This window comes from Olea europaea, chromosome 7 (genome assembly GCF_002742605.1).
Source record: "Olea europaea var. sylvestris chromosome 7, O_europaea_v1, whole genome shotgun sequence".
NCBI lineage: Eukaryota > Viridiplantae > Streptophyta > Magnoliopsida > Lamiales > Oleaceae > Olea > Olea europaea.
The window spans coordinates 21,331,825-21,396,671 of record NC_036243.1 but is presented as its reverse complement, the minus strand read 5'-3'; the positions used below and the strand labels follow the sequence as shown (position 1 = coordinate 21,396,671).

The 64,847-nt window shown below is 37.1% G+C and overlaps 5 protein-coding genes and 1 pseudogene across 6 annotated transcripts; 4 read left to right on the top strand and 2 right to left on the bottom strand.

Moving 5' to 3' along the window:
- The first annotated feature begins 6,705 nt into the window (after positions 1 to 6,705).
- LOC111397417 (probable beta-D-xylosidase 7) lies at positions 6,706 to 9,534 on the top strand. The gene is made up of 5 exons (XM_023024329.1): positions 6,706 to 7,425; positions 7,556 to 7,725; positions 7,807 to 7,904; positions 7,996 to 8,763; positions 8,874 to 9,534. The coding sequence occupies exons 1-5, from the start codon at positions 6,718 to 6,720 to the stop codon at positions 9,452 to 9,454; spliced, it is 2,325 nt and encodes a 774-aa protein (XP_022880097.1). The 5' UTR covers positions 6,706 to 6,717; the 3' UTR covers positions 9,455 to 9,534.
- A 905-nt stretch (positions 9,535 to 10,439) lies between these two features.
- On the top strand, positions 10,440 to 14,932 carry LOC111397416 (probable beta-D-xylosidase 7). The gene is made up of 6 exons (XM_023024328.1): positions 10,440 to 10,979; positions 12,187 to 12,489; positions 12,869 to 13,038; positions 13,128 to 13,225; positions 13,326 to 14,090; positions 14,263 to 14,932. The coding sequence occupies exons 1-6, from the start codon at positions 10,575 to 10,577 to the stop codon at positions 14,841 to 14,843; spliced, it is 2,322 nt and encodes a 773-aa protein (XP_022880096.1). The 5' UTR covers positions 10,440 to 10,574; the 3' UTR covers positions 14,844 to 14,932.
- Positions 14,933 to 30,653: 15,721 nt separating this feature from the next.
- Positions 30,654 to 34,512, top strand: LOC111397415 (probable beta-D-xylosidase 7). 2 transcript variants are annotated; one of them, XM_023024327.1, is made up of 7 exons: positions 30,655 to 30,673; positions 30,772 to 31,184; positions 31,337 to 31,639; positions 31,757 to 31,926; positions 32,020 to 32,117; positions 32,696 to 33,460; positions 33,864 to 34,512. In XM_023024327.1, the coding sequence occupies exons 2-7, from the start codon at positions 30,786 to 30,788 to the stop codon at positions 34,451 to 34,453; spliced, it is 2,325 nt and encodes a 774-aa protein (XP_022880095.1). In that variant the 5' UTR covers positions 30,655 to 30,673; positions 30,772 to 30,785; the 3' UTR covers positions 34,454 to 34,512. The 2 variants fall into 2 exon arrangements, with proteins under 2 accessions (XP_022880093.1, XP_022880095.1); XM_023024325.1 differs by having other exon boundaries at positions 30,654 to 30,673; positions 31,337 to 31,926.
- A 4,277-nt stretch (positions 34,513 to 38,789) lies between these two features.
- LOC111397414 (helicase sen1-like) lies at positions 38,790 to 48,816 on the top strand. The gene is made up of 9 exons (XM_023024324.1): positions 38,790 to 38,954; positions 40,252 to 41,758; positions 42,931 to 43,113; positions 43,862 to 43,957; positions 44,061 to 44,223; positions 45,389 to 45,521; positions 45,610 to 47,376; positions 47,500 to 48,220; positions 48,394 to 48,816. The coding sequence occupies exons 2-8, from the start codon at positions 40,420 to 40,422 to the stop codon at positions 47,920 to 47,922; spliced, it is 4,104 nt and encodes a 1,367-aa protein (XP_022880092.1). The 5' UTR covers positions 38,790 to 38,954; positions 40,252 to 40,419; the 3' UTR covers positions 47,923 to 48,220; positions 48,394 to 48,816.
- Positions 48,817 to 55,935: 7,119 nt separating this feature from the next.
- On the bottom strand, positions 55,936 to 58,117 carry LOC111397722. Its single transcript, XM_023024716.1, has 2 exons — positions 57,597 to 58,117; positions 55,936 to 56,713 (listed from the first exon to the last, which is right to left on the bottom strand). Exons 1-2 carry the CDS (start codon positions 57,821 to 57,823, stop codon positions 56,629 to 56,631), a joined length of 312 nt encoding a protein of 103 aa, XP_022880484.1. The 5' UTR covers positions 57,824 to 58,117; the 3' UTR covers positions 55,936 to 56,628.
- Positions 58,118 to 58,124: 7 nt separating this feature from the next.
- Positions 58,125 to 59,092, bottom strand: LOC111398062 (annotated as a pseudogene).
- Positions 59,093 to 64,847: the final 5,755 nt, after the last annotated feature.

The window sequence follows — 64,847 nt, the reverse complement described above, 5'->3', positions numbered from 1 at the left end:
GGGAGTACATTAGGAGCAAAACGCCTAGGAGGTTGCCTATGAGGTTTAAAATTAGGCTTAGTCGGTAACCTATGTTCCACCAAGTCTCTATCTAAACCAGGCATTTGTTCATATTCCCAAGCAAAATAATCTTTGTACTCTTTTAACAAAGCGATTAATTTGTTACTAACCTCTTGGTCGAGTATCTGGCTGATGAACGTTTGGTGATCTTCTCTTTCATTGCCAATATTTACTTTGATCAGAGGGTCTTGTGCTTGAGCGTATCCAGGTTTGGCAATCCGCATCACTTCGTCGTCCAGTTCTTTTGTAAGTACTTCCTCTTCCAAACAGTCCACTTTGTTGACTTCTCGGCCAAGGCTTTGCTCTAACTCGAATACTGCCAACTTGTCCTTCAACACTTTTAGGGCAGTCTCTTCCTTTGCTTTGTCATTGCATTCCTTATTGAAAACCATCAGTCTGGCCTTGAAGGCCTGAATATCGGCCATTTGCTTTTGCAATTCAGAATCCATTCAAGATTCCTTGATTATTCTTTTGCCAATCACTGGCTCTCCTAAGGCCACTATATTTGGCCTCATCTGTTTGAACATCTCGGTGAGTGCGTCCACTGAGAATGGTTCTTCGCTGTGTGCAACAACTTGAGTTTCTTCCCCGTCTTGTACCACTCTGACAGGTCCATAGTTTCCTTCGTACATAAACTTTTCCACTGAGTTTGCTTCTGCGACAAAAGGCCTATGATCGGCCTGCACCACTTCTGCTTCGCCTTTGTCATTCCAAAAAATCAGGCATTGATGGAGCGACGAGGGTATACATCGACTTCCATGTATCCAATCCCTTCCTAGGAGCACGTTGTAACTAGTAAGACCATCTATTACAAAGAAGACCGTGGTCCTAGTAGTCGTATCTACAGTTATGTCCAATGGCATAACTCCCTTAGCTGAAGTTACTCCTCCATTGAAGCTGGTGAGGATGACTTTTGTAGGAATCATATCACCCTCTGTCTTTGCGAGCTTTCTCATCATTCTGGATGGAATGGTGTTTATAGCTGCTCCATTGTCGACAAGCACTTTTGCCACTGGGACGCCGTTAACTAGAGCTTTAACGTATAATGGCCTCAGGTGTTTTGTCAACTTCATGACTGGCCGTTTAAAAACAACCTTTTCGGCAGCCTCTATTTCTACCTCTTGCTTGTTTTCTGTCGAATTATCCCCTTGTGATAGGTCGACGTGTAGTATGTAACGCTCATCCTCTGTCTCCTGAATCTCCTTCTTGCTTTTTTCTAATGCTTCCTCATCAGTTATCCAACCTGTGGGAGGAGGCATTATTTTTGGAGGTGACCCATACTTCTCAGAGCGAAGCACTCTCTTCTTCCTTTTGGGTGTCCCGTACAGTACGTAGAAATCGAAAGGACGCCCAGATGGCTCCCCCAATAAGTCTACTTCGCGGACTCCCTCTTGATGTAGTTGCTTAAACAGAGTATTACGTGATACTCCTCTCTTTTTCCTTTCTGCTTCTAGATCAATTTCTTCTTCAATGTCTGTCATCCCATCGTCCTCTTCATCATTGTAGACCTCTCCAGAAGTCTGGCCTTCTTCACACACCAGCACGCAGGCTTCTCCTTCCTTGTCCTCCCTCTCTTCTTCTTTTTCCTTGTTTTTGAACTCATTGGCCAGTAGGTAATTATTGGCCATGACAGGAGGCAACGTACCGAATTGGATAGCAAGGGGCTCATCTGGATCTTCCTCATCCCTTTTGTCTCTCTCAAACCTTGATCTCCCAGAAGAGGTTTCTGGCAGTTCTTTCATTGATTCATCTGTACCAATCTCTTTATTACCCTTTAAGACGTTTTGATTGGCTACCTTGAGTAGTAGAGGTGCTTTAGGGTGTGGCATCCCTTGTTGCTGCCTCATCATCCGTCCGTAGTTTCGCTGGAAACGCCTTTGTTGAGTCCTAGTCATCTCATCGAAGGGTATTGCTCTTCCTGCAGTGTACTGGAATGAATGCCATACATTTGGCCGGCGAGGTTGCGGCCTAAATGTTCTTCCAACATCTGTTGGTCTGAACTGTCTTTCAAAAGGCGGTCCTCTATAGAATGATGTACCTCGTCCTCTACCAGGCTGAACGTTTGGGAAGAAAACAGGGCGACGAGGATGCTGCCGTGTCTCTGGTTTCTCCGTGTTTTCATTTACTTCCCTTTTACACCTTGCACACAGGACGTCTTCGTCCTTTTTTGGTTCTTTTCCTTTGATACGTTCAAAGACACTGGGATGTGGCTTAGAATCTTCTTTTCCGTCATCTATGACTAACTTGAATTTTGGTAACTTGTTCTTGAATCCAGATGTTACCATGTTTACTCCAAGTGGCTGTGGGAAAGGATTCTCGTCCACTGCCAACTTTTTCTTATCGTCGAACGTAATTCGTCCTGACTCAATAGCATCCTGCAATATGTGACGAAAAACCAAGCAATTGTTAGTCAAATGTGACCATGCATTATGCCATTTACAATATTTTTTACCCTTTATTTGTTCAGGGTTTGGCAATTTGTGCTTATCGCTCAGCTTTATTTGCTTATCCCTATATAACTTATCGAATATAAGGTCAGCTTTGGTTACATCGAACGAGAACGTTCTAGCCTTTATGTTTCCATCCTTTATGGGCTCATCTTTGCCCTATGGTCTAGGTTTGGCCATTATGGGACAAATATATGTATCCCCTTTTACTAATTCGGCCAAACACATTTTGGCCTGATCGTACGATTCGTCATCGATGGTATGAACGTCAAAATTTGGGTCTCTGTAATAAGTCCCTTTGCTAGAATTTTTTATTTGTTCTCCTTCTCTTATCAATCGCTCATACCTAATGACATTCGCACTCAACTGGAAAAGGTCGGGAAATTCCTTGTCTTGGAACTTCTTTTTTAAATCAAAGCTCAAACAGCCTTGTGCGATCTTGACAAATTCTTTTTCAAGCAAAGGTACAAAACACTTGCTTCTTACTATTTTGAACCTTTGGAGAAAACTTTCTGCCCATTCATTTGGCATTTGACGTAGATTCGCCAAATTAGCCAAAGTGACTTCAGATTCAGTTTTGTAAAACTGAGCATGAAACAACTGTTCCAGTTGTTGCCATATTTGAACATAGTTCGCTGGCAAATTAATGAACCAGGAGAAAGCTACTCCTGTTAACGAACTGGGGAAAAGTCTCATTTTATGGTAATCGGTTACATCACCACTTTGCAACGTGAATCGCCCTATGTGTTCCAGAGTAGACACCTCTCCTAAACCAGTAAACGGTGAGAATTCACTTTGTACCCTCTAGGCCATGGATATGCTTGGTCTACCCAATCAGGATATGGCTTTGTGTAAGTCGGTCTAATGACAGGGCGCACCCCAAAGGCCATCTGATCCAGCACGATTTCCATAATCTGATTTCTCAACATGACATTGGGATCGTATGGAATTCCTACAGGCTGATTAACCAGTTGATTTGCATGAGGTCTAATGTTTGGTCCTTGATTGGCAACAAAATTACCATAATTAGGGCCATTACCATTAGCCTGGACATCTACCCCCTCATTACCACGTGGAATATTCTGTCCATTGTTTAGGACATTATCTCTCACGTTTGGATTACCCCCCAAGTTAGGCATACCACTACTACTACTTTGATTTGGTATTGTAGCACCTCCTTGGTTTGAAGTAGAGGGGCCAGAAAGTGGTTCTACCCCTTGACTTGGATTCGGGACCGAAGGATTATGTCCTACGATCGTCCTAGTTTGAAAGTGACTTGCAAGAGGTATAGCCGGTTGACATATTTGGCCTACTAACTTGTTCATTGTTTCATTCAACGTCTTTAGTTGTTTGGCCATATTGTCATAGTGTGCATTACCACTTTGTGTAAATCTTTCCATATTATGAATAGTTCGAAGATTTACCTGTTCAACGACGTCTTGCGTGAGTTCTCCAAGCAATGCACGCATGGTTCGAGGACTCAGCTCCATCATTGGTTCGTAACGACCGTTACTGCTCTGATTTTGTCCATCTGTTCGTGGAGAGGCATGTTGCTCCTCATATCGCTCGATTACAGACTGGATTCCTCCCTGACTTGCTCCTTCCTTGTCGGATCTCTGAGGCATATTGTTTCACCTTTTGCACCTTCAACACCTAACACCACCGTCCCACTGGGCGTGCCAAATTGTTTCGCGGGTGTTAATTTACTAACAATTAAAGAGGATCAGACGATTGTGTAAGGGACGAAACCTATTGAGACAAAGTCCCAAAAAGGGGTGTTCTTTTTGTTGGCGATGAACTTTACAATTGGAAACGGAAAACAACGTGCCTCCAAGGGGCGCACGCACACGAGTTACAGAAAAGGAAGTGTTTAAGTCTAAAAACTAAAGGAATAAAAATTACATATTCTCTGTTCGAGAGTTTTGGATTCGGTCCTTTGCTTCTAAGTTCTTTCTCCCTTTTATACTTCATAGGCGATCCCTTTGTGATTAACTGCTCTAAAAAACTGCTTGATTGCCCTATAACTACCCACTTTCTTTGTAGTGGCCATTTTGTCATGAAACTGTCCTTTTAACTGCTGCCATTATCTTGCATCGTTCAACCGCTTTCGATTGAACCCCTTGAGTCGTGGAACGTGATAAGGTTACTTTAGCAACTGCCTCAATAACTGCATTTCTTGATAATCATAATGCATTATGTTTGTTGATACCTTGGGCGACTTGAAGATTTGGGCGAGACTCTGGGCGACCGTATGTCACTCTATTCGTTCAGATTCTGAGCGACTTGCAAACTTGGGCGATGGCGTTACCGCACTATTGGGCCCCTTATTTGGGCATTCACCTTGATTCGTTCAATTGGATTTCGTTCTTTGGGCTATCTGATTTGGGGATCCTCCAATTGGGCTTTACTCTCTGGGCTGTTCGATTTGGACTGAATTTTTATGTGTCAACAGGTGTTGTGGAGAGAGCGAGTGTGTGTATAATTTAGAGGGCGTGTTTATAATTAATTTTGATTAATTATTAATATTGTTTATATTAAATATTAATTTTAGTCTAATAATATGAAAGATGGAACTTAAAATCTTATTTACGAAATTGAATCTTAACAAACATACCTCCATGTAATTTCCACAATTAAGAATTCTATTAATCACAAATGGGCTTAATTATCTAAAGCTGGACCTGTAGCCCAGTTAAGAATCATGCCCAATGCTTGAAAAGAGATTTAAGGGCTTGGTGAGGCTTTTGAAATTAAAAAGTTGTTCTTAGAATGTTTTGGTTTACTTTATTTTCTATAAAAAATGTTAGTTTTTTTTTTTTTAATCCAAATTCTTACTTTTAGAGTGTTTGATTGAAAATTTTTTCCATGAAAAATACTTTTCCACTCACGTAACTATATTTTCCTAAAAAACAAGAAAAATATTTTCTTTAGAGAAATGAGGTTTTCATTTTCCAAGTAATTCACCAACTCTCACCTGTCACTCCTCTCTCATCTACCCATCCATAAAAATGGATAAGTATAATATTTATTAAGTTGAAAACTAAATTAATCAAACACATATAATCAATAATTTTCATACAAATAAGTTCCAAGCGCACCCTTAATGTTTTTAAATTTTTTAGAAAATAAAGATTACCCCTAATTTTTATACGAGAAAAGTATTATTTTCATCACAGAGTCCGAACGCATTTGACATATACTCTATACAACATTTTAGAGAATAATTAATAAGAATTTTTTTTCTTTTAATTATGTTAATATTTTATGATTCAATGTATCGAATATATTATAAACAAATTATTTTACATTTTGTAGAGCAGGCAAGATTTCTGCTAGACAAATAAAAGATTTTAAGTCAATTAAGTACCTATTATTTCTTGAAAGTTGGGTAGTCCAAGATTGAATTCATTTGATTGTCGACTCGAAATTACGGCAAATTAAGAGTTCTACTCCTCACAAATGGACATTCACAAATGGGCTTAATATATCTAAAGCTGCACCTGTACCTCAATTAAGAGTCCTGTCCACTCCTTAAAAAGAGATTAAAGGCCTAATTAACATGTTTTTGGAAAATTCAAAAGCTGCTTTTGAAATTAAGAGGTTGCTCTTAAACACGTTTCAATAATTTTTTGAAAATACTTTATTTGATTTAAAAAGTTTTTAGAAAAAACTAGTTTAAGGTAACTTTATCATGAATATCTTTTTACAAGAAACATGACCCAACCAATCGAGTCCTAATTAACTTTAATTTGCGCAAGACAAAATTTAGCCCCTATTTGGAAGATATCCTATAAACACTAATACCATGTAGCCCCAATTTTGAGCTATACATTCTCCCAATAAAATAATTTTACATTTAAAAAAAAATATTTTCACAAAATTGTTTACATCAAAAGTGCCCTTAAATATGACAATTAAGGACAACCCACGAATGTGGCCAGTTACGGTTCATATTCATGCTATCAAATTTTGCATTTAATAAATAGTTATTAATGGAAACAATTAATATTATAAAGACATTTAATAAATAGTTATTAATGGAAACAATTAATATTATAAAGACATTTAATAAATAGTTATTAATGGAAACAATTAATATTATAAAAACTTATGGCATATCTACTACTTGAATCCGACCATTCGTCTTTACAGCACGTTTGGTAACGTATATAAGCTGCATATTTAGTAAAACATGGTCATTAACCCAAATATGGCTCTCAAAAACCTTGTAACAGTTTGCTTCTCAATTCTCCTCATCAAGATTGTCACCACCCATCCACTTCCGCCATTCTCTTGTGACACCACAAATCCATTAACCAAATCATTCACATTTTGCAACACCTCATTACCAATAGATCAACGCGTCGACGACTTGGTGTCACGTCTCACATTGGATGAGAAAATATCTCAGCTAGCTAATAAGGCGTACGCCATCCCTCGCCTCGGGATCCCGTACTACCAATGGTGGTCGGAGGCTTTGCACGGTGTTGCCGCTGCTTATCGAGTCCAAAATGGGATCATGTTCAACGGGACTATTCGAGCAGCCACCAGTTTTCCTCAAGTAATTCTTACTGCCGCTACATTTGATGACGTTTTGTGGTATCGTATAGCTAAGGTAATTAGTACAGAAGCAAGGGCAATATACAATGAAGGAGAAGCAATAGGAATGACATTTTTTGCCCCCAACATAAATATTTTTAGGGACCCTAGGTGGGGTAGAGGGCAAGAAACCCCTGGAGAAGACCCTTTGGTTACTGGAGTATATGCAAGGTCGTTTGTTAGAGGACTTCAAGGGGATATTTATGAAGGTGGTAACCTCGAATATCAGTACCTTAAAGTTTCTGCATGCTGTAAGCATTTGGCTGCATATGATTTGGAAAAATGGAATGGAAGTGTTCGTTTCACCTTCGATGCTCATGTAAGCCACTTGCTCAACTGGTACCATGTTTAGTTGTGTTAAAAGTTACTTTTTAAGCAAAGTCGATAACGTCCTTAATAGGATACATTACTCATTTGTATATTTCTTTGTGTTTGGCGAGGTTGAATAGGTGACGAAGCAAGATATGGCAGATATGTACCAGCCACCCTTCAGAAGCTGTGTCCAGGACGGTCAAGCAAGCGGGATAATGTGTGGTTACAATCTCGTTAATGGCGTCCGGAGCTGTGCTGATTACGATCTCTTAACGAAAACTGCTAGAGGAGAATGGGGTTTCAAGGGGTAAACTTTTTATTATTCAATAGTTTATTTAGAAGAAATTTGGCCTTTCTTGGTGTTTCTAACTTAATTGAGAATGATCAGGTACATAACATCAGATTATGACGTACCGCGATTTATCTATGAGACACAAACGTCCTTAAAATTGCCTGAAGACGTTGTAGCTGATGTTCTTAAAGCCGGTACGATGGATTGGTTTTGAGTATCTTGCTATTATTCGATAACTTGTCCAACAATATTTTTTCCAAAAGAATGAAAATTTTTAATTTACAGGAATGGATCTTGATTGTGGAACGTTTTTCGTTAAGAACAATACAAAATCAGCAATTGAGACAGGAAAAGTATCTGAATCTGATGTAGACAGAGCCATTCACAACCTCTTTTCTGTTAGAATGAGATTAGGTCTCTTCAATGGCGATCCAAGGAAACAAACTTGGGGTGAAATAGGACGAGATCAAATTTGTTCGAAGGAGCACCAGGATTTGGCACTTAAAGCTGCTCGGAGTGGGATCGTCCTTCTTAAGAACACGGCCAAGCACCTTCCTTTTTCAAAGGCCAAAACGAAGTCTCTAGCAATAATAGGCCCCAATGCCAATAATTCGAAAACACTTATCGGAAATTATGCAGGCCCCCCTTGCGAAACCATTACTCCCCTAGAAGGGCTTTCAAGTTTTGTCAAGAACATTAAGTTCCATCAGGGCTGCCTATATACAAATTGCACTTCCATTTCCACCGACGAAGTTGTGACAATCGCGAAATCTGTAGATCATGTGGTGTTGGTAATGGGACTCAGTCAAGATCAAGAAAGGGAAAATGTTGATCGTGATGAACTTGTGCTCCCCGGTGAGCAAATGAGTCTTATAACAAGCGTAGCCAAGGCGGCTAAAAAGCCAGTTGTACTAGTACTACTTTGTGGAGGTCCGGTTGACATTTCTTTCGCCAAGAACGATCCAAAAATTGGAAGTATTTTGTGGGCAGGATATCCCGGAGGAGCAGGAGGCCAAGCAATTGCAGATATTATATTCGGTCAATATAATCCAGGTGGAATTTATTGGCAAAACTTTAGTCATTCCCTTCAAGTTAAAACCAAAGCCACTGAAAAGATTTTAGTTAACATGCAATTCGTACTCTTTTTTTTTTTCCCCTTGCAGGAGGGCGATTGCCTATGACTTGGTATCCAAAAGATTTCGTCGAAATACCAATGACAGATATGAGGTTGCGGTCTGATCCAGCCTCGGGCTATCCAGGGCGAACTTACAGATTTTATAACGGGGAAAAGGTATACGAATTTGGACATGGACTTAGCTACACAAGGTATAGTTACAAGTTTGTTAATGCCGTCCCAAACAAACTCGTTTTCAAGAATCTGTCGACTACAGTCAAGGCCAAAAACTCGGGTTACATTCCAGTCTCTAATATAGGTACAGAATCATGTGCCAAGTCATTGTTTTCTGTCGTCGTTAGAGTGAAAAATCATGGGAAGATGTGGGGTAGTCATCCGGTTTTGCTGTTTTTAAAGCGAGAAAAGGCCAATAATGGGAGTCCATTGAAACAATTGCTAGGATTTAAAACAGTGCAATTGGATCCAAAAGCAAAAGTTGAAGTTGAATATCCATTGAATCCATGTGGGGATTTCAGCAGAGCTGATGAAAATGGAGAAATGGTGATTGATGAAGGGACTCATTACTTAACAGTGGGAGATGAAGAACATTCTATTATCATTAATATTTGATAGAAAACCAGCAAATCTCTTGCTTCTTGGTTTGAGACAAGCATTTCAAAGGTGCAATAAAAGGAATTATGTTGTGTTAATACCATGGATTCACTGCATCTAACTATTTATATTTTCAACACCCTTGACTGAAATTTCATGGAAACGATACACAAAATTGCATTTTCAAATGAATGCGTTTTTGTACAAATGAATTCTTGAACAAACTTGTACAATTACAAGGTCCGAACACAATAATCAAGCACTGTTTACTTCCTGAAATATATTTGGACGAAATTATGATCATGTTTGGCCCCCATTTCTCAAAGATTCATTTTTCTCCAATCTTATTTTTAATCACATATTTTTTGTGACTTACAAGTTTTATAAAATTTTCAATCACATATTTCATCAATTTTTATCAAATTTGATTTTTATTATCAAAATAAAAAGGGGGCCAAAATAACAACCTAGTACATACAATTTTTGCAATAAATTGATAAGCAACAAAACTAATAACTTATAGTTCCCTCCCTATTTTCTTTTCCCTTTTCCAATTTTGAGCCCTCCACGTGCTTAAAGCACTATTTTGAGATAAAATAGGTGTTATATTTATAAAATTTCTTTGTCGGTTGAAATTTCATTATCAATTACCTATATATTTTTTTTCTTTGTCTATTTTTCGATTAATAGTAGTTATATTTTACAATGGTAAAAAATAAATATGACATGTCTCTTTTGGATAATTAGCAAAATTGGTTTTTAATTATTAAAATAAATCATTATGACACTTTGTGAGCTGTCTCTTTAATCTAATTGAAATATTAAAAAAAATATCCATCATTCTCGTGTGCATTTTAACGTCTCTAAACTTTGAACACGTTTCTCAAGATTTCTAAAACGTCAAATATTACATTTGAAATTAAAAATTACTTTTGAACGTATTTGAATAATTTTTTAAAAATGTTTGTAACTTGTCTAAGGTATCTTTCTCATAAAACTCTTGTACAAATTTGACACTTCGTAAAGATACACAAGGATGATGTCATTAGACACCAATCCATTTAAAAGTTCAGCCAAACCGGCAAGAATTGGCCTCATGTAATGCACTAGTTCCTTTACTCCTATTCTCACAATCATTATGGCTCTCATGAACCTTATAATACTTTGCTTTTCATTGCTCCTCATCAAGATTGAATCCACACAGCCACTTCCTCCATTTTCATGTGACTCCACAAATCCATCAACCAATTCATTTCCATTCTGCAACACTTCACTGCAAATCAGCCAACGCGTGCAAGACTTGGTGGCACGTCTCACATTGGATGAAAAGATCTCTCAGCTTGTCAACAAGGCTTCGGCCGTCCGCCGCCTCGGCATCCCCTACTACCAGTGGTGGTCCGAGGCTTTGCACGGTGTAGCAGTAGCGACCGGGGTCGAAAATGGTGTTATGTTCAACGGGAGTATTCGAGCAGCCACCAGCTTTCCTCAAGTCATTCTTACTGCTGCTACTTTTGATGCAAATCTGTGGTACCGTATGGCTAAGGTTAGTCAATCTCTAAGCATTATCATAACATTTCGTGTTTGTTTTCTTGGATTTATTTTATGTGAATTATTAGTTTAAGATGAGAGATTTTTAAGTCAACCAATGGGACCAGGATACTATGTACAGACAGTTTAGTATTGGTCCAATTTTGTCTTGGAGTTTCAAAAGTTGTTTAATTTATTATATTTTGTCTAGATGCATGGGATTCAATTTAAATTATGTACCTATCGAGTCGCAGACTGGACTGGTGCACCAATCTCAATTCAAATTAAGAAGATAACAAAATATGCGCTCACTTGTCTCAGTTCAAATATTTAATAAATGTTTTCTTTTAAGTCTTTCTTACGTATAAACTGATTGCGTAGAAAATCTGTCACTAGTTTTCCCAGAAAAAACTTTAAAGTTTATGGCTCTTCTGTAATAGAATTCAAAACTACTATTCTAAGCTGTGGTGATGAGTTCAGAAAACCAGACATTTAACCTTCTTTGAATTTGACTGACAAAAATTGCTTTATTTGGTTTGGCATCAAAGGAAATGCCACCTGTATATGACGATGAACTGGTGATGTTCCGCATTCAGTTAGGAAAAAATTATTTTACTTAAATGAGCACTTGAATTTCTTGGCATCTAAGTTCCCATCTTTTAGTTATGTAACATTTTGGATTTTGATTGACGAATGTTTCATAGGTAATGAAAAATTGTTCTAATTGTTTTAATAAAAAATAAAAAAGAACATATAAGTGAAAAAAGTATCACCCCTTCCAGTTCCAGGTACTCTCCTCAGCACATATGCAAGGGAGGGGTACGGCAGAAAACTCGAGGAAATGGCTAGGTGGGGCGAGGCCGCGAGCAGACGGGCCTTTAAAAATTGGCTCGCATTTATGCTTGATGTTGTTTACAAATTTTCCATTGAATTTACAAAACTGGCAACCAAATGTGTTAAAACAATTTTGTACATGTTCTTATACAATGCGTGTTGGAATTGGTTAAGTATAAAACATGGGAAAAAGTGACTTTTGTGTCAACTTCGACTTCACTTTTGCATCCATTTCACTTGGCGTTGTCTTCAGTGGTGTTCTTTTCTTGTGATGTTTTTACTAATCATTTCCTTGCCGTTGCTCTGGTCAATTCACGGTAAGGGTGTAAATTTGATCTTTGCTTTTAAAGTCATCACTCCATTTTCCGACAATGCGTACCTATTTGAAGGTGATAGGAACAGAAGCAAGAGCAATATACAATGAAGGAGAAGCAATAGGAATGACATTTTGGTCCCCAAACATAAATATTTTTAGGGACCCCAGGTGGGGTAGAGGCCAAGAGACCCCTGGAGAAGACCCTTTGGTTACTGGAAAATATGCAGTATCATTTGTTAGAGGAATTCAAGGAGATAGTTTTGAAGGCGGTGACCTTAAAGATGAACACCTTCAAGTTTCAGCATGTTGTAAGCATCTGACTGCATATGATTTGGATCACTGGAAGGGAATTGATCGTTTTACCTTCAATGCTATTGTAAGTCTCCAATCCATCTTTCACTTGCTCTAGCATTCATTTTATCATTTATCGAACTTTTTTGAGAAGTTGGTGTCATTATTTTCTATATGATCGCCATGAAAATTCTATGATCCAAATATGTATTCAGTGGAGATTTCTTGATTTGGCTAAATTCTCAGTTCAAGAATCCTGAATTTCGTTATCATGGATTGGAGTGGTTTAGAGCATGTTCGTTTGTGCTTATAAGTAGCTCAAAAGTTACCTTTCTTGGGACTATGTCTCTACATACATTCAAAAAGAGTAACGATTAAGTTAATTGTAAGCACAGCAACACTTGCTGTTAGTAGAATACAAACTCATTTGTATTAACTTTTCTGTTTTTGGGTGAGCTGAATAGGTTACGAAGCAGGATATGGCGGATACATACCAGCTACCTTTCCAACAATGTGTTCTAGAAGGGCGTGCCAGTGGGATAATGTGCGCTTACAATCGTGTTAATGGGGTTCCGAATTGTGCTGATTACAATCTCTTAACCAAAACTGCGCGTGGAGAATGGGGCTTCCAAGGGTAAAGTCAATAATTCGGAAAGTTTACATAGAAGAAATTTCCCCTTTAAGATATTGGTGATGTTTCTAACTCGATTTGAGAATGATTAGGTATATAACGTCAGACTGTGATGCTGTCAAAATCATTTATGAGAATCAAACTTATGTAAAATCGCCAGAAGATGCTGTGGCTGATGTTCTTAAAGCAGGTATGATAAACCCCTTTTAAATATGTTAACATTGATTGATGCAGATTATTGATTAACTTTTCTTAAAATACTTCCAAAAAAATGAAAATATAAATTACAGGAATGGATGTGAATTGTGGAGACTATTTGGTAAACCACACAAAATCTGCACTTGAGAAGGGAAAAGTATCAGAATATGATATTGACAGAGCCCTTAACAACCTCTTTGCTGTTAGAATGAGATTAGGCCTCTTCAACGGCAATCCAAGAAAGCGTCTTTATGGAAACCTAGGACGAAATGAAATTTGCACGCAGGCTCACCAGGATATGGCGCTTGAAGTTGCTAGAAATGGGATCGTCCTTCTTAAGAACTCAGCCAGGCTCCTTCCTCTATCGAAGGACAAAACGAAATCTCTTGCAGTAATAGGCCCCAATGCCAATGTTCCGAAAACACTTCGTGGAAATTATGCAGGGCCACCTTGCAAAGCCATCACTCCCCTAGTAGGACTTCAAGGATATGTCAAGAAAGTTAAGTTCCATGAGGGTTGCAAAACTACAAATTGCACTTCAATTGCTACCAAAAAAGTTGTGAAAATCGCAAAATCTGTTGATTATGTGGTGTTGGTTATGGGACTTAATCAAGATCAAGAAAGTGAAGATCTTGATCGTGAAGAACTTGTGCTTCCCGGTAAGCAAAAGAGCCTTATAACAAGCATAGCCAAGGCGGCTAAAAAGCCAGTTGTATTAGTGCTGCTTTGTGGAGGTCCAATTGACATATCTTTCGCCAAGAATGATCCAAAAATCGGAAGCATTTTGTGGGCTGGATACCCAGGAGAAGCAGGAGGCCAAGCAATTGCAGAAATTATATTTGGTGATCATAATCCAGGTGAAACTTATTAGCAACTCACTGTCGTTCTTTTCAAGTCAAAATAAAAATTTTAAATGCATGCTTGCTATGCAATATTAAACTGTAGTAAAATTATAATTTTTTTTCGTTTTTTTTTTTCCTTCTTAATGCTATCGAGTACTAATTGTTATAATGCATACTTTTCCTGCAGGAGGGCGGTTGCCTATGACTTGGTATCCAAAAGATTTTATCAAAATACCAATGACAGATATGAGGCTGCGGCCTGATCCATCATCAGGCTATCCAGGGCGAACTTACAGATTCTACAAGGGGAAAAAGGTATTCGAATTTGGATATGGACTTAGCTACTCAAAGTATTCTTACAAGTTTGTTTCGGCGGGACAAAACAAACTTGACTTCAAGAAACTGTCAACTACTGGTACTGTTGAAAACTCAGGTTACATTCCAGTTTCTGCTATAGATTCAGATTCCTGTAACAAGGCAAAGTTTACTGCCGTTGTTGGAGTGAAAAATCAGGGAAAAATGGTCGGTAAGCACCCGGTTTTGCTGTTTTTGAGGAGAGAAGAGGCCAGTTACGGGAGTCCAATGAAACAGTTGGTGGCATTTCAAACTGTGAGATTGAATCCGAAAGCAAAAGCTAATGTTGAATTTCAAGTGAATCCATGTGAGCATTTCAGCAGAGCCAATGAAGACGGATTGTTGGTGATTGAAGAAGGGACTCAATTCTTAGTTGTGGGAGACGAAGAGTATTCTATTAGTATTAATGTTTGATAAAACTATCAAATCTTTTCTTTATGGATTCACAGATGGAATAAAAAGAATTTGCAAGAATTACATCTAATGAATACTTCTTCCAAGCACGTGAATTTTCATGAATAGATAACTACGAGATTATATTGAACTATACACGTTTAACGAGCAATTTCCGAGAGTTAGTCTCTGATAGATTCAGCCCTTGAATATGACTGATTTCTCAAGACTTTAAAAAGACACTGGAAACAGAAAGGAAACTCTGTATTGATTTTGGAAAATGGAGTTACGAAACACGAAAGGAAAAAAATAAACAAACAGCCGTTCGAGAGGGCTATAACTCCCCACCCAATGATCTTACTCATTAAATTTGACACCCCCATCATCTCTCTCTCATTCTATTTATAGGCCCATGTAACAGATTTTGGCCATCCCACCCCACCCTTCAAACAGAATTAGTTACTGCCCCCTTTTCTTCATTCTTGTTGTTTCTTCTAGAATACGTATATTGAATTGGAGGCTTATTAATTATCCTGCCCAATTCAGCCACCTTGTCCTCAAGGTGGAAGGCAGGAAATTGTAGGCTGCATAGCTCCTTAAGTAGCTTCCAATGGAGATAGACCCTTCCACTGAATTAGCACTTCCAAACAACCTGTTGTCCCCAACGAAGCAGTCCAGACCCCCAGCACAGTTTCTAGTTCAACCATTAATTCCCAGTCAGCTCCCAAATTGACAGGTAGCGTAGAAGGTAAGTGATGTTCTCCCACCGCCTTATGCAATTGTGATACATGAAATACCGGATGAATATGGGTTCCCGGTGACAGCTCCAATCTATAAGCAACTTTCCCAACCTTAGCTAAAACCTTAAACGGCCCGTAGTACTATGCGAAAAGCTTCTCGTTGATACGATGCGCCAGAGATTCGTGGCGATAGGTTCGCATTTTCAAATAAACCCTGTCACAAGCTAGGAATTCAACCGCTCTCCTATGCTTATCAGCTGAATTCTTCATTTGCTGCTCTGCTCGGCCTAAATACAGCTTGAGCTCATCCAAAAGCTTATCCCTTTCTGTCAATTGCTGATCCAATGATGATACAAGTGTCGTCCATTTTTCAAAATGTAATAGAGGGGGAGGATCTCATCCATGAACTATGTGGAACGGAATGAGTTGTGCAGACACATGAGATAACGTGTTGTGAGATAATTCAGCACATGGAAGAAAGCGGAACCAGTCTTTCGGCCGAGCTGAAGTAAAACAACGTGGGTAGGTCTCTATCCCCTCTATTCACCACTTCTGTTTGGCCGTCGATTTGGGGATGATAGGCTGAACTAAATTTCAGTTTAGTCCCCTACAAACAAAATAGCTCACTCCAAAATTTGCTCATAAATACCGTATCCTTATCAGTTATGATTGATTTTAGTGTCCCATGCAAGCAAACCACTTCTTTGATGAACATTGCAGCTACGGATGGTATCGTGAATATATGTTTCAGGCCTATGAAGTGGCCATATTTGCTTAAGTGGTTGTCCACTACCAAAATTGAGTCAATCCCCTCTGGCTTTGGCAACCCTTCTATGAAGTCCATGGAGATGTCCTCCCATACTTTCTCCGGTATAGGTAGTGGCCGTAACGGCCACGCAGGTGCTAACGTGAAGTACTTGTGTTGTTGACAAATTTCGCAAGCAGCTACATATTTTCTAATAGCCTTCTTCATACCAATCCAATAGAAAGATCCAGCTACTCTCCTGTAAGTCTTAAGGAATTCCTCGTGACCGCCTATTTTACTGTCGTGGCCTTCGTGTAATGCTAGCAAAACAAATGGGAGAAGGATCCACCCTTATGGCCAATATAATCCTGCTCAGTTCGGGGTCTTCTTTTTCTACCTTTATCACTTCATCTAATTGTAATGTACTCGACATGCTAAGAGCCATTAATGTAGCCATGTCCTCTTTTAGGATAATGTATCTGCTGCTTTGTTCTCCAGCCTCGGGTTCTATTCAATATCTAAATCGAATCCCAACAACTTTGATAGCCACTTTTGATATTCCACATTTACCAAGCATTGTTTGAGGAGAAACTTAAGGCTCTTTTGGTCCGTCCTAACCACAAAATGCCTTCCCAGCAAATAATGCCTCCACTTTTGTACTGCCAGTATAATAGCCATGAGCTCACTCTCATATATCGACTTATTCTGACTCTTTTGTGGAAGTTCCTGACTGAAATTAGCAATTGGCTTTTGCTTTTGCATCAAGACAACCTCTAACCCATGCTCAGAAACATCAGCCTCAATTACAAAAGGTTGTGAAAAATCTAGAAGAGCTAATACCAATACTATCGTCATTACTTTCTGTTGGGTTTTTTGATACCCAATAAATCCCGAGCTATGATGTTAACGTGAGTTAATATTATTTCATAGGCATAGGTCGATGAATGAAATAAGTCCAACAACCAAGTCCATGAGCTACACCCGATCCAATTGTATTCCCTTATGGATGACTTAAATCTTGGCCCGTTTACTCCTTTAATGGTCCAACTTAAAGCCTAACCCTAGAGTATATATATGGCTATAGCCCTAGCCACTTTCTTATGATGTATTATGTGATTTTGAGAGAAGAAAAAGTGAATCTCGGCTGCCCCCTATGTGTGAGAAAAAAGGTCTCCAGAAGTATCCAGAATGCTTGTATAACGTGTGTAATTGGTGGTTCTTTCATAATATACCTTTGTGGTGTCTTTTCTTAGCCTTTGTGGCCACAAATCAGCATCTTTTCTTGTCCTACGTGGGTAAGATTGAGTAAAAATCGAGGTGAATCAATTGGTTATGGTTTGGAGTCGATTGGACTGATTGTTGGTTGAGAAAGGTGCGTTGGACTGAGCCCGAAAATCACTGATTTGAAGATCTTTCAAGAGAACTTCCGTAACAATTGGTATCAGAGCTTCAAGGTAGTGGTTTTGGCTCGTGAAACATACTAAAAAGTCCAGAAATCACAACAGAAATCAGATCGAAGAAGCTATCCAAAAACTGTCAAAATCAGTCTCCATTTTTCCCGTTTTCTGATCAATATAGAAAGAGTTTGGGAAAACGAGACCACTGACGTGACGTGCAAGTGGAGGCGAACCCTTCAGGGCAGCGCGTGTCGGTCGACGGAGGCGCGTGAGGCCCACACGCAGAGGAAAGAAGACGCACGTGAGGACATGTGGAGTGGAATTTCAAGGAGGTCCTTTCAAGTAGTTTGTTCCTCATATTATTTTTGACATTTTTCGTGTTGAAAATTTTCTATTTCAGGGTACACAGTAGAATCTGGACAACATTGTTCTTCGGACGTTCGGGACTCGATCGTAATTTTTTGGTTGTTGCAGTTTCCAGAGACTTTAGGACGAATAGTGGTGGTCCTAAAGTGATAAATTCGCAACTCTCATAATTTTCGGACTCAGATAGATCCGTTCTGGTAGATTGGCTTAACTCAGTTTAAATTTCGGCATTAGCAGATCATTGTGTGGGGTGATCGTTAGGATTGGAGGTTGTCATTGTTTGGCAACCATTGCTTGTGCTAGAAAAGTTTGGAATTACTTGCCCTATTTTTGAAGAGTTGAACTTTAATTGCAAGTTGGTAGTTGATTTGAGCTTATTTGTCATATAGTCACTGTGTGAGATTTGTTGTGTGAAAATTTGAAATTTTTGTTTATATACCTTCGTGTTTGCATTTATTATCCAATTAGAACACCTGAACTTGACCGGTTCAAACATTCTCTTGATCTAAGATCGTGAATTTTACGAAACCATGGGAATCTAGAACAGTGTATATTGTGACTTTAGGATTACTTTGTATGACCTATTTGTGACTTGATTGTTCTGTTTTTTATTTTCTCCTTAAAAATATCTTCACACTTTGAAATTGAAATTTTTAATGGGAAATGAAAATTTTCAATTTGGCAACAAAAGATGAAGGGTATTTTGGTCCAATAAAAAATTTCAAAGGCCATAGATGGCAAATTTTCTACAAATTTAACAGAAGTACAAAAAGAAGAGTATGATAAACTTGGATACACTTCAATTATTTTACACCTGTCTGATACCGTTTTGAGAAAAATAGGAAAACAGGATTCTACAAAACAACTTTGAAAAAAGTTGGAGGACTTATATTTGCTTAAGTCAACTCTTAATAAATTGTACTTACTTGAATGATTTTTCAACTTTAAAATGGATCCTTCAAAGGATTTTGATGACAATCTGGATGTCATTAACAAGTTAGTTCAAGACATCGTTAATTGTGATGAAGAGGTATCTAAAACGTATAAGACTATTATCCTTCTTAATTTCATGCCTGATTCATATAGGGAAGTTAAGAATGCAATTAAGTATGGTAGGGACACCTTGACATCCCAAATTGTCATAGACTCACTTAGGACTAAAAAGATGGAGATTAAGGCTGAAAAAGAGGATAAGAGGAGCGACAAGTTACATATGATGAGGAGTAGGATGAAGTTTAAGCAAATGAATTTGGGCATAACTCAAGACGGTAGTGATTCGAGTAGTGACTTGAGTTATGAGAGTAGTAAGAAGAAGGGCAAGGGACGAGACAAGTCTAGTGGTAGAAGGTGTTACAGTTGTAGTAAGTCTGGACACTTTATTAGGGACTGTCCCAAGAAAAAAGATAAGCTGAAAGGTAAGATGAGAGGTGAGACGAATTTGGTTGAAGGGTCGAGTTATGACCATAGTGAGGTTTATTAAGTGTGGACTTAGTCACTGCATATGCATTTGTGTGTGATCATTTTTCTGCATGTGTGTGATTGTCTAAATTTTGTTGCATGATTATCTGCTACGTCTCAATGTGTTTGATATGTGCATTTACATGAATTTGAGACATTAGGATTATTTGGTGTAAGTTCTTGTATGTATAGTGGGTTAGGATGTATAACCAGTGTGTTGTGTGTCTTTTGATAAGGTGGAGTATATATGCCTAGGGGTGCATGGTGGTTTGTACCGGGGATGTAGAGTGTGACATTTGGATCACGAGTGGAGATGTGATCAAATATCTAGAATCCTTTATCTGGAAAGAGACCCTGATCAGGTGGAGTGTGAGAGATGCACTTCTATGATTTCTGTTAGGTGGAGACCAATTATCCACGTAGGTTGGGAGAAGTGATGTGGAGATAGAAGATTATCCCGTGGACTTAGGATCTATTGTACCTTGTCAGTTAGACATGAGTTGAGTGATCTGTCTAGTGAGCTTGGTGGGCGATGTGAGGAGATATGTGTTCTCGAGATGTAAGTAACACGGAATGGGATAAGATAAGTGTGGTGAGATCTTTTCTTAGGATCATTTATGCATGTATTGCATATGTGGTTGACCGTGGTTTGATTGACTTGGTGTTAATCTATGGTTCTATGTGAACGTATTTCTGAAAAGATCTGTGTGTGTTATCCTATAGTATATCGTCATCGCACGTGTATTTGCTCTTGATTGTTTACTGTTAAATATTTGCTTCTATTTGAGTGTTTTTTGACCTTAGCCCCAGTGAGTACATGGAGCAGGTATGGTATATGTTTCAAGTTGGAAACATGAGGTAAGGTCTGTGATCCAATTTTATTGGCTACCTTGATTATGCAAGTGCTAACTGTGTGTTTTGATTGCTTGCAGATTTATTGGGAATCAAGGTGGAGATTTGTTGGGTTTTTTGATATATAATAAATCCCGGACTATGATATTAACATGGGTTAATATTATTTCATAGGCATAGGCCGATGAATGAAATAAGTCCAACAACCAAGTCCATGAGTTAAACCCGGCCCAATTGTATTCCCTTATGGATGACTTGAATCTTGACCCGTTTACCCCTTTAATGGTCCAACTTAAAGCCTAACCCTAGAGTATATATATGGCTATAACCCTAGCCATTTTCTTATTATGTATTATGTGATTTTGAGTGAAGAAAAAGTGAATCCCGGCTGCCCCCCTTTGTGTGAGAAAAAAGGTCTTAAGAATGTCCAGAATGCTTGTATAACGTGTACAATTGGTGGTTCTTTCATAGTGTACCTTTATGGTGTCTTTTCCTAGCCTTTGTGGCCACAAATCATCATCTTTTCTTATCCTACGTGGGTAAGATTGAATAGTGATAGAGGTGAATCAATTGGTTGTGGTTTGGAGCCAATTGGACCGGTTGTTGGTTGAGAAATGTGCGTTGAATTGAGCCCGAAAATCACCAATTTGAAGATCTTTCAAGAGAGCTTCCGCAACACTCTCTTCAGTTTTGTGAAAGCCAATTTCGCATTGACATTCTACCCAAAGCTCTCTTTTTTCAATAGTTGAGTTAGCGGTCAAGCTATCTTTCCATAGGATTCTACAAACCGTCGATAATATCTGGTCAACCCAAAGAATCTCCGCAGTTCTTTAAGTGTCTGGGGTTGTGGCCAAATCTTCATAGCCGACAACTTTGATCCATTTGCCGCCACTCTCTTTGCTGATATAATATGCCTGAGATACTCTATCTTTCTTTGCCGGAATGAACATTCTTCTTGTTTGCGAAGAGCTACATTTCTGGTAGAATCTACAGGACTTTTTGCAAATGATCTCGATGCTCTTTCTCTGTACAACTATAAACTAGAATATCGTCAAAGAAGACTAACACATACTTGCCGAGCTGTTCTCTGAAGATAGAGTTCATCAAGGTTTGGAAAGTGGCTGGTACGTTAGTCAAGTCGAAGGGCATGACTAAAAACTTATAATGGCCTTTGTGAGTTCGAAAGGCTATTTTTAGGATATTCTCAGCCTTCACCCAAATCTAATATCCATATTTAAATTCGATTTTCAAGAACATCGTAGCCCTATTCAACTCATCAAGTAATTCATCAATGATTGGAATTAGAAACTTTTCTGGAACGATGATCTTGTTCAACGCTCGGTAATCCACACAAAATCTCCAACTCCTATCATTTTTCCTTAAATGTAGTACATAACTTGAAAAAGGACTAGTGTTGTGTTGGATGATTCCAGCAGCCAACATCTCCTTTACTAATTGCTCAATTTCGTTCTTCTGGAAGTGTGGATAGCGATATAGTCTCACACTAATTGGTTCCATCCTGATTTCAAAGTGATCGTATGATTCTGATTTCTCTTAAGAGACAACTGAGTGGGATCTTTGAAGACAGTTTTGAACTCCTCCAGAATATCTACAATAATCTCTGATGGACTGGGTGAGGCAGACTAGTGGTTGACTATAATATTTTCCAATTCTAATAAGAGCCTTCCCAAGTTTTTTAAAAGCTTTCCACATAGATTTCAATGAAATGGGTATTTTGCTAAGGCTAGGGCCCCTTTGCAAAGTTATTTGGTCTCCCTCACGTCGAATGACATAGTTAAAGTGTTCCAATCCACCTGCATTTTGCCTAATATCCTTAACCATTGCATTCCCAGGATGACATCCGAGCTGCCTAGCTCAAAAGTTAAGAAATCCTTTTCTACCAACAACCCCGACACCTTCAAAGGCACTTGTCGACATATACCGTCCCCTTTTACTATTAAACATGTACCCATTACCACTCTATAGCTCGCAGTGCCGGTCAAGGGAAACCCCATCCGTTGGACCATGTCTCCTGAGATAAAATTGTGTTAAGCACCACTGTCACCCAAAACTATCACCTCTGTTTGGCTGATCCTCTCTTTCAAATTCATGGTTTGTGTAAGTGTTATGCCCTGAGTCTAATCAACCTTGGACATAAATACTTTTGATATATAATTAATACAATTTAATGACAGGTCTATTATTTAATTAATAGACAATTAAATTAAATAATGGAGTCCGTAAATTCAAATCTTTGTAATTTGTTAATCACAAGGAGTTGTGATTGTGAGATACAAATTACATATGATTGAATCTTAAATCGTCCGTGGTCGTAAGTAATAACGAGATACGGATATCGTTATTACGAATAGACCATCACGTGTGGCATTTCTTACTTGTAAAGTAAGTAGCTGATCTCACAAGTTAAAGTGTGGTGACACTTAAATGAACACGTAGATGTTTTGTTATAGAACAAAACATTGAAGGCCCATCGAGAGATTCCACATGAATAGCTATCTGAGTGTTAGTAGTTAATCTCTAATGTTCGGTAGTGGGATTGGTCCTTTTGACTCGAGGTCGTCATAGTACCTTATATGAGGACGGTCATGCTTTAACGGTGTTGAGTGTTGCTCTGTCAAGGGCTGCTAATACGGCATCGATCGGGTATGTCAAGAATCATATGAAGGTTGTGAATGACCAATAGAGGATTCGTCACTCTTAGATAATAAGAGATTATGATCTGCGTTTCATTCAATTAAGTCGATATCGAAATCCTTAGCCAAGGTGTACTCATAAGTCGAAAATGAGTTTTCGATTTATATTGACTTAATAGTGGAGTGAAAGATATGATCGATAATCGAGATTGACACACTTCCATATCTCGTAATTGATCGGATTATATTGACGTAGGGATTATAGTTTTACGGTAAATGAACGAGTTTGATTTTGTCATACCACGTGATATTTTCCGCCACGTGTATTGCCCTGACACATTGCTAGATGTCAATCTGAGACGACGAGTGTGATTGATGATAAATTAAAAGGGTGTTTTAATTTATCAATTTTGATTAGATCAAAATAATATTTCACGTCGTTAGGCACAATAATCGGGAACCTGATGAGTCGCACACAAAAGGAGAATTGGAAGATTGTGATTTGTCAATTAATTAATTTAAGAAGTGTTGGATAAATTAATTAATTGGGTTGCTTATTTATAGACCTGAATTGTTTAATTGGATTAATTAATTCACGGATCGAATTTAATTAAATGGGTTAATTAAATGTTGGATCGGGTCAGGCCAAGCCTGTTCGGACTTATATAAATATGATTAGGGTTTTCAAAATTGTAGAGATTTTTCATTATTCTTGCTAGCACAAGAAAAATTCTAATACTACAATCTTGTTCTCTATGTGAATCACCGTTGGAGGCTGGACAATTGGATAGCTATGAGAGACAGATCCAAATTGCTGAAACAAAGATAAGGCAAAGGAATTTGTAGATCGTGAAAATGTATCACTTTTATCACAATTTCTATCTAAACATAAAGACGATTCTTGGTGGAAATCGAAAATTATTTTAATTTTCGCTGCGCATGTTAAGTAGATTCCCAATAGTTTGCCCAACAACTGAGTTAATGGACAGCTCTACAGACTTCCCCAGTCCCTAAGCCACCACCTCAGTGTAATCCTACTCATCGGTGGTTGGCTCACCTTCATCGGCCATTTTTGTGTTAGTTTTCTCGTCATTGACCTCCATTTCACGAATCATGAGGACCTGCAATTCCTTGTTCTTACACGTATGGTCAATGGTAAACCTATCTTCGCATGGATAATAAAGGCCCTTTTCTTTCTTAGACTAAATTTCTGCATCAGTAAGCATTTTGTAAGAGATGGAAGATTTTGGGAAAGAATTGTGGCAAGGTTTAGAGGAACCATAGGGCAAGTTTGGGAGTGGTTTACGTGATTTAGGTTATAAAAGGTTGATTGTGGTGGATTTGGGTTACGAAAGGAAAACTCTTTATTTAAAATGGGCTAGCATTTCATTGGGCCTGTTTAGTTATCATATTCGCGTCTTCTACCATTTGGGCTACTTCCATTATCTGTTCCAAGCCCAAGGGCCTTAACAACAGTACTTTAGCCTTGATATATGGATTTAACCCATTAAAGAAACTGCACGTCATTACCTTCTTCGAGATCTCCGTTAACAGTAAGGCCAAGCTTTCAAATCACCGGCAGTAGTCGCGAATAGTGGAGCTCTACCGCAGGGATAAAAATTAGATGCCCAGGGACGTAGCAAACGAACTTTCACCTCTTCCCAATTTTTCATGGCTCATTGCTTTTCCTCCCATTTGAACCAAGCTAGGGCTTCCCCGTCGAAGCACACAGCGGATGCCTCAACTTTCTCTTCTTTAGTCAATCGATTAAGAGTGAACTATCTTTCCACGTAAAACATCTACCCATCCGGATCTTCTCCATCGAACACGAGCATATCCAACCGTCGTACTTGCGATTCCCCCCTCCAATCACTGCATGATCCTCTACCAATACATTGACTAAGGCCTTGCATGAGTTGAGTTAACCTTGAATCTATAGAAGCCATTGGTGATTTTTTGGAAGCATACCCTTCTCTTTCCGTTTCTTCGCCTGATTATCCCATGTTCTCATTAATAATTCAAACTTCTACAGTATCCCTGCATGCATCACTTTGAACTCCGATCACATTAATTCTAAACTTGCCCGCAGCTCCTAATGATGGATTTCTACATTCTGTTCTAGTTCCCCACTCGATCTGCAAGTGTCATACTTATGGTTGATAATATGGTGCTCTGATACTAGATTGATAGATTCAGCTAGGGATGGCAACGGTTCGGTTCGGGGTCGGTTCGTCCAAAACCATCACCGAACCATCAATTTTTTGGTCATACCATAACCGCACCATAACCACGAAAGTCGGTTCGGTTCGATTTCGGTTCGTATCTCGGTTCGGGTCGGTTCGGTAATAACAACGAAAATAAATTATTTTTAATTGGTCCATCCGTCGAATTAAAATGAAAACAAAAACATGATACTAAGTTAATGTAGCGAACAACAATACATCCCAAATGAAAATGCAAAAAAATCCCAATTCTCAAACACAAAATCCAAATTTAACAAACAATATTCAATAACTCAAAAAGCTTCAACTTCAATTCATATTCAATCTTCATTCTTCTCCACAACTCTTACTGGCATCCGTCAAAACTCAAAGTTGATTCCTATATAGTATATAAGAAATGTAAGTAGAGTAATAAATCAATAATCCATAATGTTTTTAACTAAATATTTAAACAAAAAAATGTACCTCTTCGTCAACATCCTCGTCATCAAACTTTGCACAAGCTCCGGAATATGATGAAGGACCAAAATTTTCTACACACAAAAGAGGAAAAAATTAGCAATAAAAGAAAGTGCATAAATAACAAACATAAAACAATACATCCTACCATGAATATCAGACCAAAGCCAATCTCGAGCACACATTAAAGCTTCAAAAGTCTTCGGGTGAAGCCTATTTCTATGTGGGCTCACAAATCTACCACTTGTACTAAATGCTGACTCGGATGCAACAGTAGATACTGGAATGGCTAATAAATCTCTTGCAACCTTCTGTAAAGTCGGATATTTTATTGAATTTGCTTTCCACCATGTCAATAGATCAAAACCGTCCACCCTAGGCAATACTGGCTCATCTAGAAAAACATCGAACTCTGTTTTTACATGATCAGCAGTAACAGAAAGGCTAACAAATGTATCAAAACCAGCCATGCGAGAATGTTTTCCACTAGTAGTAGACGACTCTGATTGTGAAGATGATGGAAACAAATATGTATTTTCTGTCGAACGATGTGGTCTCTTGTACTCTTTGAGCAACTTATGACCAAATGCTCTAACCTTTTCAACCTCTTCCTGAGCTTCATCTCCAAAAATCAAAGGAAAATAGTATTCAACTAGTTTCATCTTGTATCTAGGATCCAATTTAGTTGCAACAGCTAGAATTTCATGCATGCCACTCCAATATTTATCAAACTTTTCCTTCATGCTTGACGCCATCCATTTGACTTCATCGCAAGATGATGTGCTCCAATCACGGATTGCCAACTTTATGTCCCAAATATTGTGAAAGTACAAATTGGCAGTTGGATATTTTGTTCCTGAAAATAATTCAGTCGCTTCATAAAATATCTCCAACTTATCACAAATCTCTGTAGCCAATTCCCAATCACTCTCACTCGGTACACTTCTGTAATGAGGCTCTCTTTGCCTTAGTCGAGGAAAAAGTTCTTTGTAAAGCAAAGCAGTATGAATCATTAGATACGTAGAGTTCCATCGAGTCTTGCAATCTAATAATAACTTTTTTCCAGAAGGGATTTTCATTTGTCGTGCAACTGCCTCAAAAGTTTCAACTCTTTTTGGTGTTGCTGACCAATATGAAACACTATCGCGAATTCTCTCAACACTCGGGCTAATGACATCCAAACCATCCTTTACTATCAGGTTCAATATGTGTGCACAACATCGCAAGTGGAAAAATTCACCATTCAACAATAAAGAACCAAGAGAAAGCTTATCTAACATAATGTTAATCATAGCGTCATTCGTGGTGCAATTATCAACAGTCAATGTAGACAATTTCTGATCAATATTCCAATCAAATAGACAATCCATTAACACAGTAGATAGTGACTCAGCAGTGTGGGGACAAGGGGCATATATAAATCTGTATGGATATGAAAAAAAAGTTTGTAAGATAACTTAAAATTTCAGAAAATACGATAGTAGCTTAAAGTCTATTTTATAAAACTATTGTACCTCAAAATTCGGCTCTGAAGCCTCCAAGAATCATCTATGTAATGTGCACTGATAGCCATAAATCCCTTCTTTTGATCGGATGTCCACATATCAGTGGTTACTGCTATTCTACTATTGGTCCTCTCTAACAAGCCCATTACTTTTGTTCTCTCATAATCATAAATTTTTAAGATATCAGCCTTGTACGAGAAACAACTTTAAATAATGGTTGAATTGTATTCCAAAACTTTCTAAATCCAGTATGCTCAACCATTGAAAGAGGATATTCGTGTAGGATGATCATATTTGCAAGTTCCGTCCTACCTTTCTCTTGATCAAAATTAAATGCTCCCATTGCAATCCTACCACTAGGTTCTTTAAATTGATTCAAAAACATCTGTTTGACATCCTTCTGACCTCGAAGAGGACATCTATTTAAATGAGCATGTAAATGACTTGTCCCATTTTTCGACTCACCCCCTAACTGTTTGTTGCATTGTCTGCAAATTGCTTTGGACACATTATTAATTCTCTGTAGCTTAAAATGCTCCCACACTGAAGAGGTCAATTTTCTTTTTCTATTTTCCTCAGTCATCTCCTCATCATCACCTAAATCTATATGAATAGGATTTGCATTTACCTCACTTGGACTTTGTGAAGTAACTGGTGTACTTGTTGATGTATCTCCAACTTGAATTGAAGCAGAAGCACTTCCAATTGAAGCCGGGGGGGGGGGGGGGAGGGAGGGGGTAGGAACGGAAGATTCTGACCCCTGGCAAGACATCTAATTTCAAAAAAAAATAAAAATCAACAAACTCAAAAACTTAGGCATTCATTAATTTCATTAGGTGAAAAATTTACAAAAGTGGAATGCTAAACGATAGAGAAATAACTTATATATCAATATAAATCAGAAGGCTCAATAATTATATTAAAACTATATGTGAGGAGGCTATTTTATTTTAGTTCAAAAACAACTTTTTGTCCTCTAGACTTTCAACTCATATTTAAAGCAGTAAATAGAATAAGAATAAAAAAAATAAACAGTAGATAATGACTAACACAAGATAATGACAAAAATTAAAAGTTCTAATACGTATTTATAGACTAACATAATTGAAATACAACAAAATCCCAAAAGTGAATAAGTCACACCCAAACGTGACTTTCCAAAATCCTCCAAAATGAAGATGCCACCTCTTGAACCCAATTCCAGTATTCCACTACCACCTTCCCAGCCATTCCAAACCCAGCAACTTGAATGTCGATGTCAATAAGTTTTATTTTCAATTTCTGAAAATGAGTTGTGGTTTTTAATAAATCAGTTTTACTTCGAGTAGCGACCCTAGTTGAATCGATATACCAATTTCTTGAGACTTGTACTAAAAAGGACAATGGCATTATAAAACTCTTCATTGCATTTGCTACCATTGTCATTGTGTTGAGTTTGAGCGATAAATACTATTTTTTTTTTCAAACATAAATAAACTTCTTAGCAAAACCTTAATGGAGACACCAAAAACCATGAGACCAAAATCCACAATTTAGGTTGTCAAATGGGTCGTGCCTCGACGATTATGTGGATAGATGCTACGAACAATTGAAGAATGCCCCTAAAAAGGTTCAGTATTCAGACGAATTATTCAGGTGCCCTTACTGCCCAGGAATGAAGAAGCTGGTCTATCCTTTTAAGGACCTTTGTCAACATGCCTCTGATGTTGGCAGTCGCTCAATGAACAGAGACATCAAAGACAAGGGGAAGCATTTAGGACTTGTGAGGTACTTGAAAAAGGATATTGGTGGGGAAGATATAACGTTAGAATTTGCTGGACTAGCTATTGAGCTGCCCAGAGACAGTGCTGTAAATGATTTGTTTGTATGGCCTTGGATGGGAATTCTGGCCAATGTTGATGTCGAGTGCAGGGATGGGGTTTATCTAACCGAATTGCATCCCAGTCAACATTATCAATAATTCTTTCATGTCCTCAATTTATATTAACTACTTAGAAAACAAAGCCTAACTTCTTTCAATCATTTCATCAAACACTTTCTTTGCAAAACCCATTTTCCCTAATGTCCCATAATACTAATGCAGTGAATTAAATCCATACTTCAACATGGGCGTGCACTTCAGTTCCTTCAAATATAGAAAAACTCAAATAAAGCGAAAGCAGAAGAAGATGATTCGGTATTTCATTTACCTCAAATAGTGGTAGGACTGTCGGAGGCAGGAGTAGTGAAGCTCGTGGCTGTGTGCGTTTTTGTTGTAGGGTGAACCGGTGATGTCGTGAAGTTAACTGTCTGGACTCTGGAGGCGATGAGGCGTCAAGCGTGGAGCTGTGGTTGCCGGCTGCGTGAGTGTGGTCTATGTCTGATTTCACTGATTTGTGAAGTAAGGGTAAGGAGTAGGGTTTACACAATTACACTCTCATATACCCGAAGGTCCCGAACCCGATTCTATAATTTCTATTATTCTATATTTATATAATTTCTATTACTATAATAGTCTAATACTATGGGTTATGGTAACTGGGTTGTGGGGAGTTGGGCTGGACGACTGGTATAGTGAATGTATTGGGCAGAATTTTATTTTGGGCTGGATAAAAATAGTGGAAAGTCCAATAATAATAATTATTATTATTATTATTATTTTTTACGGGTAATCGGTCTGGTTTCGGGGCAAGGGTGTAAATACCATACCCGCCCCATTGTACCATCGGTTCGATTTTTTTCGCCCATTCGGTTCGGTTAACCACGGTTTTTGGTTTTGACAGTTCGAATTGCCATCCATAGATTCAGCCCCTGAATATGATTGTGATTTCTCAAGATTTCAAAAAAACACCGGAAACAGAAAGGAAATTCTATATTGATTTTGGAAAATGGAATTACAAAACACGAAGGGTAAAAAAAAAAAAAAAAAGGCAGTTCGAGAGGGCTGTGACTCTCTTCCCAATGATCTTACTCAATAAATTTGACACCCCCATCATCTCTCACTCTTATTCTATTTATAGGCCCATGTAACAGATTTTGGCCACCCCAACCCGCCCCTCTTAACAGAATTAGTTACTGCTCCCCTTTTCTTCATTCTTCTCGGAGGCTTATTAGTCTCCTTAATGAAAAGTATACAACACAAACTTGTAATTCAATGGAAAGAAAGTCAGAGATCAAATGTTATAGAACACAATTTGGCTGAAGGATATATGAATCTCAGTGTATTTACAAATCAAAATAACAAAAGTAAATGTGAATTTGGGAGAAATTGAGGATAAAAATGTTATCTTGATAAAGATAAATTGCTTCATGGATCTCCTTTTGATTGGTCTATGGTGTGATTTCTTTTGTGATTTTCATCGAAATGAATCTCTTTCTCTGCTAAATTATATTGTGATTTTTCCATACAATTTCTTCAATGCCAGAGACAAAAAGAAAGTTCACTTTTTTTTTTCAGAGTTCCAGCGTCTTACAGTAAGCCACGTGATAGCCGCATTCATTCACCTTTTTGGACCATTCTTATAATGCTAATGGCTTCATCACTATCTTATTCTCTGTTTCTTTCTTTGAAGGGCACTGGCAGAAAATGGGGGAAGTCCATAGCCACAGAATCATAATATTATTGTTGATAGAATTCTTGGTTTATGCCGAATCAAACGGTCCGCCATACTCCTGTGATTCATCAAACCCATTAACCAAATCATTTCGATTCTGTGACGCGAAACTCCCCATCAACAAGAGAGTTCAGGACCTTATTTCACGCCTAACACTTGATGAAAAAATCTCACAGCTCGTTAACACTGCACCCGCCATACCTCGGCTCAATATCTCCGCCTACCAGTGGTGGTCCGAAGCTTTGCACGGCTTTTCCAGGCATGGAAAAGGCATTAGATTCAATGGATCCATCGCCTCCGCCACCATGTTCCCTCAAGTCATTCTGACTGCTGCTTCATTTGATGCCTCCCTATGGTATCGAATTGGTCAGGTTAGTCAATTGTTTGAATATAATATATGATTTATGGTGGAGGGATTATAGAAATTGTTGAATTGATTCTTTTAAGGAACTGTAGAATAAATTAATTGAAAGTTCTTTTTTGGGTTCTTCTTTTTTCATTTGTTTTCTTTGACGTTGTGTAGGCAATTGGAGAAGAGGCTAGAGGGGTTTACAATGCTGGAGAAGCCATGGGAATGACATTTTGGGCACCGAATATAAACATATTCCGGGACCCAAGGTGGGGCCGAGGGCAAGAGACGCCCGGCGAAGATCCATTGGTAGCAGGGGAATATGCAGTATCATATGTTAGGGGAATTCAAGGGGACAGTTTTGAAGGTACACAACTTAAGGACGGTCACCTGAAAGCCTCAGCTTGTTGTAAGCACTTCACTGCTCATGATCTCGACAACTGGAATGGATTTGATCGTTATATGTTTGACGCAAATGTGAGTATAACAAACTTCAGAATGAGATTTGGACAGTGTTTTTGTCTATGTAGATTTTGTGATAGCAATATGCAAAAAAACCATTTTCTAATTTTCCTTATTGGTGGGAATGCTCAGGTCACCAAACAAGATTTGGCAGATACATATCAACCGCCATTCAAGAGCTGTGTGCAAAAAGGACAAGCCAGTGGTATAATGTGTGCTTATAATCGAGTCAATGGAGTTCCAAACTGCGCTGATTATGATCTCTTGACAACAACGGCCCGTGGACAATGGGGTTTTAACGGGTAATTGTGGATGAATTTTATATGATCAGAAAAGGGATACGGATATATTCTATACTTTTATTAACTTATTCTTCGTTTATCTTTATTATTAAGGTACATTGCATCAGACTGTGATGCGGTTGCCATTATTCATGACAATCAAGGGTATGCTAAATTGCCAGAGGATGCAGTTGCAGATGTTCTCAAAGCTGGTAAGTAGCCCTCTCTCATTGAAATGAGAAATCATTTTCTTGGGCGTGACCCATTAATGAATTGCTTGGACGGAATCCATCAGTGGGGATTCTAATCTACAAAATTTGAAAGTTACCTACCCAAATGCCAAGAAATCTGAACGATGACCCAAGTGCTCGATCGAGTATAGAAAATGGAATGTAGGTTATCATTTCGCATTGCAAAGGCTTGTTCTATGAGGTGGTTATATATTAGTGAAAATATTGAAGAAATAAAAGAAGCTAAAGTCTTTTTTAATCGTATTGTCTAATCATGTCTAATACTGTGTACCATATATTTCTTGATGGCATATGTGATATAGGACCGATAGACCCACCTACGCACTTGAATAAGGGTAGATGAAAATCCTGCTGAACTTGGTCCATATCATACTTGTATGGAAAGTCAAGCATTCTTTGCGCATGGGTTTATTTGGTCCCATACTGTCCTTATCTTATTCCTCTAGACATTCAATGAAATTGTGTTAAATACTATAATCCTTTTATAGTATTTGTTAATTGAGTAAGATGGAATTTTTCTGTACAAATGAACTTTACAGGTATGGATGTGAACTGTGGTTCCTACTTGATGAAATACACAAAATCAGCTGTTGAAAAGAAGAAAGTGCTAGAATCAGACATAGACAGAGCACTTAACAACCTCTTTTTGATGAGAATGAGATTAGGACTTTTCAACGGAGATCCAAAGAAACTGGAATTTGGAAACATAGGTCCAGACCATGTCTGCAGCCAAAAGCATCAGGATCTAGCGCTGGAAGCTGCAAAAAAGGGCATTGTCCTCCTGAAGAACTCGGCCAATCTCCTACCATTTTCCAAGATTAATGCCATGTCCCTCACAGTAATAGGCCCCAATGCCAATACTTCACAAACATTTCTCGGCAACTATGAAGGCTTTCCTTGTAAAAACATCACGGTGCTTCAAGCACTACAGAAATATGTCAACCACACAACATATCATGAGGGCTGCAGTTTCGTGAACTGTACTAATGCTGCAATTGACAAAGCAGTACATTTAGCAAAAGAAGCAGATTATGTTGTGTTAGTTATGGGATTAGATCAGACTCAAGAGAGGGAGAAGCATGATCGAACGGATTTGGAGCTTCCTGGAAATCAAGAGATTCTCATCACAAGCGTTGCACAGGCAGCAAAAGGTCCAGTCATATTGGTGTTGCTGTGTGGAGGGCCAGTAGATATTTCTTTTGCCAAAGGCAATCCAAAAATTGGAAGCATTTTGTGGGCTGGTTATCCCGGGGAAGCTGGAGGAACTGCACTGGCTGAAATCATTTTCGGTGACCATAATCCAGGTACACTTCAATTGCAGCATCTTAAAATAATTTCTCCTTGACATGATGGCAAGATTAATTTTTAAGCTACGAGCTTCTATCGCCAAGTAAAAGTTGAAAACAGAGCTAGTTTGTAAGGTTAAACTAGCTTTCAATGAAAGTAAGTTTGTCAGTAAAAAGTATCTTCTAATAACTTAAAAGAAGCTTAAAAGCAAGTATATCTGGACATCCACCCAGCAAAGCTAGTCCCTTTGATGCTTGTAATGGCATTTGGAAGATGATTAACTTGTGATAAATTTGAGACATTCTCTGCATTAGGATTTGTATGTAACTTTTGATTTTCACCTATCTTTGTATTCTGGATTCTTGTTATGGAATCGAAAGAACATTTGATTTGAAGTATAGCCATGCATGCTAAATGCAGGGGGGCGATTACCAGTAACTTGGTACCCGAAGGATTTCATCAAAGTACCGATGACAGACATGAGGATGCGTCCTGATCCATCCACGGGCTATCCCGGCCGTACCTATAGGTTCTACAATGGCCCAAAAGTTTTTGAATTCGGCTTTGGCCTCAGCTATACCAAGTATTCTTATCACTATGTCTCTGTTAGTCGAAACAAGTTCTTCCTAGATAGGTTATCGCCTAAACATGCAGTTCAAAACTCGGGTCAAGTTCGTTTTCTATCAGATTCTGAATTAGAAACAAAGTTATGTCACAACATGAAGCTTTCAGTTTCTGTGAGAGTTGATAATCATGGGGAAATAGACGGGAAACACCCCGTGTTATTGTTCATAAAGTGGGACGGGCTCAGAAATGGAAATCTGAGGAAGAAGTTGATCGGATTCAAGAGTGTGAGTTTGAGTGCAGGAAAGAATGCAGAAATTGAGTTTGTTCTTAATCCATGTAAGCATTTTAGTACTGCTGATGAAAACGGTCTGATGGTTATTCAAGAAGGTACACATTACCTTCTTGTGGGAGATGAGGAATATCCAATTAATTTAGTACTATGATGTCAAAACCAATGGAAGTTATGTTTACTCAAATTCAAGCTTGTACTCCATTTGCTTTTCTTTGCAATTCAAAGTTTCTGCCTACGCCTTTTACGAGCCAAAAATGTTAGCGTACAAGCCGAAATAATGAAAATCTAACCACATCGTCCGGTCGACTCTCTTATATCTTCTTTCTGCAAGCACGTTGAAGAAGAAATTGAGAAGAAGACATCTATAACATGTAGCAGATTTAGAGGTTTAACATATGTTATGGTAATCATATCTCCACAAAATCGAATTTGACCAAGTAACAACTACAATTAAGGTCTTGTTTGAGAGCGATTTTGGAAATTAATTTTTTTGACCGTTAGGAACAGTGGGGGCAACCTGTGAGAGAAGAAGTCAGACTTTACGGTTGAAACGGTGAAATAACGGTCAAAAAATCAATTTTTGGGGGGTGAAAAATCATTCCTAAACACCCCCTAAATAAATATTCATCCACGTTTAATAGCATGTAACAATTCCATATTTTGGGGGGTTGGTAAGCAAGACATGAGGTAAATTGGTGTTTAAAGTTATATACATCCTAATATTTTTTTTCAATATATTGTTCGGTTATAGAATATGGTATCAAATTTCGTTGTGACATGATTATGGACCTTGAAATTGAATTTGACCAATCATTAGACACGAAAAGACTGACCTTTATTGCATTTTTAACCGGAAATTCTATTTGAAAAAAGGAACCTTGGTTTTGAAAAGTCGGACCATAAAACCATTATTGAGTATTGCGAACTCTGTAGCCCAACTAATTCTTATGCATTGAGGGCTTCATTAAGCTAGCCCAACTATGCAACAACCAACCAACATCCTACACATTTATCATCAGATCATTAAACTTGAAATCATGTTTGGTTTAGCTTAGAAAATTTATATATACGCCTTTTCTTTATATAATATAATATATTAAATATTACATTAAGTAATAATCATTTTTTGGACGATATTAGCCATGTTATAATTCAATTACTTTAATAATACCTTATGTTTCATTCTTCAATATATATTTAATTTATTTTACTGTTTAGTTACCATCGATGTACATGTACTGATGTACATTTGACAGATTCATTTAATCTTGTGCTTTCATTAATATATGAATTCTTTGTTTTTAATTTTCAATTGATTAACATTCTCGTTCATTCGTTTAAATAATATTCATCTTTATTTATGCATTTCATTGTTATTAATTCTAATTATAAGATAATTAGAATTTCACATTCAATAAGAAGTTAATTTAAAAGTAACTTTTACTTCTTTTTATACTCAAATAAATAATATATTCACACCCCTCCGTCCCATAATAATTCTATTTTTTCCCATATATTAGAAAATTTTAATTAATATAGTTGAAATAATAAATTTTACTATCATTTTTCCTTATATATCTCTACATTAATGCAATCAATATACAAACTAATTAAATTACATTTGAAATAACAAATCACATTAAATAAGAAACTAATATATTAACTACACTCTCAAATAAAAATCATGATTATAATTTGGGACAGACGAAAAATGAAAATATGACTATCTTTATGAGACGGAGAGAGTAGTGTACGCGCACAAAATAGCACAAATTTGACGAGTTAGATGAACAATAAAAATCACAAATATAAGAAAATTATCGATCTTCTCATTCAATATCATTTATCGTGTGTGTGTATAATGATACTTGTATATATTCAATGTGTACATGCACCTATCGTGTGCAAATGTTGATAGGTTTGTGGTTTGTTGGTGTTTGGTCGTGTTTTTAGTCTTTATGGTTTATTTTTTCAGTGGGTGTTTTTATTTTTCTTTTTAATTTTTTTTTCCGTGTTTGCTCTGGGGGTTTTAATGCATGGGTAAATTGCAAAAGTGAGGAGATACACAAGAACAATTTTTTAGGGTGGCATACAAACCTTACTTTTGCGCCAGCTCAAATTGCCTTCCTATTATCAATGATACATCCTCGAATTCCTCAAATATCCTTAAATATGTAACACACAAGTAGTTAAGTAAAAATTCATATTTGAACGGTGATAAATAACCAAACTCAACCCTGATATCGAAGTGCCGATGTGTAGAGCAAAATGTTTTGATAATTGGCGATTCACCTTGACAAAGTTCCATTTTTGAGCGATCTAAATCTCTGATTCAAAGATAACTAGGACAATCATAAGTTTAGGTGATAGCAAATGTTCACCTTTAATTTTTCAAAAGTTGGAATGTCTTGGACAATTAAATGTGAGCTTAATTTCACTTCTCTGGTGCTAAGTGCTATAGATGCGAGATGGCACCATTCTAGGATGAACCACTTTGGTTACTCAATACATAATTCTTCACTGTCCATGTGATCTCTAGATATTCGACGTTGATATCTAAAAATCTCTAGTCTCTCACAATGTCTAATTGGAATCTACTAACAGAGCTTTACAAGCGAAACATAATTGATTTGAAATATTGAAATTTTTTTAAGAATTATGTTCTTGTTGAAAACTTGAAAAATATGTATGAAATTCTTATAAATTTTCAAGTAATACATTATTTATTTGTTTATTGATTTAGAATAATAAAAAATAATACTAAAAATAGAAAAATGCTTTATCGCATCTAGGCTTGTCAACTTGATCATTGACATTCACATCTTGTCACACTTTATACCTTTTAAAACCTTGACCTTTAATACATGTTACCTACAATACTACGAGTGGATACTCTCAGTGCATGAATAGGTGTGGGTATCACTTGAAAATCAATGCTATAATTTTTGTCACCATTACAAACATTGTTGAGAAAAATGAACATGAGCCATGCTAAAACCATGAGATCCAATAGCTTAAAGAACAACTGAAACACGTATGTAGAAAGAATTTTCTCAAGACCTACATTCTTATGTTATATATAGGAAACCAATTCAATATCTAGTAATGCGAGGTAAGTACCCGAGCTCAAATGTTACATGCCTTCTTGGCTTCAACCCCTCACGGTAACAAACATGCCAGGATGCAACAATTGCCATTACTCGTAGCAAGACTTCAAATTTGACATTGTTCATCCAGCAGGTCTAAAAAACAAGTTACTAAACAAGTTCAAGTTTAAAATGCTGCTAATCGACCCATAAGATGGAATGTCCTACCTAGTTGTCCACATGCAGACATTACAAGCCACGATGAGGGTTCGTAGGCTCAAAACCAATAATGTGTAACACCTAGAGATGTCAATTGGGCTCGTCGGCTCGGGGCTTGAGAGACCTGAGCCAAGGCTTGGGCTGAGCCCCGTTTTTTGGGACACGGGCTTTACCCGAGTCGACCCGTGAGCCTTTATTTAAAAAAAAAAATTGCCTAATGGCAATAAAATGCTGCCTTGCCTTTTAAGGCAACCATCTGAAGAAAAAAAAAAAAAAAGAAGGTAAAGTGTAAAGTGAGAGAGAGAAACGAGTTGGCCCGGCTTAGCTTGGAAAGGCCGGAGCCGAAAGTTCGGGTTGAGCCTAAAATTTTTGGGCGAGCTTTTGTTTGGCCCGTCTCGGGCCCGGAAAAAAGCTCGACAATTTTAATCGAGCTGAGCTTGAGCCTCAAATTTCGGTTGCAAGTCGAGTCGACTCGTTGACATCCCTAATAGCAACTTCTTTCAAACATCAAATTAGTCACGAAGGAATAATTTCTAAATCAAGGCTAGTTCATTTAAATGATCCCCAGGTTTTCTATCAGAACCCAATTGCAAATAATTATATGTTCAGTGAAAAGCACTTATGAACAATGAAATATATATATGTGTTCGATTCTTATACTTTAATTTAACTTTTAAAATATTATAAAAGAAAAAAAATATATAAATTAGTAGAAATTTGTTTTACTTAATTTTTTCCACAAAATAATGCATAATTAAAGACTCAAAAACCATCATCAAAATCGTGAAATACCTAGTGTGATTTTAATCCATGGTGAGTGGTCACTTTTTAATTACAGTGATTTACACATTCATGGAATCCAACACGGTCAAACCAATCACCAGCTTATTAGCATTATCCGAACTAAATTTAATTCCTAATATGCCCTTCACACTAACACCTAACTCTGTCTCTATCCACATGCCCACTTTATAAATAATTCGGAAACCAAGGGCATATTAATAATAGTAATTAATATTTTGTAAAAATGATTAAAAATGGTCATTTACTTAAAAAACCCTCCGATTTATACTGGATCGGCATTTAAATTAGCGGTGACCGGTCCTTCCGTTACCCAGCGACTAGCCCTCATTTTTCCCTATAAATACCCACCATTCCCATTTCATTTTTGCTTGCATCCCATCCTCTCGCATGCTCAACTACTCTCTCTCTACACGGCGTCTTTCTCTTCTCACAGCCATGCATACAAAATACTCGCATATATTTGACGTAATTAAAAAATATTTAATTCATCAAATAGGATTTTTTAATTATTATTTCTCTCTCTAGATTTGGTGTCCTTTCGAGGTAACTTTTTCTTTTTACTCTTCATTATTAATTTTTATCTTTTATTTCTTTGCTGAAAATATTCATTTAGTTTGAATGAAAATATAACTTGATAATTGTGGTGGTAAAAATTAGATCGAAATAAAACGCGTTTGACTTGCGATTGATTGATTTTGTACTAGAGCTACTTTCGATTTGACCCCGATTACACATCAGATTTTGTGGATATTTCGTGAATTAATAATAAATTGGTAATTAATACCATTCAAGTTGAATAACTGTTTTTCTTTTTCTTTTTAAATTTGTATTTGGAAATCTTGATATTTTAATCGAACGGTTTGCTATTTTCTTGTGTAATTTGGGTATTTGTTAATAAGGAGTGATAAATTTGGTATTAAAGCGAAGGATTTCGAGCAGACTTATTCACTTATTGATTGTTATTATACTTTTAAATTGTAGTTTTTATTTGTGTCTTATTTTCTGATTTTTAATAAGGTCTGCTTTTGGTCTGTAGAATTTGGCTTCTGAGAGTAATGGGAGTCTAGGTTTAGCCGCCAACCACCACTGTTCTTCAACTGTTTTTGGTTGTTGAGAGTTTATGATATTGAATGAGTAAATTCTAATACAATTTAGGATTTTGCAGCTGTCTACTTTTCTTATCTTTTTTAATTATTGAGTGCCAGTTTTTATTTCTTGAAAACGCAAAAGAAATATATTTGGTCTACCAAAGATGCGAAATCTGGTTAACAATTAGGGATTTCTTGGATCTCTAGATGTTTGTTCTTGAACGGGTATTAACATATCCTTATCCACGCATCTAATGTAATATTGCTGGTCTGCCATTTCTGAGTCTTTGATTCCTATCTCGTAGGTTGGCATGTGATAATTGCAACTGTTGATTTTAGATTCATATTCTATCAGGAGAGATTTTTTGATAGTGGCGTTATGATGCTTTGAGGTGATGATGTATTTTCTATCTGGTAATCTTTTTTCAATTTATATTTAAGGAGTCGAATATTTGAAAACTGATATCTTCATGGGATGAAGATGATGTCAATCATAGGTTTCTACCACATGGCACCTGCCCACTGCCCATGGAAGAAATTGACAGAGCGTGTGAAGTTTTTGACTGTATATACTATATACTGATTACTATGCATTGTTTGCTTTATATATATATATATACCATGGTGATTTGTATCAGAATTACCTAACTTAGTTTTACTTTGAAATATTTGAGGTGACAATACATATTTGTTTTATGTATGACTCTAAGCATTTGGTTCTTACCTATCTGCTTTTCTTTATTTGTATGCAGAATGTGTCTCTCTGTAGCATTTATCTGGACAAGCTTGATATCTGATATATTTGCCATTTGCCTTTCTGCTTGGCATGTAAGGTGCATCTTCTGCTAGGAAATATCTGAATAGAAGTCAGTAGACATTTTTTTGCATATTTTATCTGTTTGTATGCAACTGTATGCGAAATGAGCTCCAGAAGGCTGCTATTTGATCTTAATGAACCTGCTACTGAGGATGAAGACGACAGTGGTGATGTCTTATGCTTCCAGCCTCAGAGAGCTGTTCCTTCTTCAAGTACTGCTACACCTGACTTGTTTGTGGCATCAGATGGTCCTCAAGGGATAGTCAATAACTATGCGTTTTCCCATGCTTCCTCTGTTTCGGGTTTCCAGCCTTTTGTTCGGCGTAAAAATGCTCAGGGATCCAATCTTTCTACTGAAACAAGGAGTACCGGGGACATGCCTCCGAATCTTGCCTTAACATCTGAACCAAGTCATGGCAAAGATATAAATGTTTCTCCAAAGCTGGAGTCAGCTTCTGTAGGTGCTCAAACTGTTGAGAAGGAGGAAGGGGAATGGTCGGATGCAGAGGGTTCTGCTGATGCTTATAGGAGTGGTATTGTGGATGAAGAATCAATTTCTGGTAATAGTAAAGATTTACAGGAGAAAATTTTGGTTGAGAATGTGGCAAATAATGACCTGGTTGTCAGTTCAGAGAATGGCTCGCTAAATTCTGGTGACGTAAAGAATGAAAGTATTAGCCCTTCTTCAGGACTGGATCCAGAAACAAATGGTAGGAAAGGTGATGTATTTACAAATGGCAAGGAAGATACTCCTCAGGTGCCAAAACAAAGAGAAATCAGAGGAGTCGAAGCAAATCTTGCATTGAAGTGTGCAAATAATCTTGGAAAGCGTCCTAAGTTTGATCAGCATAAGGAAGCGATGCTAGGGAAGAAGCGCAGTAGGCAGACCATGTTTCTCAATTTAGAAGATGTTAAGCAAGCTGGTCCTTTGAAGGCATCAACTCCTAGAAGGCAAATTCCAGCACCTGTCATCACTCGGACTGTGAAAGACGGTCAACATGTACCACTGTCTGCTGATCGCGGGGATAAACAATTTCAGCCTACAACCAAGGACTTAAAACAGGCTGATTTATCAAACAATGAAGGGAACAATTCTCTGGAGGCTAATGATTCTAAATCTGAAAGTAATGATGATAATATTTTAGGACCTCTTGGACGTTCAAGGAGGTTGAATAATTTGACAGATCCCATTGCAGAAGGGCAAACGGCACCCATTTCTAGACAGAGTTCGTGGAAGCTTCCCACTGATATGAGGCAACTTAAGAATTCTCAGGTCCCTGGTAGGAAGCTATCTGTAAGCGGCCTGAGTGCTACTGATTCTAAATTGGCATTGAAGAAATTGCCTTCAAAGAAACAATCTGCAGTAAGTTCTCAGTATCACGATACATCAGTGGAACGCCTTTTACGCGAGGTGACAAATGAGAAGTTTTGGCACCATCCAGGTACTCTAGTGTTCTGAAATTTCTTATATTGAACCATTTTTTACGTGTCGCCCCTGGCCTGTGGGTCTTGACACAATGTTAGAATTCCACCGATTGCTTGGCTCCCCGAGAAGGAGGCCCGTGTATTCATCCTTTTCTTTAACTATTTTTTTTCCCCTTTGCTGTAACTAGACATTCTTCTGCTTGTGCAATTTGATAATTCAATTTGGTTTTTCATGATGTCTGAGATGGCGAAAAGATAATCTAAACTTCTTTTCCAATGTTGTAACAATGAACTTATAATTTGTGAGTGTATGGCATCCCCATTTAGGAATCAGTTGGGAGGTTATTGGCATGACAATCTGTTTGGCCAAAATTGCCATAGATTACCTTCTCTTTGTGACATCAGTGCACCTAAAATATCTGTTATGCCACTTCTATACATACAAAGAATATTTTTCAGTATACTAATGTCAAATCACTTCTATATGTTTGGAATTGTGATAGCAAAAGTTATACTGCAGTCGAAGTTACTTTACTGTAGTGAATTACTTAGTCTGTATTAAGTAGAAAACTGAACCACTTAGCCCGGTGATTTTGACTTATGCCTAGCTTCTGCCTGTATTATCTGATTTCTTCAGCGTTGTTGTGATGTCACAGACTGCTTTATTTGGTTTCCATCCTCTGCATTGTTTTCTAAAAATTGTTCTCCATTCGATTGCATTGATATGCGAATTGGTTTTTTCCTTTTTCTTTTTGGACAATACTACTATTGAGCGAGTGGTGACCTTTGTGATACTCAGGCCCACACATAATGGAGGGGATCCTAAAGCTCTATTGGGTGGGTATTCAATCGTCTGAGAAGCTTTTGAAGTGAAAGGCTTTTTATCTTCTCAAATGAGCTGCTCATTTATATATAGTCTACTTGTCTGAGTATATTTGATTTTCATTCTCTCTTAAATCTAAGCAATGGATTTGTGCAGTTTTTTTTCCTTTCATTTTTTTGGTAGCTTTTCCAAAAGTCTGAATTAGCTTTATTTTCTGAAATTTTTTGACCTTATGGTATTGTTAGGTGTTGTCTTTATGAATTTATTAGCCTTGAGTGGTTTATCTATTTATTATTAAGGGCAAGAACTTTTAACTAGCATTTATTTTGGATACTTGTGTGATTTTAGAATATTTATGTTCAACAGAGGACGAGGAGCTTCAACGTGTTCCTGGTCGCTTTGAATCAGTGGAAGAGTATGTCAGAGTATTTGAACCTTTGCTCTTTGAGGAATGCCGGGCACAACTTTTCAGTACTTGGGAGGAGTCAATTGAAACATTTTCAGGTCATGTTAGGGTCAGCATAAAAAGTCTAGAAAGACGGGAAAGAGGTATTATGCTTTTGCCTTAACTTCACGCTCTCACCATGTCTGGAAACTGAATATTGGCACTTCCGGTATTTGGTAAAAAAAAGAAGATCCGAAATCCAGTTGCTGTGCATCATGGGCTCCACACCTAAGCATTTGCTAGTTGACTTGACATCAGTCTATTCTTTGCTGGTCTAAGCTAATTACAAATCTACTCTTTAGGTGTCCTGAAATGATGATACTGAATTACGTAATTATATAATTTGGTTGTCCACGAGTTTGTTATCGTGCAACATCTTATTGGCTCTTTTGACATTGCTGGATATGATTACAAGTTTATGCAAATGGTGTCAGAACTTTGGTTCTTAGATGGTGTAATCCCCATTTTAGTCTCATTTATGGGGACGGTGAGCATCATAATGTGAGGCGCTATGACATTTTTCTTTCCTTTTCTCTCTCCTGAATGTGATTACAAGTTTATGCTAAATGGTGTCAGAACCTTGGTTCTTAGATGGTGTAATCCCCAGTTTAGTCTCATTTTATGGAGAAAGTGAGCATCACAGTGTGAGGGGCTATGACATTTTTCTTTCCTTTTCTCTCTCCAGTATATTTCTTTTATCTTGGCCACCCGAGAAATAAATATGTTGTCTTCTGATATTAGAACATTTTATGATTCTGGCAGAATATCTATTACTCATCTACTGGAGCTTGTGGCTCCAAGGGATATTTTTGTCTTATTTTTATTTTCATTTTTTGCCTTTGGTTTTCGCAGGGTGGTTTGATGTGATACTTCTCCCACCACATGAATACAAATGGACTTTCAAGGAAGGTGATGTTGCTGTTCTTTCATCGCCCAAGCCTGGATCAGGTCTCTATATAATGTTAAATATTTTGCCTCTTTGATATCTGTCTCAGATTCATCAATTGGCAAACCTTATGTTCCAAATCTTGCATTGATTATTGTGATGCAGTCAATTTTAAGAGGAACAGTTCGTCAGCACTTCAAGATGAGGATAGTCCTGAAGTTAATGGTCGTGTTGCTGGCACAGTGAGGCGGCATATACCTATTGATACACGCGAACATCCTGGGGCAATCCTTCATTTTTATGTTGGGGATTCATATGATTCCAACAGGTGAGTCATACATATAGTCCTTTTGTCCTTTGACTGTCCCCATTTTTTGTTATTCATTTCTCGCTTGGGATTGCTTCATTCTAAAAAGCTCCTGCAAGCTATCTGAGATGGAGTGTCTCAGACACACACTTGGCGTGTCCTTTTCTTTCTTTTTGGTTCTTCCACACAGTGATTACATTTTAAAATCGAAATGAAGAAATGGAGAAACTAACTACCAGTGATTGGAAAAAAAAAAAAAAAAGCAAGAAAAAATATCCTGAATTAGGGCAAAACAGATGGGTCCTTGTCAGTGTCTGATTGCAAAAGAGAGTAGAGTTTCGTTTGGATAAAGAAGACTAGATGACAAATTAGGGTTTGGGTGGTGATATGTGAAGATTAAACCATGCAAGAAGAGTGGCCTGGTTGGGAGAACAGACCAAATGGACCATTATTTTGACGAAGAAAAATTAGGGTATAACGTTAGTCTAAAGAGTTGAGAACTTGGAAAATGAAGCATAATTATAAAAATGTGGAAATGATCTGTTTTTATATATGTACGCTTACTTGAGACAAGGAAGTAACATATTTGTAATTGCTTGACACTTAAAAATATTACGAATAAAAAGATCACAATTAAATCTTCTGACTGCAATTTTTGGCTTATATATTGATGATGGTTTTGTTAAACGCTAAGGCCCCGTTTGATTGCACGAAATTTTCCATGGAACTTGGAATTCGAATTCCAATTTCCACTTTTGGCCTGTTTGATTGACAAAATTTTCCAGGGAATTGATTTTCCATGAATTTCTAGGTACAACACCTTAAAGCGTGATTTTCCACCTTTTTTTTTCCTAGGGGATAGGTGGTTTTTGGTTTTCCACCCTTTTTTTTTATTTTTTTTTGGCTTTTTTTATTTTTTTTTTAATTGTTGGCAATGGGAACAAATTTTAGGAATAATTGTAAAAGAGGATATCCCTGAAATTGACAATTTCCACGTAAAACAAAGTCAAACGAACATCAAAAAATACTTTTACTTCAACATTTTCCACGTGAAAAATTTATACAATCAAACACAATAATTTACAATTTCCATGAAAACAATTTCTAGGTAATTCAATTCCTTGAAATTCATTTTCTTTCCATGTAATTTTCCTACTTGTAATCAAACGCACCCTAATTGTTCCAGCAAAATCGATGAGGATCATATTGTGCGGAAACTCCAACCAGGGGGCATCTGGTATCTGACTGTGCTTGGTTCTCTTGCGACCACACAGAGAGAATATGTAGCTCTGCATGCATTTCGCCGTCTTAGTTTGCAGGTTTTATTTGAAATTCATTTTTAGTTCTAAATGATGAGTCAGTTCCAATATTTTTGTTATTAAAAGTTTAATTATTGTTCTCTTGCAGATGCAAAATGCAATTCTTCAGCCTAGTCCAGAACAATTTCCTAAATATGAAGAGCAGCCACCAGCGATGCCAGAATGCTTTACTCCGAACTTTGTTGAACACCTACGCAGGACCTTCAATGGACCCCAGCTAGGAGCAATACAGTGGGCTGCAATGCATACAGCAGCTGGTACATCCAATGGCACAACAAAGAAGCAAGATCCATGGCCTTTTACTTTAGTTCAGGGGCCTCCGGGCACTGGCAAGACTCATACAGTGTGGGGAATGCTAAATGTGATCCATCTTGTACAATATCAACATTACTATACTGCATTGTTAAAGAAACTGGCACCTGAAAGCTATAAGCAGGTGAATGAGAGCAACTCTGATACTGTGGCCATTGGATCCATTGATGAAGTTCTCCAAAGCATGGATCAGAATCTCTTTCGCACTCTCCCGAAACTTTGCCCAAAACCTAGGATGCTTGTCTGTGCTCCCTCAAATGCTGCGACTGATGAGCTGCTTTCACGTGTTCTGGATCGTGGTTTTATTGATGGCGAGATGAAAGTTTATCGACCTGATGTGGCTCGAGTTGGGGTGGATTCACAGACACGTGCTGCCCAAGCTGTTTCTGTAGAACGCAGAACTGAACAGCTTTTAATGAAGAGTCGTGATGAAGTTTATGGATGGATGCACAGTTTGAGAGTTCGTGAAACCCAGCTGTCACAGCAAATTTCTTGCCTTCAAAGAGAACTCAATGTTGCTGCTGCCAGTGGTCGTGCACAAGGATCAGTTGGTGTTGATCCAGATGTTCTGATTGCAAGGGATCAAAATCGAGATACTTTGCTTCAAAACCTTGCTGCAGTGGTTGAGAACAGAGACAAGATACTGGTGGAAATGTCTCGGCTGTTCATTCTGGAAAGCAGGTTTCGTAGTGGTAGCAACTTCAACTTAGAGGAAGCCCGTGCTAGTCTGGAGGCAAGTTTTGCCAATGAAGCTGAGATTGTTTTCACTACTGTCTCAAGCAGTGGGCGCAAGTTGTTCTCTCGCCTAACTCATGGTTTTGACATGGTTGTGATCGATGAAGCAGCTCAAGCTAGTGAAGTAGCTGTACTGCCCCCTCTTTCTCTTGGTGCTGCACGTTGTGTTCTTGTGGGGGATCCTCAGCAGCTTCCCGCTACTGTCATCAGTAAGGCGGCTGGAACGTTGCTTTACAGTAGGAGTCTTTTCGAGAGGTTCCAGCAAGCAGGCTGTCCAACAATGTTGTTATCTGTTCAATATAGGATGCATCCACAAATTAGGGATTTTCCTTCTAGTTACTTCTATCAAGGACGCCTTACAGATAGTGAAAGTGTTGCCAATCTTCCAGATGAGATATATTACAAAGATCCCTTACTGAGGCCATATATTTTCTATGATATCACACACGGTCGAGAATCTCATCGGGGTGGCTCCGTCTCTTTTCAAAATACCCAAGAAGCACAGTTTTGTCTTCGTATATATGAGCACCTTCAGAAAACTATAAAATCTTCAGGAGTTGGGAAAGTATCTGTGGGTATAATCACTCCATACAAGCTGCAACTAAAATGTCTTCAACGGGAGTTCAAGGAGATCTTATATTCGGAGGAAGGAAAAGACATCTATATTAATACTGTGGATGCTTTCCAAGGCCAAGAACGTGATGTGATTATTATGTCTTGTGTTCGTGCATCTAGTCATGGAGTTGGGTTTGTCGCAGATATTCGGAGAATGAATGTTGCTCTTACTCGAGCAAGAAGAGCTCTTTGGGTAATGCTATATTTCTCCCTGCATTATTTCCTGATGTAAATTTATGTGAATATATGTGCTCATTAGCATATGTAATTACGAGAGAAATGCCTAATTATTGTTTCATCTTGTAATTACTGACAGGTCATGGGAAATGCCAATGCATTGATACAATCCGATGATTGGGCTGCATTGATTGCTGATGCCAAAGCGCGAAAGTGTTACATGGACATGGATTCTCTGCCTAAAGATTTCTTTGTGCCGGAGTCTTCTACCTATGGTCTCTTACCTCCCAAGATTTCTAATACAAGGGGCTTCAGATCTGGACCAAGATATAGATCATATGATTCACACATGGAATCCAGGTCAGGCACACCATCAGAAGACGACGAGAAGTCAAATACATCTTCAAGTTCTAGGAATGGTAGTCATCGACACTTGAAGCCAGGAACAGAGAATAGTTTGGATGATTTTGATCAATCTAGTGATAAATCTCGAGATGCCTGGCAATATGGCATTTTAAAGAAGCAAAACACTGCCGGTATCATGGGAAAACGAGATTTGTAGCCAGCTGATTTATGATGTCTGCAAAATGCCTTTTGCTTTGTGGGAGCCTTCTGATTATTACAGTGGGATTGTGAGTAATTGTTCTCCCAATTCTGATCTCATGATCTGGCATGTCGAAGAGGATAAGGCTTCCTTATACGGGGAAAAGAATTAATGAGACTCTGGGAACCAATTTGCTTATCCAGTGTTGAATGCTGTAAGATCGAGAGCTAACTTTTCTCAAGGGTGCCTCTTGAAGTGCTAGTTTCTGGATGAGCCCCGTCATATCAGAGGCTTTCACCTCTCATGGGATACAGAGGTAAGAATTTCTTAAATAATACTGCCCGTGCTAGATTTAGACTCAATGTGACCAGTTACACTGCATTGTTATAACAAATTACGGTCTCAACTCTGATATAATCGATCATCCTATGATTTTTTGAGGTGGTTACTGCTTAAAAGTTGATTAATCAAAGTCGTACAATGATTTAGGCACTATTTTCTGCATGGGCTCGTCTTCCTTGTGGAAGTATAAGCACGAAGCTGGCATAGGTCTCGGACTGTTGAGAGGAGGGCCTCTCGCTGTGTAAAAAGTTAGGCAGTGGACATATATTCTTGATGTGCGTTAACTGCAATTCTAATTCGGCTGAATTGCTGCTATTTGATTTCTGGGAAGGCTGGTTCGATTCTTGCGGTAGATCTGAATTAGATCGATATAGCAAAACTAGGCAAAATTTTGTACATAAGCAAGGCAGTGATTACAGGATTTTGTGTATATAATTTCGGTAGAACATACTTAATTTCATTAGTAGTTGTAGCACTTAAAAAATTGCTATTCCTCTCTTTATTCGAGAAAAAAATACAGCTCCATCATAAGAACGGGATTTTCATTTTAGTACCCCGTTTTTCAGCAAATTCTTTGGTTGGAATGAGGTGTAGCTAGTCCGAGTTGATTCGCCAATTTAACTTCAAAACTTGTGTGCTTAGCTTTGTGATACATATATTCCTGCAAAATCAATATATATTTTTGCAAAATCAGTGTATTTTCTTTTATTTCGTGTTAAATATGTTTAGCTTAATCATTCTTCCCATGGCCAAGTTTCTTTGTTGGCACGGGCTGGTGTATATATATATTCCTGCAAAATCAATATATATTCTTGCAAAATCAGTGTATTTCTTTTATTTTGGGTTTGAATATGTTTACCTTAATCATTCTTCCCATGGCCAAGTTTCTTTGTTGGCACGGGCTGGTATCCCTATTTCCCCTAGGAAGGGGGGAAAAATAAAATAAAATGGAAAAATAAAATTTCTTCACAAATGGTCCCGATGTTTTCCCGTGTCTCCCATATTCTGGAATGTACTGTTTGTTTGCTAGTGTATATAAATGAGAATGATTTGAGGTTAATAGCCTAAATGGTCTTTGAACTTTAAAAATTACATCATTCATCGTTAAATTTTGCATTTTATAATCTTGTTAGTCATTGAGCTCATGGATGTGGCTCAATGCATGGCTTGATGTGTTGGTGGGTGCCATGTCAAATGCACACGTGATTTTTTTTAATTAAAAAAAAAAAAAGGAGAAAAAAATCTGAGAGGAAATCAACCCGCTCTCTCATATTTACAGAAGAAAATCCTCAGATCTCCCTCTTAAAAATCAACCACAGTTACCACCACCGACACTGCCACGATGAATCACCGGCATCACCATAAACCGCCGGCTAAACCACTCCTTCGACCCCAACACCACCAATTGCTTACACAAACCTATATGTTGACTACATTTATCTACTCTCTACAATTTCTTCAACTTCAACGCCGTTGAGACTTCTAACTAAATTTTTGAGTATGTTGACCAGTTGGCGTATGGCCATAGATTACTGATACAGACACACAACCAGGACTGGTGCATATGAATATTCTCGTGGAATTCCATTCTAAATCCTTTAAGAATTGGATAGTTTTTGGAGATTATGGACTACCTCGACACCATAGAACGGAATCATATCAACAAGATGTATCAAGAGCTATTATTCTTGGTTTTGCATTGGCGGAAGATGAGGTCGAAAAACTTTTATTTTATGAACGCTGGACATGGTCCGATTCAAATCGAATCGGACTCGAAATTTTCGGGTATTTAATAAGTAGAATTGCGGAATCCAAATTTAATTATAAAATAGTTCAGGCTCAGTTCCATTTAATTTCGTATTATAATTAAAAATTTTAATATTTATAAAGTTATATTAATTCAACTAATGATATGTTCAATATGCTCTTACAAAATAACGTAATCCAATTTTATAAATCTTTTGCTTCTATTTTTGTTAAGTTTTTCATATATTTAATGTTAAAATCACATGAAGAGGAAGATAGCGAATCCAAAATAATTAAAAGAGGCGTTATTGAGCTTCAATTCGAATTCTTTAGAACGGTAAAAACGACGATAGAGTAACATGTTTGGATAAAACTTAGGTCAATTTAATTAAGGTGATTTTGAACTGAAAATTAGAAATAGAAAAATCGTATTTTTGACTTTGAACTTAATTAAGTAATTAATTAGTTAGCAAATTTATTTAAAAAAAATAAAATAATTTTGCTTATTTAAAATAAGTTAATTTAAGAAAATTAGGAAGATTCGATTTTTATTCGATTTTTCGGTTTAGAATCGAGAACCGACGGGTTCGTTGGTTCTCGATTCATATACCCGTTTGGGTATTTAATTTAAGAAGAACCATGCGATTTGGATCGGGAGTTTTGTTTAGCCTTACTCTCACTGGAAAACACAAAAATGGGTTGCTGTTAAAATGATTTGATGCAATTGTTAATCTTTTGTTGATGAGCTGCGAAAGAGATCGATGCAATTGATAATCTTTTGTGCACGGTGAAAATGGGTTGTTGTCAAAGCTCCAAATCTCAGTCGAAAATGGAAGAATCAACGCCCGAAATTTGAATCAAACGGCAGAGGAGGGGAGCGAGAGCGCCACCGTTGCCGTTGGAAGAAGAATCTGAATCAAACGGCAGAGGAGGGGAGCGAGAGCGCCCGGTTGGAAGAAGAATCTGAATCAAATGGGTTGATTCGATTTGGGTTTGCGTGGGGGCGTGGGAGAGGGAGAGGGAGATTGGGGATTTTTTTCTCTAAAAAGAGAGAGAGAGAGAGAGAGAGAGAGAGTTTGATTTCCTTTCAGGTTTTGTTTTTTTTTTTTTTTTTTTTTTTTTTTAAATGTGTTTTGATTATCTAAAAATTCCGTGCGCAACACTTATTTGACTTGGCACTCACCGACACATCAAGCCACATATGCAGTCACATATGTAACCACTTCGGCATTTTGTCAATTTTTGGATGGACCATGAGCTTAGTAACTAATGGGTAATGATATGCAAAATTTAATGATGAATAACGTGATTTTTAAAGTTCGATGACGACTTATGGAGTGTTTTTTTTTTTTTTTTTTTAATGTGTTTTGATTATATAAAAATTCCGTGTGCAACACTTATTTGACTTGGCACTCACCGACACATCAAGCCACATATGCAGTCACATATGTAACCACTTCGGCATTTTGTCAATTTTTGGATGGATCATGAGCTTAGTAACTAATGGGTAATGATATGCAAAATTTAATGATGAATAACGTGATTTTTAAAGTTCGATGACGACTTATGGTCCTTTTGTAAAGTTCATTAACCATTTAGGCTATGAGATTTATATTATCCTTGTACAAATTTGAATAAAAATAGAACTCAAGTTCAAGATTTAGTATTAATTTTTAATTAGTAAAAAGGCAACTTTATTTCACGCAATATACTTTTCTTTCTATAAAATAATAATTTTTGGGATAAAAAATTATTACTTTAGAGCGTATAGTCAACAGAAAATGTGATGAATGTGAAGTACTTCTTGAATTATTCTAGAGAACAATATTAGGGGATGAAGAATAGATATTACCGAATATGGAATAATTATATTGCACATGATGAGATTGAGTTCGATTTGAATACAAAAGAAAAAGCAACTTTAAATTTTTTATTAAAAAAAAAAAACGAATTGAAAAGGTAGAGATAATGCTTTATATAATATGAGTAACTATTTCATCGTTTTTAAATGTCTATATGACTTTTGTATTTAGCATATTATATTTAAATTGTAAATTGTATTTTATTTAGACCAGCCTTTTCATGGGTCGAGTCAAGATAGAACAATTTTAGCCACTATTTGATCCTTATTTTTTTTTATCAAACTCATTTTCAATAACATATAATACCCATAACTTTTCAATCGAAATCTACTAAAAGTTTGATTTTTGTCTAAACCAAAGTCTTAAGAATTTTCCGCACGGGTATGCGTCATTAACACTCAGCTACAATATAAAAACCATATAATTTTGTATTGTAATCAATAAATCCATCAAAAACAATGCAGGCTATCCTCTTCCCTCTCCTTAATCCAAGCGCACCATTTTCTTGGTTGATCATAATTTTCCATTCTTTCGCTTCATCAACGGTACAGATCCCTAAAAAGATTTGATTCTTATTCTTATTCTTATTCTTGACCCATGAAACTCAAAAAGCAGGGTTGGATTTTTTATTTTTTTTTTGTGTGTAAAAAGTTAAGCATCTTCCATAATCTTGAATTTCTTTATTTATTATATCTTTTATAGTTTTTCTGTTTAGTTTAGTAACACACTATTTGCCAATTGCCTATATTTGCACCGGTTTGCTTTTATTGGATTTTGTGTAGTTAGTAATTACAGCGAAACAAACTTTGCTTTAGTTGAATTGGTTGATAATGGACACCCATGGATGTTGTGACTTAACAACCCCATTAGAATGCATAGATTGTTGCTCCAACGAGGTGCAACAATTGTCTACATTCTCACGCTCTAGACACATAATGAAATATATTGAATGTGTGAGCAACACAATAAACGAAAAATGAGTGTCGAATTAGAGATTACCCTATATGAATTTTAACCTTTTGTTCACAACTTACATTTGAATGAGATGTTGGGAATCTACCTATACATGTACAGTGGAATTTAAAATAATTTCCGATTCCCACGAAGAATCGCCTTTGTGTTTAGATAGAAATTGTGATAAGATTGTACCTTTTCCAGATCTGCAATCTTTTTGCTTTTCTTTTGTGTGCCATCAACCTTGATTCGCCACTACAGCTATCCAATTGTCCAGCCTCCAACGGTGATCCACATAGAAAATATGATTGAAGCATCTAGGGTTTTTTCTTGTGCCAGAAAGGATAATGAAAACCTTTTGGACCTCAAACCCTAGTTATGTATTTATATAAACCCATACAGGCTCGGCCCGGTCCGGTCTAATAATTAATTAATCCAATTAATTAAACCCGGTCCGTGAATTAATTAATCCAATTAATCAATTCGAAAATATAAATAATAAATTCAATTAATTAATTTATCTAACGATTGTTAAATTAACCAATTGACAATTTGCAATCTTCCAATTCTCTTTTGCGTGTGACCCATTAGGTTCCCAATCACGATACCTAACGACGTGAAATATTATTTTGATCTAATCAAAATTGATAAATTAAAACACCCTTTTAATTTATCGTCAATTCACATTCGCCGTCCCTGATTGACATCTAACAATGTGTCAGAGCAATACATATGACGGGAAATGTCACGTGGTATAATTGAATGAAACGCAGATCATAATCTTCTACTATCTAAGAGTGACGAATCCTTTATTGATCAATCACAACCTTCATACGATTCTTGACGTACCCGAACGATATCGTATTAGCGGCCCTTTTCAGAGCAACATCCAACAACGCAAAAGTATGACTGTCCTCATATAAGATAATATGACGACCTCAAGTCAAAGAACCAATTCCATTACCGAACGTTAGAGATTAACCACTGACACTCAGATAGTTATCCATGTGGAATCTCTCGATGGGTCTCCAATGTTTTGTTCTATAACAAAAATATCCACGTGTTCATTTAAGTGTCACCACACTTTAGTTTGTGAGATCAGCTACTTACTTCACAAGTAAGAAATGCCATATGTGATGGTCTATCTGTAATAACGATATCCGTATCTCGTTATTACTTACGACCACGGATGATTTAAGATTCAATCAGATATTATTTGTATATCACAATCACAACTCCTTGTGATTAACAAATTACAAATATTTGAATCTACGGACTCTATTATTTATTTAATCGTCTATTAATTAAATAATAAATCTGCCATTTAATTGCATTAATTATATATAAAAATATTTATGTCCAAAGTTAATTGGACCTAGGACATAATACTTACATGAGAGGGGATTGAGTATTCATTCGATGGAAGGTAGAAGAGGCCCACTCGTGATGCTTATATGTGGCATAATCTTGTCTATTATAAGGTTTCTTAATGTTGTAAAATGATATATAATGCATATAAATTATATTCTATTTAGATTGTTACTCATTGGCCGAGTCAAGACCAAACAATTTTATTACCTAACCTTGCAGAATTTCCCACTTGGTGTGCACCATTAACACTCAAGTTACAATATAAAACAATATAGTTTTATATTACAGTCAATTAAATTGTCTGAAATGATGCCTAGGACATCTCAAAAGGAGATGCCGAGACACCAAAATGCCCCAAATTTTGGTACAAAAAGCCTCCAAGATAGCACCAAAGTTTGAACCATTTTGTTATATCAAAATTTTTAATCTTTCCTTTTTTTTTTTTTTTTGCCAAACAGATTGATGAAGGGTATTTGTGTTATATATTTTTTAATACAATAAATTATTATTATTATTATTATCATCATCGTTATTATAATTAGATCCTGTCTAGGCGAGATTTTGGTGTAAGTTTTGATGTAATGGTTGAAGATGAATTTTAATTTGATGCAAAATTGGTGTAAAATTATGCAAAACTTCAAATTTTGAATACTTGAAGCTAAGAGTTGGTGTATTCTTGTTGAGTCCTCTTAAAGTGAATTTTTTGCATTGTGTTGTATATTCGAATTACATATGTTGAAGGTGTTTTTCCATGTACATAGACAGAAAAAAGAACATAATAAACAAATTCATGACTTAGTTATGTTAATTCAACAGATTACAAGAAGATTAATTCTAACATTTAGATTTTATAGTTTTCATCATGGCAGAGGCGTCGGAACGATTTTTGCATTTTAGTAAGATTTAGTACTTTATGTTTATGATACCAGTTCAATTTATATCACCAGGAAAACAATTGAAGGAAATGACAAATTGAGATTCCTACAATATTGAGTGATATTTCTTGTAGATAGAGTTTAGTCTTACATTTTCGTAGGCAATGAGCCCTGGACTAAATTCCAATAGTGCAGGCCTCCTTCACCATTCTTTTCTAAAAAGAGGGAATGAATAGAATTTAGATAGAAAATTTAGGTTGAATTTTATCTAAATTATGCTTTTTATTAGATTAATGTATTATAATTTTCTGACTTGGCTAGAATTAGGTGATTGTTTCGTTCTTAAAATTAGGTTTGTTTATACTCCATATAAGGATGACCTATTTATGCTAGAATAATATTATCTAGCACCGATTGTGCTAGAATGCCAGTTTAGGTAAAACACACTTGATGTGTTACATTAAATAAATCATGTAATATTGAATTTTATTTAATTAATTATTAAATATTATGCAGTTGTCACTCAAATTAATGATTAACACTTAAATAGCATTACTTTTTATGCTAATACTTAAATGTTGATTACAAAATAAATTACTACTTTTCTCTCCCAATTTCTTATATATTCTCTCGAATTTTTTTTAAATTTTTTTTTTTTTTAAAACTCTTTTCATGTTTTCTTCCATCTCTTTCTTTGTCATCACAACCTACATCACTTATCTTACTCTTCTTCCATATTGAATCATCTATATGTATAATTTTTTTATTATTTATTTAATTAAGGTCTTAAATTTTCATTTTTTCAAATGTTTTTATTATATGAGAAGAAGAAAGGGAAGGATGGGAAATTGTGGGAACCAACATTTCGTATGTGAGAATTTCACGCAATTGTACTAAATTCACGTGAATTCTATTTCAAATAAAAGTCTTCAAAAATCTTTTGAATTCTACAAAAGTCTATAAAAATTTTAAAATGAAAGTGCATGGAAGTCTACGAAAGACTTCCACTAATTCCATACAAATCTATAAAAGATCCACGAAATCCACGAAACTCATCGCTTAAAAAAAGCCTATCAAAGTTTTTAAAAGTTCCAATTGAATACACCCCCTTAATTACTTGGGAGAATAGTTCCTACCGAAGCATTGAGAATAATGAGCTCTGAGTTAAATAAAACAGCTCCAAATTGCTGCGACGGTTCTTTGGCTCCAGAATTGAAGCAGGGAAAGGTATTTCAGTCCTAAAACCGTTGTTGAAAAACCTATTATTTCATGCTTATATACTTTCCCATATTTTCAGATTAACGAGGTGAGAACTGAGAAGTTTAATAGGGCCACAATTTCGTAAATTAGCCCTTTTATTCCGATGCATCGATTTCAAGATAGTTAAGGGCACGAAACTGGAACGTTAATAAGGCTGTTAAAATGCTTAAAGCGACCCTAAAGTGGCGAAAGGAATACAAACCTGAAGAAATTCGCTGGATAATGACCATGCATTGTTAGCATCCACGTCTGGAGTTCTCTGTTCTCTTGTGCGTTTGCCGGTAGATTTTTCAAGCTTTTGAGCGTTCATGGAATCATGGTTGTGAAAGACTCAAAATATATACTCCGTTAGCGTTTCTTAATTTGTGATGAAGGGAGATGTTGTGATGGAGGCAGAAACTGGAAAATATACAGGGCGAGTTATAAAAATGGATTGAGATATTTGTACAAACTTTGGTTGACAAAAGCTTCTACTCACTCTCACATACATGCGATCCCCACATGGATTAAATAATTCCGACATGTAGACCCCACCTTCCCATTGTGAGTGTAAGTAACAAAGTTTGTACAAAAGTATTAGCACATGTAACATCTTTCCATAAAGATAAGCACGGGAGGCCTGTTTTGTTCATGAGGCCTAGATGTCAGGTCAAATATGATAATTCCTCCTTTTCTTAAACATAGCTTACTTATTTCCAACTTTGACCAAAAAAAAAAAATAAATTATTATCTTGTTTAATTGTAACTTTGAGCTTTTAGCAAAGATGCACTTTGTCCTAGATTTTTACTCAGCGTTTTCTAGTTTTATATCAGTGCAGAACACAAAATCATCAGGACAGATTAAGTATTTGTTATTGCATGGAGAATGCAATTCTAGATCTCCCTGAAGACCAAGAGCAGCTGGTCTGGTTGATTGATTTACATGGCTTCAATTTATCCCACATGTCAATAAAAGTGACAAGGGAAACAGCTCATATCCTTCCGGGAGACTGGGACTCGCAATTCTATTTGATCCACCAAAGATATTCGAACCATTTTGGACGGCATTTTCCCTTATTTCTTATTTTTCTTAGTTTACTAGGAAATGTTCATTCATCTCATCACATTATCTTTCATTTAGAACTCTGTTATAATGGTTTGCTTCAACAATCATGTTTAGATAACTTACTTTTTCGGGGTTACTATTTTTTTAAAGTAACTCTCACCTTTGCATTTCAGGTTGTGAAACCTTTCCTAGAGCCTAAAACTGTTGCCAAAGTCAAATTTGTTTCCTCGGACATACCTAGTACGAAGTGTCACGGATGATTTGTTTGACATGGAAGTGGTGGAGTCTGCATTTGTTGGAAAAGATGATGCAGGTTTTTGCATCAACAAGTATGCTAAGAGAATGAAGGATGACGATAAAAGAATTCCTCCATTTTGGATAACTGATAATAATCCAGCAGCAACATCACCACCTGGCACCTGCTGCCCCCAGTGTAGATCCATCGTCTCCTGAGGATGACACATTGGCAGATGAATGAAGCAAAGTCCTTCCGCTCTACGGTTCTGTGCAAGAATTGTTGTTTAGCAATTATTTTGACCGTTCGACTAGTACTGCAGACACTATCTTTGAATTCTTTTTTGCTTCTCCTGGACAAGAAATATGTCGTTGAGCTGATGTACTCTGAAATCTGCAGTGAATAACTGCTTGGATGTACTGATCTTCTGATTGTGCTTTTGGTGCTTACATTGTCTAGCGTTCCTTATAACGGTAAGTTCTTGAATATAGCATATCCTTAAATTTCAAATTTGGCTGGTATTCTGAAGTTTGAAAGGGTAACGGTAACCATACATATAATCATTCAAAAGATAATGTTCAGTTCTTCATCACACATTTACAAGCTTTGCACGCCGAGTTTAAAGGACCCACCTGTACTGGAAGACCTAGTTGAGCAATTTCAGGCACATCTACAGATCCTTGAAGCTCCAAATTGGCAATTACTTCTTGGTTTTCTATATTCCCTTCTAATATATTTCTCACTGCCCAGATTCCCCACTCCCTAAAAAATGGATTATCTTCATCAGTGACAGTGTGACACACTGTTGTAGTAACAAAAGGATCCCATCCTGCTCTCTAATTTTACTCTGAACATGCTTCCTGCGACAACCACAATTTCCAATAATGGCTGCATCTCTCCTAAAACCTTTATACGGTCAATGCTTGGACGAGCTAGGCGTTTTCACTTCTTGGTTCTCGCTTTTTCTCATTGTTTTTCTAATTATTAATGGAGGCCCTAGGTCACGAAGAAAGCTCAGAAGCAATTCAATGAGCCCAGAGGATACTAGAATCTCGGCAATACCCCCAGAGACATCCTCTTTGGACTCTATACCACCGCCACAGGCACTGATGCCTCTGAAAATGGTTAGGGAGTATCCTAGAACATCAACATCAGCTAAGCCTGTAGGAAGACCTGATTTTGGTGTTTCAACAAAATCAACAATCCCAACCACATTTCTCAATATTCCAAGAATAGACAAAGAAAAATCACTGGACACAGCAACATCCATGATTCGCTCGTTCAAGATTTCTGATAGAATACTCAACAAAAATGCATGCTCGCCTCCAAAGTGGTTAACTCTAGACATATCATCGTCATGGTTCTCAGCTGTACTAACCGGGGATAATTTAGAGAAAACTGGTGAAATGTAAGACTTGTCCAGGCAAATTCTTGAAAGAAGCAACTTCAGCCGCTCTTCCTTAAATCCGGCTGCTAAGTCCAAAAACATATTAGTCATTAAGAGTTTGTTTCAAACATATTTTGTATTATGCAGTTGCATGATACTGCAGAAATGTACATGTTATATTAACAATCCATACCTACTGCTGCTGTCCGTATAATTTCCACCACGTGTAACCCCTGATCCTTGAGCAGTTCAACCAATCGTTCATCATTACCTTTACAACATGTATAGATAACCATGCACAAAGGATCACATGTTTCTTTGCTTCAAACTTCAGCAATTTTGAAAAACTCAAGCGGGAAGAAATGGTGCCAAACAGCATACTGATTTTCTTCCCCAGCCAATGAGACGTTTCCCAAAAGTTGCATGCTTATACGATTAATCTCATTGTCAGAACCAGAAGTCAGCACTAAAGAATTAATGATACTTGAAACAACTCTTAACACCAGTTTGTTCAATAAATAAGTTATGATTATCTAAATCTCTTGCACACAGGTTTCTGAGCAGCTTTAGGGACAACAGGAGAAAGTGACGAGAAGGAGGGTAACATAGGGATTGACATACATTAAGGATTGGCATCATGACTTTCTTGGAAGCGAGGACTGACCGACCATCAGGAGTTTTGGAGATTTCAACGAGATGCACTAGCGCCTTATCTAAAGTAGAAGAGTTAGACGCAACTATCAATGGCTCAACTATGTAATCTGGCACACAAAGCTCTAATGATTTTCCAGCATCCATTACTCAGTTAGATTGATGAACAAGGCAGTGGTTGCTAAAATTGATCCTGCAAACATGAAAAAATGGACAAACAATGTAATTGAATAGACTGCTCCGTAGGGCGTCAGCTAGCTGAAAACACGATTAAATTCATAATTATATTCTTTTCTTTTCACACCAGACCAATCCAATTCAGAAATATCAACAAATACAATTTTAAGTACACTATCACATGAACCTAACTGTCATATATAAAATTTCTTTTCTTTCCTTTCATTTCTAAAAGGATTATAATGCAGGCGTTGATGCATAAACACGTACATACTTCATGAAAGATCGTTTATCAGACACACGAAATAAAATTAAAATAAATTTGACTTGCATAGCTCAACAAGTTACCAAAAGCTGATCAAAATTCTGGATCTAAAAAGGGAAATCTACTAATTGTTGGATATTGGTTAAATAAATCGAGAATTGAAAATCGATTAAAGTGACTTCGTATCGACTTCTTCGAAAACCAATATCGGATGAATGAGAAATTATGAAAAAGGACGAAAATCAGTGAATAGACACCTTTTCATAAAGGTGCATTGTTTGGAAATGGTGCATGGTTTGGCCTCAACCATTAGTGAATAGACACATTTTCATAAAGGTGCATTGTTTGGAAAAGGTGCATGGTTTGGCCTCAACCATTTCGTCCACACCCTTTCATTGTCTATAAATAGGACCCTTTGGGTGTGCTACAAACACAAGTGTAGCCGTTGTATCTTGGGAGTCGATTGTCGAAATCCGTAGGCACCGTTGCGGGGCAAATTCGACTTAAGGACAAAGAGTCCAACTCTTGCCTCGGCTTTGTCCCTACTTTCTTCTTCTTCTTGTTTGTGTTTTCTTTGCCGTTACTCTGTCCAATTTTCGGCACGGATTTACAAACCATCATTATACTTATTTTGGCGTCACTATTCACAAAATTCATCCAACAATCTTAAGTCGAATTTTTATAAATTTTGTGAAAGAGACATTCTTGTTTGGTTAAACTTGTTAAGTTTAACTTCTTCTTCACTTCTAATTTTGGTTAATCTTCTGTTTTACGTAAACAGAAATGAATACGGTTCTTAATACCGATACTATTTCGAATGAAACTTCGAACATGGGAACTTCTGAAGGAAGTGTTCCTACCGGTGTGATTCCTCCCGTTGTGAATACAACTACTACTAATGTGATTCCTCCGGTTGTGGGTGCCCCTACTATCGTACATTCAAACTCCGTTTCACATGGGGAAAAGCCGGATAAATTTGTTGGGGTTGATTTCAAAAGGTGGCAACAGAAAATGTTGTTTTATCTCACAACCCTCAACTTGGTGAAATTTTTGAATGAAGATCCTCCCGCCATACAAGAAGGGGAAACAATAGGACATCTTTGATTGCTTTGGATGCATGGAAACATTCGGACTTCTTATGCAAGAATTACATTCTTAATGGCTTGGACAACACTTTATACGGTGTATATTGCTACAAGAAATCTGCAAAGGAACTATGGGAGTCCTTGGAAAAGAAGTACAAGAACGAAGATGCCGGAACCAAGAAGTTCATTGTGGAAAAATTCTTGGACTACAAAATGGTAGATTCGAAGACCGTCATCGGTCAAGTGCAAGAATTGCAAGTCATACTCCATGACATTCATGCGGAAAATATGTCCGTGAGCGAATCATTTCAAGTGGCTGCAATTATCGAGAAACTTCCACCCATGTGGAGGGACTTCAAAAACTATCTCAAGCACAAGCGTAAGGAGATGAACATTGAAGAACTTGTGGTCCGATTGAGGATTGAAGAAGACAACCGAAGTTCGGAAAAACGAGTTGGGGATAGCATACCACAAGCAAAGGCAAATGTGGTAGAATCTTGCAACAACAAAGGAAAGAAGAGAAAGCATTCTGTTGAATCTACAAAGAAGAATGCAAAGAAGTTCAAGGGCAATTGCTACAATTGTGGAAAGGCTGGACATCGCTCGGTTGATTGTCGCAAACCTAAGAAGCAATCCCAAGCTAACATTGTCGAATCTGATGCCATATCAAATGGCATGTCCGATATGAATTTATCGGCAGTTGTTTCTGAATGCAACCTTGTTGGAAATCCCATGGAATGGTGGGTTGATACGGGTGCAACCCGTCACATTTGTGCCGATAGAGGAATGTTCACATCATACACTCCAACTGAGGGAGAAAAATTGTTTATGGGGAACTCCTCAACATCCAAAGTGGAAGGACAAGGCAAAGTGGTCTTGAAGATGACGTCGGGAAAAGAACTTAGCCTCAATAATGTCCTTCACGTACCGGATATTCGCAAGAACCTTGTGTCGGGTTCTTTGTTAAGCAAGAATGGCTTTAAACTAGTCTTTGTATCGGATAAGTTTGTACTTACCAAAAATGATATGTATGTAGGCAAAGGCTATGTAAAAGATGGACTATTCAAAATGAATGTCCTAACTGTTGTGCCAAATGCTACAATCAATAAAAGGTAATCTTCAGTTTATATTCTTGAGTCATGTAATCTATGGCATCATAGATTAGGACATGCAAACTTTAATTCAATATGAAAGTTAATGAATTTAAGTTTACTTCCGAATATGCATTTTAATAATGGAAAATGCGAAACATGTGTAGAGGCAAAAGCGGCCAAAACACCATTTCATTCGGTTGAACGAAACACCACACCATTAGAACTAATTCACACGGATGTGTGTGATTTGAAGTTCGTACAAACAAGGGGTGGTAAAAAGTACTTCATCACATTCATAGATGATTGTACAAGGTACTGTTATGTGTACTTGTTGAAAAGCAAAGATGAAGCTTTGGAAGTGTTTAAACACTACAAAAATGAAGTTGAAAATCAACTTGAAAAACGAATTAAAATGATTCGTAGTGATAGAGGTGGAGAATATGTTGCACCGTTCGAAGAATTTTGTGCAGAATCTGGAATAATTCATCAAACAACGGCACCATATTCACCACAATCTAATGGAATTGCTGAACGTAAAAATCGAACGTTAAAGGAAATAATGAATGCAATGTTGATTAGTTCGGGCTTACTTCAAAACTTGTGGGGGGAAGCCATACTTTCTGCAAATCATATCCTTAATAAAATACCACACAAAGATAAGGTTGAATCACCTTACGAATTATGGAAAGGTCGGAAACCTTCCTACAAATATCTCAAAGTGTGGGGGTGCTTAGCGAAAGTACAAATACCCAAACCTAAACAAGTTAGGATTGGACCAAAGACAATTGATTGTGTCTTTATTGGATATGCTATCAATAGTAGTGCATATCGATTCTTGGTTCACAAATCCGAAGTACTTGATGTACACGTAGGTACAATTATTGAATCAAGAAATGCGGTCTTCTTTGAAGACAGTTTTCCGTGTAAAGAAAAGGAAGTAAGTTCAAATAAACGAATTTATGATAACATACATGGAAAGAATGATGATCTTCAAGTAAATGAAAAATCGAGACGTAGTAAAAGGCAACGAATTCCAAAGACATTCGGTTCAGAATTCGTAACCAATTTACTTGAAAATGATCCTAGGACATTTGATGAAGCAATGTCCTCTCCCGAAACTCCTTTTTGGAAAGAAGCTGTACACAATGAAATTGAATCCATCATGAGTAACCATACTTGAGAATTGGTTGAACTCCCTCCGGGAAACAAAGCTTTAGGCTGTAAATGGATCTTCAAAAAGAAATTGAAGTCGGATGGATCAATTGATAAATACAAGGCTAGATTAGTAGCCAAAGGGTATAGACAAAAAGAAGGACTAGATTTCTTTGATACCTATTCACCCGTTACAAGAATTACGTCTATACGTGTCTTGATTGCAATCGCAGCATTGTATAATCTTGAAATACATCAAATGGATGTTAAAACCGCGTTTCTAAATGGTGAATTAGAAGAAGAAATCTACATGGAATAACCTGAAGGGTTTGTTGCACCAGGAAATGAAAAGAAGGTGTGTAGACTTGTAAAATCATTGTATGGATTGAAACAAGCACCGAAACAATGGCATGAAAAGTTTGATAAAACTATGTTGTCAAATGGCTTCAAAATCAATGAATGTGACAAATGTGTCTACATTAAAAACGCACCTAATGAATATGTAATCATATGCCTATATGTTGACGATATGCTCATTATGGGAAATAACTCCAAAGTCATTTCCTCAACTAAGAAAATGTTAACAAAACATTTTGACATGAAGGATATGGGAGTGGCGGATGTAATATTAGGGATTAAAATCTCTAAGACATCCGATGGTTTGTCATTGTCTCAATCACATTATGTTGAGACTATACTTAAGAAATTTAAGGCGTATGACGATAAACCGGTTAAGTCACCAGTTGACTTAGGTATTTACTTAGCCAAGAATACTGGTGAGCCCGTATCTCAATTGGAATATTCGCGTGTCATTGGTAGTTTAATGTATATTACCAACTGCACAAGACCGGATATAGCATATATAGTCAACAAGTTGAGTAGATTCACTAGTAATCCAAGTGTTGTACATTGGAAGGCATTAAACCGAGTTCTTAGATATTTAAGACACACGGTTGAATATGGATTACACTACTCAAAATATCCTGCGGTATTAGAAGGATATACTGATGCAAATTGGATATCTGACACTAAGGATTCAAAATCCACGAGTGGTTATGTATTTACCATTGGAGGTGGAGCCGTGTCCTGGAAATCGTCTAAGCAAACATGTATTGCTCGATCCACGATGGAATCTGAGTTTATAGCATTAGACAAAGCCGGTGAAGAAGCAGAATGGCTTCGTAATTTTCTTGAAGAAATTTCATGTTGGGAAAAGTCGGTTTCTGCGATTAATATACATTGCGATAACCAGTCGAAATCCGTAGGCACCGTTGCGGGGCAAATTCGACTTAATGACAAAGAGTCCAACTCTTGCCTCGGCTTTGTCCCTATTTTCTTCTTCTTCTTGTTTGTGTTTTCTTTGCCGTTACTCTGTCCAATTTTCGGCACGGATTTACAAACCATCATTATACTTATTTTGGCGTCACTATTCACAAAATTCT

Bases quoted from the DNA above. Each gene is read 5' to 3' on its own strand.
- LOC111397417 (XM_023024329.1), top strand. From the start codon at position 6,718: ATGGCTCTCAAAAACCTTGTAACAGTTTGCTTCTCAATTCTCCTCATC. The intron at 7,426-7,555 runs GTAAGCCACTTG...GAGGTTGAATAG, and splicing joins GTTTCACCTTCGATGCTCAT to GTGACGAAGCAAGATATGGC. The intron at 7,726-7,806 runs GTAAACTTTTTA...GAGAATGATCAG, and splicing joins GGAGAATGGGGTTTCAAGGG to GTACATAACATCAGATTATG.
- LOC111397416 (XM_023024328.1), top strand. From the start codon at position 10,575: ATGGCTCTCATGAACCTTATAATACTTTGCTTTTCATTGCTCCTCATC. The intron at 10,980-12,186 runs GTTAGTCAATCT...ACCTATTTGAAG, and splicing joins TGTGGTACCGTATGGCTAAG to GTGATAGGAACAGAAGCAAG. The intron at 13,039-13,127 runs GTAAAGTCAATA...GAGAATGATTAG, and splicing joins GGAGAATGGGGCTTCCAAGG to GTATATAACGTCAGACTGTG.
- LOC111397415 (XM_023024325.1), top strand. From the start codon at position 30,786: ATGGGGGAAGTCCATAGCCACAGAATCATAATATTATTGTTGATAGAA. The intron at 31,185-31,336 runs GTTAGTCAATTG...GACGTTGTGTAG, and splicing joins TATGGTATCGAATTGGTCAG to GCAATTGGAGAAGAGGCTAG. The intron at 33,461-33,863 runs GTACACTTCAAT...TGCTAAATGCAG, and splicing joins TTTCGGTGACCATAATCCAG to GGGGGCGATTACCAGTAACT.
- LOC111397414 (XM_023024324.1), top strand. From the start codon at position 40,420: ATGAGCTCCAGAAGGCTGCTATTTGATCTTAATGAACCTGCTACTGAG. The intron at 43,114-43,861 runs GTATTATGCTTT...TGGTTTTCGCAG, and splicing joins TCTAGAAAGACGGGAAAGAG to GGTGGTTTGATGTGATACTT. The intron at 43,958-44,060 runs GTCTCTATATAA...ATTGTGATGCAG, and splicing joins ATCGCCCAAGCCTGGATCAG to TCAATTTTAAGAGGAACAGT.
- LOC111397722 (XM_023024716.1), bottom strand. From the start codon at position 57,823: ATGTGTCATCCTCAGGAGACGATGGATCTACACTGGGGGCAGCAGGTG. The intron at 56,714-57,596 runs GTATGTCCGAGG...TATATTTTCCAG, and splicing joins TCCGTGACACTTCGTACTAG to TTTCTGCCTCCATCACAACA.